The sequence below is a fragment of the Zonotrichia leucophrys genome, chromosome 9 (assembly GCF_028769735.1).
Source record: "Zonotrichia leucophrys gambelii isolate GWCS_2022_RI chromosome 9, RI_Zleu_2.0, whole genome shotgun sequence".
NCBI classification, from domain to species: Eukaryota; Metazoa; Chordata; class Aves; order Passeriformes; family Passerellidae; genus Zonotrichia; species Zonotrichia leucophrys.
In genome coordinates, this window is record NC_088179.1 from 14,531,074 (window position 1) to 14,601,314 (window position 70,241).

Consider the following 70,241-nt stretch of genomic DNA (forward strand, 5'->3'; position numbering starts at 1 on the left):
AAGGAAACAAATGCAGTGTATTAGCAGATCTGTCGTGGCAAAGCATCAGCTGAAGGCGAGCAACTGGCTGCCAGGATTAGCACCCTTCCTTGGTAGGGAGAGAAGTCCTTACACAATGTGGAATGAGGCAAATGAAGTTTTCAGTGCAGGAGAAGAATGGGAAACACTACTGACAGCCAGCTCAACAGACTGATGAAACAGCAGCCCCAGGGAGACTGTTCAAAGGCTCTTTTGGTTATTTAATGAAGTGTGGTTGAGTTTTGACCCCTCAGATTCAGCGCCGGAGGTTTTCTGTGAGCGTCTGAGGTCTTGCTCCTATCCCTGGGCTCATTGGCTACTCACAGAATTTTTTTAATCATATTCCCTGTAATGGTTTTCTTTCCTGCTGTGTGGAAGGCCTCTCAACTGACAGAACAAATTCCTCATATGGTGAAGCAGAGATAAGGAGCAAGCCCAGGAGCCCACTGCAAGCTCAGGGAACAGGAGGTGACCTCGGCCAGCTTGGGCAAACCACATCTCCAGGCACTGCCTGGTGAACATACAGCATTTACCAGTTCCTATGGAACTTTTCACAACAGCAGGTTAAAGAAATCATTTTTATTTCGAGAGAAAGGGCTTGTCTTGAAACTGTTGAGCAAGTTCTTTTAGACCATAGCGCATAACTGCAGTGGCAGGGGCTCCCATTACCCTCATTAGCAAAATTTTTGACTTTGCAAAATGCAGGCTGCCCTTTCCCCAGGGGTTACTGCCAGCAGGATGGTTCTCCCTGCTCCCTCCCTCCCAGGCCCCACTGGGGCCCTGCCCTCCTGCACCCGACCCCTGCAGCAGCCCTGCTGCAAACACAGCCACGGTGTGGAAAAGCAACGCCAGAGAAACGCCTTTTCAGCTCCACTTTGTAATTTAAATTCAGGAGAAGCAGCCGGGCAGGAAGGCCCCAGCCGCTGCTCTGTGCGTGGCTGCAGGTCCCTGGCCCAGGTCACCTGCAGTGGCATTGCTGCAGTCCTCTATGCAGGCAGAGCAGTGACACTCAGTGGCACCGTGCCAGCCTGTGACACGGTAAAAATATCCTGAGGCCGCAGTGAGTTCCTTTCAGCGGGCCAGCACCAGCAGTGCTTCGGCCTGTGGGTCAGAGTACGTAGAAGTCGTTGTTGTTTGACAGGTCACTGTAATGGCAGAGGGCCAGAGCGGGACCCTGCGCCGGCGGGGGCTCGGCTCGGCCCCTGCCCTGAGGGCCCTGCGCCGGGGGCCGGCCCGAGCCCGGGTTGCAGAGGTGACTGTCCCACCTGGGCTCGGCCACGGCCTGCTGCTTGTGTCTGCTGCTGCCATTGCAGGAGGTCCCGCAGCACCGGCATGTCAGGAAGTGCTTGGCTCGCTGCTTGGCCTTGGACTCGGAGGCCGAGGCCGTCCCTGCGCGGGTCAGAGTCACAGGAGTGGCGCCCCGGGGCTCGGGCTGTCCTTTCAAGCGGCTCCGTCTCCTCTGCACGGGGTCCAGGCTGATGTCGGACTGCGAGGAGCAGCTCTCGTTCCAGCCGGCGCTGGCGCTCAGGCTGCGCAGGGGCAGCGCCAGCCGCAGCGCCTTCCAGAACTGCGAGCCCGAGCGCTTGGACTTCTCACCCTTCCAGGTGACGAAGGAGACGGATTCCTTCAGCTGGAGGATGCTGGGGTGGGTGCACTGCAGCGGCCTGTACTCCACCACGATCAGCTTGGTGGCGATGGCGTTCTGGCACATGATGCCCAGCTTGAACTCCAGAAGGCTGATGCTCTTCTCTGTCAGGTAGTCGGGGCTCAGGACCACGATCATCCTTCGGCTCCTCTGGATGAAGTCGAACACGGCTTCAGTGGTATCTAAGAGTACAAGGGCAGAGGAATTGGGGTGCACAAGGAGGAGGGAGTGGGGAGAGAAAAGCTGAGGAAGCTGTTTGGTGGCATACCTGCACAGATCCCTCCTCCCACAGAGGGAAACCTGGCACAAGCTCTGTGACTTTCAACTTGCCCACTCTCCTGCTGGCAGCATTTGTGCTGTGCAGAGGGTTTTTGAGAAGGCTGAGGAGGTAAATGAGAAGCCAGGATATGCCATGATTGTACTCTGACTTCTGCACAGCACCGGTCACGCCCAGAGAAGTGCAGGTATTTGATAAAGGGTGGGTCTTGTTTGGGAACCACCTGGCCACAACTTGAGCAATTCTTTGCATTAGGGGATCAAAGCAATCACGTCATCCTGCCCCAGCTCAAACTGCAGGGGCTGACCCATCTCGCCCCTGTCATGCTCTCTCACCTTTAAGAAGAAACCTCCAAATTTAGAAAGCAAAAATGTCAGCCTTAAACCCCTCCACCAGTTCCCCTAAGCATGATGGGGGGTGGAAATACTGTCCTTCAAAGCATTTCTTGGGATTAATTGCAAGTTGTAAAGCTCAGGAAGAAGCTTAGCTGAAATGGTGCCAGGCAAGAGCAACATCTCTTTTATTACCAGTTTTGAAAAGCAGCAAACCTGAAGGATGTCCTTGGACTTCTACCTGTGGCTTGGGACACAGAAAGTATATTGAAAGTGTAGTGGCTAAAGGGTGAGCAGTGGAAAGGATGGGAACTATATGGCTGTGGCACTCAGCAATTTAACAAAAGCTGAGTAATAAAACAGGAAAAAACTTTAAAAACCCATACACTTACTAAGTGCTGGTGCCTGAGATGAGAGGGGACCCAAGGACAAACTGGTGTTCAAGCAAGACAAGGATCATTAGAGTAAGAGCTCTTGCAAATTCAGAGAGAGAAATCTGCCTCTAGGAATGTCTTTCAAAGAGCTGTTCTGGGAAGAAGAGCTACCTCCTGCTTCCCTTCCATTTTTCTGCTAAAGCCTTCATTCCTCAGGCTGGAGACTCTCCTCTCTCCCTGACAGTGGAACACTGCTCCTTTATATGAATAAAAATACTGTTCCTTCCCTGCAATGGCAATGCCTCTTGATTCTCCCAGCACTTGGCTGTCTCTTATCTCACAGCAAAAGGCGCACTGTGTTGCATCTGAATGCACCTTATTTTAATATGGTACAGAGCAGTACTTTTCAAAGAAGTATGACTAGCTGTAAAACTCATTGTCACTAGATTATTTGGAGACCCAGATAGAAAAAATGATCATACAGTAAAATGCTAATGGAGAAAGTAGGGCACTGTTTGGTTAATAAAATTCTGGGATTAAAATCAAATTGTTTTGAGGGGTTTTTCTTCTTGTATAAAAAGGTTAGTGGGATTTTTACCCCCAACACACACAGGACAACACTGATTCATTGGAATTAAAAGTAGATGATAGTCAGTTCTGTCAGAGTCGTCACTTACCACCATGACATGTTTTTACCACCCTGTTTCAAAGGCATAAAGAATTGGCAGCAATTCCTAAGTCCAGACCTCATTCAAACTCTTCTACAAGTGATTGAAATCTATTTTGAAAACAGCCAGGCTTCAACAGTTTGTGAAAGAAAAAGCTCTTTTGCTGTTTGAAAGGTCTTTCTTTTTGAAACTGGAATCACAGAACCACAGCAAAATGTAAGCAGGAGCAGCCCCTAGGAGGTCTACCTGCCTGTTCAAAAAGCCCAGGTTCAATTAACATGAATGACTCTGATGCTGCTGAAATGAAATGTTTTGATTGAGGTGACAGTGCTGGTTTTCTTTTATCAATTTTGAATTTGCAACGCTTTTTGAGACTTTTAATTTTGACACTCATGTTTTTCGACAGTCTTTTTTTATTTTGTGACTTGTTGTTTGGGTTTTTTTGCAAGGAAGGTGTTCAAATTTCCAAAGATATATTTGATTTTGAGAAAGGGATGCATTTAGACTTGGCTGACCAGGATACCTTGGGATGCTCAGTTTGCAATGTTTACCCAGCTCAGGAAAAATCCTGAGCAGACACTTCACAGTGTGCAGGTAGGATCTTCCCCCTCAGTGAAACAGCACTGGATGGGACAGGCAGCAATAACACTGCAGGTACCTGGGGATTCAATACTCTTGGTTATCTGCTTTTTACTACAAAACCTTCCATCTTTACTAAATGTTTACAAAAGGCACTGCCTATTTTTACTGGTTTACTTGTGTCTCCCCAGTTCACCCCAAAGATGTAACAGATTATAAGGATTATGGTCACAGATCCTATATCCATAAACCTCAAATGCAAAGATGGTCACAGGTACTCATTTTGCTAATGGTCTGCAAGTGCTGGGCTGTCTCTCAACTTACCTGCAGGCAGCCAAACATGGGAAATGGGCAAGAAAGTGACTTGGATGAGAAAATATGAATCTCACTGAACCTAGAAACTGATGGGCAAAGTAGCCCGAGAGTGAGTTTGATTTCTGTGGATTTGGCAGATTTCTAAAATTCTGATTTGATATTTAAAGCAGAGATTATGTTGCCTTCCCATCTTTCTGTCTGGTGATTGCCAAGTGAGCACTCTTCAGATCAGAGACTTTCTGTGTGCAAGTGTTCACTGCTGTGAGACATCTGAGTGCTGTGTGCCACTGTGTTTCTGCTTGGGTGGTCCTGGGAGCTCAGGTGCCTCTGCAGGCACAGCAAGAAACAGCCAGGAAAATGTCCCCTTCCAAGGAGAAGCCCCAAATGATCTTGATGCTTGGACTACGCACAATCATCTTTAACAGCATTTTGCAGACGTAATGGGAAGATGGTACTTATGAGAAATGCACAAGGACTGAAATGCAAAAATGAAAATGTTTTATTGAAAAGCAAAATAAAATAATACTGACACTTCACAAACCAAATCACACAAAGGCAAAAACATACAGAAAAGGGAAAACTCTGCAACAGCTGTACAACATCAAACAGCACGGGAAGGGAAGATATTTTTTCCAATTTGTGCCACACTGTTTCCCAATGAAAAAACAATGAGGAACTTTGTATGAGCTGCATGTTGATAAATGTTAGGTTAGAGCACAGAAACTCAAATCAACTGATTCAGATGGATGCTGTGACAGAATCCCACAATGGAAACTGCATGTGGAATAGAATGAAATGACAGGCATATCTGAGGCACTTGCACATCTGCTTTACAGTTGGGACTGGGCTTTACCCTTGGCCTGAAATACCCAGCAAAGCCAGTGGTAAAGCTCCTGGTGAGTGGGACCTGCTTCTGGACTGTTCCTTCCACACTGCTCCTTCCCTCTGACCTCTCAGGCCCCTTCCAAACCATCACACCTTTTGCCTTGTGGCTGCTCTGCTGATGTCTCTCAGTAACCCTGCTCTGGGGTTGCAATGACACCAAAGGCGACTGCAGTGTATGCCTGAAAAAGTCCAGGCCTATTAATTATTTGGACAACTCTTCCAATAAAATCAGCAAAATACCTGAGGTGGATTTAACTTCCTAAAATAATCAGACTTACTAAAACATCAGCATAAAACCTCTTGGTAACTCGGGTAAAAGTGAGATATGATGTGGTGAGGTCTGAGATGTCAATTCAATTTATGAGTATTTGGGAGCTGATCTTTTAAAAATTAAATGGAACCTAATACAGCTCTGTTTTGGCTTCAGGGCCTTCCCTCTGCCTGCAGATCTGGCAGCTGATTACAGAGATGCTTAAAACACAAACAAAAAGACGAAGCTGGGCACAATGAGAGGGTTGCAATGGGTTCACAAAGCCGAGCACGGGTTTGGGTGCTATCTCTTATAAATGAAGTTTTCTGGAGTGTGGGAAGCAGCTCTGTCCCTCCACAGACAACCACAGTAGAAAAGTTCATAATAAAACTTTTAAGCACCTCTGAGCAGATGAGGAGCTCCACTGCCTCCAGTGAAGCTGACTGCAATTCTACCTGCTTAAATCAAAGCTTACTTGGGGTGGGAAAGATGAAGAGGACGGTAAGAAAGAAGCCCTATTTGTTAGACATCTGTACAGTGTCCTGGTTCCAGCCAGGACAGGGTTAGTTTTTGCAGTAGTCAGGAGGGGGCACATCCAGGACACTGAAGTTATTCTACACCACCTTGCATTTGCAAGGGGTGGAAGGAAGGGGGTCTCTTTTGGAGAGAAAGGGTCCCAGCACAGCGCAGCTGGGCCAGTGAAGGCAGCAGAAGGAATGGTAAATTATCAGGGGGTTTGTCCATGGGAATTATTCATTTCTTGTACCCTCTATCACCAATATTGTTGTTGTTAATATTAATTTTCTTATCTCATTACTATTTCCAGTAAATTTTTCTTATCTGATGGCAGGATCTTTACCTTTTGTACCTCCAATTCTTCTCTCCCTCGCTTTGCAGAAGAAGGGGGAGGGGGAAATGAGGGGCACATGGTTTCAGGGGGAGCCCTGAATTGTGGGGTGCCATTCCTAAACACAACATACAGTACCTGACTAAGGGCATGGGGGGGCTGTAGCTCCCTGCAGCCCTGGAATAACATTATTAATAATAAAATGCTTTTTGCAAAGGGCAAAAGGTTTTCCTGACACCATCCAGTCCCACACCTTTAAGGCTGGGCTTTTTACTGGGACGCCCTCAAAGCTCCCAGCTCAGCTGGGTGAATAGTGCATAGACTCCTAATTGTAGTGCTTTTATAGTACCATTATAAATGCTAATGCCTCACCCACTGGACACCAAGAGAATAAATGCATGAGTCAAAGGTGACTCAGGAGCAACCATCACTAATAAAAATAAGTATGCACTTGGTGTGTGTAATACTGAAGTCCACAATTAAGTGGGCAGGTCCTTGCACTAAGAGCTGCAGGAGTGTGGAGACACCTCCAGAGCCTGAAGTTTTATTTGACAACATTGTGAACCATAGCACCAGTCAATGCCAGGGCCCCACTGTGATTTGGTTTGTCCTACAGGAGAGATTAAACTCCCCTCCTCAGCATGAACTGCGTGATAGAGGTTAACTCACCATGCCCTCTCCTGCTGAAGCAAGGACACCTACACAGCAGGGTTTTGTGCTTCTGTTTTGTGCAAATGTTGCAGAAGCTGAGATACACTCTCTGTTCTGCAGCTTTGGGCTAGAATCAAGATGGGGAGAGACTTGCTTTGTAAAGCCAAAGCTAGTTGAAACCTAAACCCTGAATTAGAAGTGGCGACGTTGTTCAAAACCAGGTATTGAAGAGAGTCATTATAAAATCATAGAATAATTTGGGTTGGGAAGAACCTTGAAAGGCCACCCTCCCTGCAATAAGCAGGGATATATTCAGCTGGATAAGATTGCTCACAACCTTGTCCAACCTGGCCTTGAATGGTTCCAGGGATGGGGTATCCACCTCCCTTGGCAACTTGTGCCAGTGTTCTGCCACCCTCATTGTAAAAGATGTCCTCCTTCAATGTAGTCTGAATCTATTCTCTTTTAGTTTAAAACCATTACTCCTTGTCCATAAAGGGGTAATTGCAAAAGGCACTACTAAAAAGTCTGTCCCACTTTTCTTGTAAGCTCCCTTTAAGCACTGAAAGGCCACAAAAAGCCTTCTCCAGGGAGAACATCCCCAGCTTTCTCAGCCTGTCCTCACAGTCTTACCTACATGGACAGAATTAGTAGCTTTTAGGAAATTCAAGTAAGTTTCTGGGGTGTCCTTCTGAGTTGTACTTATATCCATGTTATGCCAAAGACCTTGGAAGCACCTTGCATGATGCTTTCCCCCAGCTAGTGGCACAGAGAGTAGGCAGGTTCAGTAGTACATTGGGGTTCCTTGTAGTGCTTGTGAAGTCCCTGAGTTTACTCTACAAATAAACATCTCTCACATGCTCCACAGCCTGCACTCATGAGAGATTTCCCTGGATTACAAGCAGCTCTGAAGGGTCTGGGGCACCTGTGAGACTGCAGAGTCCCAGAGATTGGGACACTTGTTCCTACATGTGCTACAATACAAATAGCACCCAGTACAGTTGTGGGGTTTTTTTTAATACTTCTGTAACAGCCATTTCCCATGGCCAAACTATCTGGATGCATCTGCTTCAAAGGAAATTTGGGGAACAGAGATGAGGAGCTTCAAAATTCCATGCTCCCCACAGTGCAGCAGGAGTCTGTGATCCCACAAGTGATTGGGACTACAGACCTGGGACATGCAGGAAAGGCTCCACACAGGAGCCACCTTGCAAATTGTTCCTCAGCCTCTGCAACAGGGACTGAGGACCAGAAAGGAGTGAAGTTACTTAGGACTGGAAAGAAGCTCTGTCCTGGATGCTAATGAAGGTCCCACAGGAACTGGATCTAGGAGTACTGGCCATGCTATCACAAGGTGCTGGATGCATCCCACCTAGATAGCAAATTTAAACCTTAAGCCCAGGGCTTGTGTGGTTGATAACAAGGACATACATTTGCAGAAAGCAGGTGTTTGCATCTTCATTTCTAATGACAGAGCAATATCAAAGCTGCAGGGAAAACATGACTATCCTCTGAAATGCTTGGGACATGGTCCTTCATGGAAAAAACCCTGAGTTCCTCCTCACTCCCTGGCCTAACTTGTGGACTTTTGAGATGTGTTTTGGTTTGTTTTCTGACTGGGTCAAACATTTTTCAGGGATATGCATCAACCCATCAAGGCTTAAACTCCTGCTAATTTTTTTCACTGGCATTTCCACCTGCAGCTGCTTCCAGAACCTGCCCTTTGGGAACTTGGATTTCTCGCCTTTCCATTTAATGACATTCAAGGCTGCCTTGGCCTGCTTCAGTTCCTTCACTTTGCTCTTCTTGATGGCTTTGTACTGCACTAGAATGACTTTGATGTTGCCCTTGGAGGCCATATTCTCTAGGCCAGCCTTGAGCTCCAGCAGGGCCTGTGTCCCCTGCAAGACGTAGTTGGGGCTCAGGACAACAAGCAGACGCCGACTTTTCTGGATGAAGCTCAGGGTTTCATCTGTGACAACTGGGAGAAAGAAACATTGAGGTGGTTAGTGATGCTCAAGAACATGCTGCTGAGCTGCTGCTGTGACAGCAAGTGACTCTTGAAGGGGACAATAAATCCCTTGGAGGCTCTCTCTAGACTACACTGGTGCTTCCCAACCCTGTTAGTGACTCCAGGTGGGACTTCCTACACCAGGTCTGGTTCCCACTACCCCATCCAGTGGCATATTCTCCATCACTCCAGACTCACTATAGATGCCTGTCCTCCTCCCATGCTACACAGAGATAACCAAGAGAGCTACACCTAAGTCACTGTACTACACATCAGTGACACCACCCAGTGCTGTGAGGATGCCTTGTGGCCAAGAGGGCTTCTGATCTCAGGCTGAGATTTAGCTGCCTTCTAATGAGAGGGGGGAAAAGAGGCTATCTGGAGCAAAGCAGGGAAACTGCCAGCTGCATAACACATGAACTCAAGGGAAAGACTCACTCTGAAGAGGCTTCAGGAAGCCTGAATGTCTATGCTTACATCCTCATCTGGCAGATGTCCAGAATGACTCTGGATACTCCCTTCACTCCTCTTGCCTCAGTTTCCCCACACAAAGTAAGTATTCACACTGTCCCCAAGTGTCCTCATGGGATAATTTGCTTTGGTAATGCTACCATCCTAACTCCCGTTACTCATCCATCTGCTCCTGCTGCCGTCATCTATGAAAGCAGATTAGAGCATTTTTAGAACTGACTCTGAGGACTTTCAGTGAAGTGTCCAAAAAATGACATCCTTTGAGCTAGAGAAATGTCATGGTAACTGTGGATCCTCTTTAATTTTCTAACATCTGCAGGTAGACTGTCCTTGGCCATCGTCTATAATTAATGTGAAAATCCCTTGTAAGTGTGAATCCGGGTGCTTGTACTCTCTGCTACAGGATCTTCCACACTTCCTTGATAAGGGAACACTCTTGACTGGTCAGAAATTACAATGGAGAGTAAAATAATGCTGACAGACAGCTTCATTTAGCTGTCAAGCACATTTGATTAGTTCCTGTCAGCTAACTCACGGGATAATCCATCTCCCACTGTTTCTTCATCAAGGACAACATAACTCTCTACCCATGACACAGATGCACGCTCTGGAGGCATGACACCAGCTGCCAAAAGCTATTTCCTGGCCCCTGTGCTTTCCTGAGAAGGAGATTAGTCAAATCCTGGCTAAGAAGCTCCGGGGAAGCCCCAGCAGCATCACGGATGGCACTGCGGTGACAAATCACTCCGGCAGCACTCTGCCAGGGCTGGCACTGCCTTGGCAGGGACTGAGGGGGGCACAGATGGAAACCTTTGGGGTAAGGTGTGGGACAGAGAGCCCAGGAGAGCAGTGCTGGGAGGAAAATGACACCCTCTAAAGTGAACAGGGTAAGAAGCAGCAGAGGGAACAGGAGGGAGATGGACATCTGGTGAAAATGGCTCAGAGCAAACCTGTTCTGAGCCTGACACTGGCATCAAGGAAATTGAGTCTGGAAAGTGCCATGCCACATCATTCAGGCTCTCTTCAAGGAGGAACAGCACTACGATTGCAGCTGTCTCACTGAGACACACGTATTTATTTACTCTCAAACTTTAAGGTGCTCCCAAATCCTGGCAACAATCCAGGAGGGAAAGATAATAGAATCCAGACTAATTCTGCTCCCTTTTTTAGGTAGGTGGGCTGAGAATCCAGCAGTCCCTCCTGTTCCTACTCAAAAGGGACACTCCAACAGACTTTCCCAGCACAGGTTTTGTCACCAAAAAAAATAACTTTGGGGTCCTGAGCCAAAGCCCATGAATTCAAAGCAGGGCGGTCTGCACTGGCAGAAATTTGGACTTTGAACTTTTAACAGGCATCAGGATCATACAACCAACTCAACCTCCAAAAAACTAAAAATCAAGAGTGTTGTCTAGATTTGTGCCCTTGCTGTGGAACTTCAGTGAAAGTATGTGTATCTGGACAGCTTCACAAACTTCCATTCTTGGTGATTCCCTGCCTCTCTGAAGCACACATTATGTGCAGAACCTTGTATGGTTTATCTCAAAACAGTAAAAAAGGACTACATCTTACTGAATAGATGAGTCTCACTACCTGCAACAAAGTCCTTTTGATGATAGCAGCTAAATTGTATGCCATATTAGACACAAACTCCCCAATTAATGAGGGTGAATGGGATGCACATTATCTTCTCACTGGAAGCTTTGACACCTTCCACTCCTTCCTGAAGTAGACACTCCTGGGTTTTACAAGGACTCTCAATTACCCTCTGTCACCTGATCAAGTATAACACTTTCCCTGCCTCTTCTAGCCTTGACTTTATCCAAGTTTTTAAGGCAGCTCAGAGGGCTTGCATGAAGATCAGTTTTTCCGGTTCCCCATGCTGACATTCCTGCACACTCCTGGAAAGAGCAACTGAAACAACCAACACCATCCCCACAGCAGCCATTTTGGTGGCCAGGAGCATCTGCAATACTGTCATGTGAAGCAAAAAAATTAGAAGACACTAAAAAGAATTCATTAACAGTGACAGGGAAAAAACCAAAACATGATCTGAATAGGATTGTTGCAATCAATGATCAATACCTCAGAGAACAACACAGAGGACATGCATGGAGCACAGCCCCCTGTGAGATACTCACTTCCCCCAGGGAGGCTGTCTCTGTCGAAGATACACAGCTTGTAGCCGAACTCGTTCTCCAGGACCCCGCGCAGCGTCAGCAGCACGAACTCCTCCTCCTCGGCGTTGCGCGCGTACGACACGTACACGTCATACTCCTTCCCATCTGAGCATGAGAGCACGGGGGGACACAAAGGGCACAAGGACACCTGTGAGACTGCCCATGCTGGGCCTTGGGCTTGCAACAGAAGCAGGCAGGAAGGCTCACTTGGAGCCCAGGCACTGCAGGTTAAGGCATGTCATGTCACAGACATATTTTAGAAAAATCCTCTTGTTAGGATCTTTTCTCCTGAGAAGCTGAGAAGCTTCAGCTTCTCCATGTTTTGCTGCTTTGGAATGCGATTTGGAGAATGGTTTACCCAGCATGTGAAATTGTTTTTACTTGATGACCAATGACAGCCACCTGTGTTGAGGCTGTGAGCAGTCACAAGATTTTATTATCATCCCATTGCTTTCTATTCCTTTCAAGCCTTCTGATGAAATCCTTTCTTCTATTATTTTAGTATAGTTTTAATACATCATTTTCTTTTAATAAAATATATATCATAAAATAATAAATCAGCCTTCTGAAACATGGAGTCAAGATTCTCATCTCGAATCCCGGCACCCCTGTGAACACCACCACAATACAGATTCCCACAGACCAACTCATTCTGTCCAGGCTTCTTTTGACACCTCAGACTCTGCTCCCTCTCGCTGCTGTCTATCCACACGAGCAGCCCCACCAGACAGAGACTTGCACCCTGCCTACACCCTCCGAGAGCTGCCGCGCCCCGTGGCAGCTTCACACCACAAGCTGCAAGGGCTCAAACACCCTCCTCCTCCTCCAGAGGAGAAATCTCACCTCAGAGTCCCTAGCAATGAACTCCCAGTAACACAGGGAAGAACTGAGGACAGAACGGTGGTTTCCACATCCATCCTTTTGGATGCCTTCCCACATTTGAAAGCTGATCACTCTGGATCAGATCATGAATCCTTTACAGAGAGTCACCAGGGAAACAAGGGACTTATTGAAACCTGATGATGTATCTTGACAATCTCTAGATTGGATGATACAGCTAGATCAGCAGGGCAGGGCCCTGGGGAGCCTGGCATGTCCATGCTCCACCTCTGCAGAGAATACAGAGGACTTCTTTCTCCTTTTTCCTGAGCCAAAAGCCTGACTCCTCTTGCTCTAATGAGCAATGACCCACACAACTGCATGTAGATAGAGAAATGGAAGGTCAGAATGTTATTATGCTGTGAAGAGGTTTAAAAATAGCTTATAGGAAAACTCCTCTATTAAAATAAAGGGCCTGCAGCAGGATAAATAAAAGAAAGAAAGCATTTTAACTCCTTACCTAGAATGGTTTCATCTGTTCCAAAATGAGCCCGATAGAAGAGGACCATTTCAAGCCAATACACGTGATAGATGACTATGAGCACCACAACGAGCAGGATGGTGGCCCCCAGGCCACAGGCCAGCTCCACTGTGTACTTGGGTGCTACAACTGAGAACAAAAATAGACAGGGGGTCAGGGTTAAAGAACAGGTTGGACCTTCAGGTGAGCAGGAACAAGCTTGTGTCATATGCAGCCAAACCCCACAGAGGAACAGCCAGGAGCCAAGCTGCCCCTTCAGAGTAAGGTGATCAAGCCAAGGCTTTTCTGGCAGAACACGTGATGGCTGGCCACCCTGGAGCGCCATTCTGGGTTATCAGCTCTGGTTATGCTGGCAGAGCAAGTCCATGGCACAGGCTGGACTTCTGTCTCTCAGTGAGGCCCTGGGAGCAGTCAGGTGATAGAATGACCTGTTGGTGGAAGAAACCTGCACAGGCCAAAGCCAGAACATGAAGATGACCTTCCCAGCAGTATCAGCAAACTCTTGGGGGAAGACAACTGCTCTGACTTCTAAGAGATCCAGATAAAGTATCTGCAGCAAAATAAAGGCAATGGATACCATTCTCCCTCCCAATCAAACAGACACAGGTCTCGTGGCTTGTCCCAGACAATAACTAGCCCTGGATAACTATTCCCAGGATATAACTAGCCCTGGCCTGACTCTTTTCTACCATGAAAGAAGAATCAGAGTTCCTTACAGAAAAGCTGAAATGCTTACAAACAAACAGGGTAACCTGTGGGCATCAAGCCAGAACATCACAGGCCCCCTCCAACTCATGCACTCTCTGTCACACCACTGCTGCCTCTTTGTACTAAGGACAGAAAATTTCTAACTGTATCCCTGGGCAACTCTGTTGGTGGCAGTTGATGTGCAAATTGGCAAACTGCACAATAACAGAACCACAGGGAGTGGAAACACCACCACATTCCAATATTTAATAAGCTGCTAATAAAACTGAATTACAAAATCAAAAATGGAAGGAATTTATCGTCGTTCATTAGGTGATGAGCAGCAGAAGTACATGAGAAGGAGAGGGAAATCATCCAGAAGAACCAATGTATATGACGTAATGTAATGGAAGAGTTGGAGCCAACACGCAGAGCCACTTGCTAAAAGCCAGGTGCTGAGGGGTTGGGTTCTGGCATGCCTGATGCTCCTGTGGGATTGCAGTGGGATGGGCTGCACTGAGCTTAGCATAAGGCTGCTCTGCCAGCAGCAGGTAGGGATGGCTCTCAGACTTTGCTGTGCAGGAAAGCAGGAAGGAGGAGTGGTGGGTAACTATGTCTGCTCAGAGCAAATCCAGTCAACTAACCAAGAACAGACCTGGGAAGGAAAAGGGAGGATAGTACAGGTCAGTCCACTAGAAAACAGTATTTAGGCACTGATATTTAGAGAAAGAATCGGAGTATTTCAGATTCACTTCCGCTACATGTACAAATATTATCACCCCAGAAAATTATATATGGAGTAGGAACTCACTGACAGATGGTTTCAGCCTTTCTCAGTTTTGTGTGTGGTCTATTGTTCCTCCCTAACAATCCAGAAAAGGTTTGTCTCAAAACGAATGAGACTAAAATAGAAGGAGGACAAGTACCAGGAAGAAAAAGATCTTCCAGTAAAGACCTCCAAGAGCTTTTCCATGCTTATAATGCAGAGTCGGGGGAAGAAGGTGTCTGGTGTGAGCTACACAAGCCATGGCAGCATTCCCTGTGGGAGAGGGAAGGTCTGGCTTACAGTAAAAGCAGGTGTTGAAGCTCTAGACGAGGCTGATAAGGAGGCAGAAAAATCCACCTTAATCAGGAAGCCTCACATAGCTTTTATTACTGAGAGGTGGGTCGGGGAAACAAGAACCAAATCTTTGATGAAAAAAAGATGTTGGAAAAACCCACACAGAACAGAGCTGAATCAGTCTATACCATCCATACTGAGGTGGCTGTATCTAGACTGCAGCATCATGACAGCAAGGAGTAAAACCAGAGAGCACCATGGTGTGCCTGTCTCACTCCCTGAGCAATGCCAGCGAGTGCAGACTGTCTTGTGGAGGATGCCAACTGCTAGGTTGTGTCATGCAAAACCCTCACACAACCAAATAACCTGAAATCATTTCAAGCAGCCTGTGCCCTCAGCTTCAGTTGTGATAGTGTCACTGTCATATCTTCTGAAAAATACCTTTGCCAGGATTTCTTCTCCTGACAAGATGAGAAGCCTCAGAGAAAAAACAATATTATCTCATTTGCTTCTCCCTGTTTTGCTGCTTTGGAATGTGGCTGGAGATCATTTACCAACAGGTGCATGTTGGATTGGTTTCATGTGAATTGTTTTTAGTTAATGACCAATCACCATCAGCTGTGTTGGACTCTGAGGAGTCAGTCACAAGTTTTTGTTATTCATTCTTGTTAAACCTTCTGTCTGTATCATTTCTTTAATATAATAACATATCATAAAATAATAAATCAGCCTTCTGAGAACATGGAGTCAGATTCTCATCTCTCACCTTGTCCTGGAAACCTCACAAACTCAACAGTACAGGGATGGGATAAGGACAACAGATCTGTCCTTTCCCTACCCACGAACTTGCCCATGGGGGGGCCCTTTGTTCCCTGCCTCTGAGAAATGTAGCAGTATGCCAGCAGTGCCTACAGAACAGACTGTGTTAGGCAGAAAGGCCTGATGGAACTCTTTGCTCCCTGTCCTGGTTTAGGGCAAATTTGGGAGAGAATCTCCAAAGGAGGGCCCCTCCAGAAAGCAAACCCATGTGGTCCCTCTCCCCAACTGGTTCGGGAACAATTCCTCGGAGAGAAGTGGGAAGAACCTCTTTATTTAACAGGCACAGCACCCCCCAGCACACAAAAGGAACAATACCAGATGACACCACTCTTTCACCGCTCTGAAAAAGATGACAAATTCAGAAAGTCTCTCTTGGGGGTGGTTGCTCTGTTCTCAGTCCCTCCGGCGCTGGGGCAGCTGCTGCAGCCACAAGGTGCAAACTCTCAGTGTTCCCAGGTCCCATTCCAGAGCAGGTTCAAGTAGGTCCAAGTAAAAGGAAAGGAGAAACAGTCCAGGAAGAAATTTGGACTGTTTAGCTAAACCAGCTAATGAGCAGAAGCAAGAGCAAGCAGAAGCAAAGCAGAAGCAAGAGTGAGAGCAAAGCAAAAAGCAAAAGCAAAAAAGCAAAAGTAGCACCATGTACTGCCCTGTGTGTCCCGCCAGCAATGGGGGAGCGGCTGATAAGAAACCAAAGCAAAACTTTCACTCTTCAGAGCCAGTCTTGAAGGCACAGAACATGATATCCAGCATAAACAGCACACACAAATGGGGATACAAACATCATACCGTCACCCTAGGACACTCCCTTGCTGTTTTTCAGGGCAAGGCTGAAGGCAGCAGCAGAGCCCCCAGCACACCCAGCCCCGCAGGCTCCGCACCTTTCATGCGCACCACGGCCTGGCTGCGCTCCTCGCCCTTGGCGTTCCGGGCATGGCAAGTGTAATTCCGCTTCAGCTCCTCCGCCGTGGCTTTTGCCACTGTCAGAGTCCTCACCAGAGTCTTGTCTTCAAAATCTCTGGTAGTTTCACTGTAAGAGAATAACTAGAGCATTACACATGTGAAAGTGCAGCAAGTTTTTAGTGACAGATATTCCTTTCCCTGATATAACCTCTTCCTTTAAAAAGGCCAAAACACATTACTTGATATTTATAAATCAATATACACTTCAGATTGCAATACAGCTGCAGCTATTCCTTTATCTGATTTTCCTTAATATTTATTTTACCGCTCATAATTTTCTCATTGCAGCTGTGCCACATTGCCTTTTAGAGGAAATGGAAGTTCTTGCCTATAAACAAGAAGGTCTCATGAACTCAAGATTCACAGCTCACATCACATTCCCTATGCAGTCCTGGATGAGTCACTTTGTCTCTCTCTGCCTGAACTGACAGTCTGCAAAATGAGGATACAGTATTTCCTTTTGCCTTTCTTTTTTCTACATTGGTTTTTGCAAATCAGCTGGGGCAGTGACTGCCTTCCACTTGTAACTTAGCATCCAGCAAATGGGACTTTGATCCTCATTTGGGTTCTTTATGTGATTCAATATCTATTCTTCCTAATCAATACTATGTATAATATTACAGTTTTGTTTTCAGCCTCTGTTTTTCTGAAACCCTTTTATACCCTATGCTATTTGGGAACACTCCTCTAAATAGAATTGTCAGCCCCTGTTTTTTAAGTCCCATAACAACAGCAGCTGTTGGCATCACAACTAGGACCTGAACAAATGATGATGTGAACTGGTTAACAAATCTCCCTCAAATCCATCTGTAAGATGTGACACTGTCCAGGTCTAAAGGCCTCCCCCTTGGAGGTCCTGGTGCTCATCACAGCAGGGTGCAGACACAGGGGCTTCTGATTAACAGGGAGACTACTAGGACTGTCCATTAGGACTGTCACATGCCTGTACCCACACAGGACACAGGGGATCAGAAATGAAGGTTCACATTACATGTTACCTTTGTGTGACTTTTATCTTGGGGTCAGTGATGTCATCTGTGTTTCTCCCATCTATGGTCCACCACACCTCAGTCCGGGAGTCCTTCAGGAATGTGAAGAAAACCTCACAGGGCAGGATAAGGTCATCACCTGCAAAGAATGGACCATCATCTCCTAGGAGAAAAGGTATTGCAATGCAGGAACAGCACCCCCCTCACTTTGGTGCTTTCCAAAATCCTACCAGACTAAGCTCTGTGTCCCTTCAGGAAAGAATGAGGCCAACATCCACTTTCTGACATAAATTGTAATAACAGCTTAACATCCCTGGACATGAGGATTTGTGACAGACACATAAATAGAAAAAGATGTCCTGCCTCCTCAAATGTGTTACAAATTCCTTGAGTGCATGAAATGACCCACCCAAAGGGACATGCTCCATGCCAACCAATTCCTTGGAAACCCAGGCAGTGTTAATCAATCCCACTGCACAGGGGACAGATGCCACAAAGTGAAGGCTCAAGCTCCACAAAAGCATTTTGGTTTGAAAATACTTCTTCAGGAATTTGACTTCTGCCCAGGATCAGACTTGGGAGTGTGAATATCTTGGTGATCAGTAAGTGATTTTATCTTACAGAGGACTATGGATGAAATCTGACCTTCTGAGCCAAAAGAGCTGTTCTTTAAAGTGAAGACTCTGGTGCCAATCATCATCATTGCCACCACATTTATTACAGCAATGTAATGGGACACAATCCATTTGATATAGGGAATTGCTCCAAAAAGCTATTAGGCAAAACTGATGGTGTGGGGGAAGGGGTGAGGGAAAGGGTGTGGTACCCCATTACCCAGGGATGCGAGGTCACCAGAGGAGAGCTGTCATTAATTAGGAAGTCATCAGCCAAGAAAAGGGGAGATGAACAAGAATTGGCTAGAATACTAAAGCCACTCTAGGGGTGAATGAGGGAGGATGGGAGCAAACCACAGCCAGGGCCAGGGCTGAAACAACGTCCTACAGGGATTCTCCTAAGCAGCTGAGTGTCCCCTTTTCATCTGCTTCTGCAGCTGCAGTTCTGTATCATCACACCTGAATATCTTGCAAAAAAATCAGCTTTTAAAGCTGTGCTCTCTATCAAAAACTAGCATCCCATACTGTCCACCAGGCAACCCATGGCAGCTCCAGTCCTCTGTGAGGGAAAGCACCAGAGATGCAGTGGAAGGGGAGAGCTTTGTGCCTGGCTGTCCCACTGGCACACTGTGAGTGTTGGACTTTACCTGCTTCCAGTTCGTACACAACTTTCTCATTTGGAGAGGTGAACTGTGGTGGCAAGGCCTTGTTTGGAGATCCTGCAGGAGACAACAGAGAGCCCCCATGGGGCCCCAGACTTCATGAAAACCTGGAATCCTTGCAGCCTCACTCCCGATGCCCTCGCACTGCACTGCACGTTCCCCAGTCCGACTCGTGAGGCATTCCTGCTGCAGAGTTCTATGCACACACATATCTAATCCACAAACTCAGCGCCAGGTCCTGATTTTAAGGCTCTCCTGAAGTTTAGGTAAGGTAGTTTGGGCCTCTCACATGAGAAAAGCTCCATAACCTTCTCATCTCCCACAAGGCATAACCTGTACCAGTTTCTTTTTACTGCTGCTTCTAAAAAACAAAATACAAACCTCATTTTGTGTCACCAATATCTATTTCAACCCTTAAAAAAGCTGTTTCCGTGGAACTCAGAATGTATCCTACAGCTCACTAGGTTTTTAACTCTAGAATTCCCTGGCAGGTAGGCTGAGCCTCTGTGCCTGGGATGGATGGGTCCAAGCAGTGGGCACCTGGAGCTCTGCCTGGCTGATTGGCAGTCTCAACCCCAGCACAAATGGCTTTGAGATGCCAAGAAGATCAAGACAAGCTGGCTATCAAGTGACAATCCAACAAACAGTGATGAGCAAAGGGTACAGGAGACCACAAGCAGGAGTGCCAAGGTTATGCATTCACATGCCAGCAGAGGGTACCCCTGGCCATCTCATGGGCTGAACCTCACCAGCCTGAGGCTGGCCACTCTCTGTGTTTGGGGCATTTGACAAGGTGGTAGGAGAGACATCTACTGCAGTATGTTCTGGACAGCCACACAAGTCTGACCCCAGCAAGAAAAAACCATCAGGTCAGCTGGGTAACACAGATTGACTACAACCACAAATGGATCCTGCAACAAACTCTTCCAGCTGTTTTTGCCACTTCTGCAGTTACCCACATGCATTTTACACATTTTAAAGTTATTCTTACCCACCACCTTCATCTTTACGGTTCTGGTGAGATTATAGGTTCTTCCATGGTCCTTGAATGTCACAATGCAAGTGTAATTCCCTTTGTAGGCACTGCGGACAATGCCAATGACAAGCCTGGGCCCCTGGGGATATCGCTCATAGAAGCCATCCACCGAGTTGCAGTTCTGGAGTCAGGCAGAAAAATACTTGAGTTTGGGACTCAAAAGTGCAGATATTGGTTTAAATGCTTCTACAAAGATCTGATTTAAACTATTAATGTGACACTTGGGATCATGATGTAGGTCAGATCTAAATATCATGAACTTCGAGCATGTTGGAGTATAGACTGCTATGTTCACCTTGAAAATTAAGTGGTGAAGCAGATCACCCCAATAACTTTATCCCACTTTAAACACAGGCAATTTTATAAAGGAGAGATCTCTGATCCAGAAGTACCTTGGCAATCAAAGTGAGCACCTCAGCAGAGTGAAGAACAAAGTAAAAAGTGATAAGAAGAAAATTATGACTTAATAACAAATGGATACCAGGACTAAAGGACATGTACCCCATTGATGTCCATCTTTCGGGACTAATCAAGCTCTCCTGGCTGCCTTCAGCTGAGGATGAGGCCCCAGAATTTGCAAATAGCAAACGAGAATCTATAGTACATAAACCTTAATAACTCCTCTCTTTCTGTCAGGCAGGGAAGGAAAACTGCCAAAATACCAAGCTGGAGATCCCTTCTCAGAAAGAGGTTATGCAGATAACATCTTGATTGTCATAAAACCCAAAGATGTGCACATTTTCTAAGAGATTATTTTTGAATGGTACATTTCCAAATCTGATACATCCTAATGGGGTAGTTTAGGACAGGGGTCATATACCATTTCTAATGATTTTTATTAGGCATGGGATGACTTGCTGCCTGAAAAATTACTTCCAAGGGGCTTTTTGTTTCATTCTGCTAATTGATTGCCGAGATGTGAATTTCAATGAATGATACAAGTAAAGCATTTAAACTACTGGAGTGAAATGGCTCCTCTTGAGGAAGTTTTTCCTGTACGGTTTTAGAGGTGGGGTTTTCCTTTTGGGTCTTTTTAATTTCTTTTTTAAATCAGCAGATACATTTGTTTACAATTTCCCTTATTATTAATAAATTCATTTATACAAAATCTTCTGTCTAGAAATACAAAAGTACTTTATAGAATGTTATTGAAGAACTTATTCCCATAACTCTCAGACTCTACATCCCCTGAGACTTCTTGTTCTCCACTGACTAAAGGCATCCACCTAGAGAGAAAGAGTGAAATCTAATTTAAGAAAATTGAGCAGTAATTCTGTAGGCAAGAGCCTGAGGATGGCTGGAGACAGTCTAATAATCAGAAAAGTATGGAGGGTGAGGTAGAGATGTATCAGTCTTCAGAAAAGAGGTTTGCTGAATTGTGTCAAACAGGACACCCATTGTCTTGCACAGCCTGATGTACTACTTCACTTCCTGACCTCAGAGGATTTTAGAAAGGATGCAATTTTCATTAACAGGTGGGTTTTTTTGAAAAAGAGGGAATATGAATGACAGTTTCCTTTACAGTAAAGTGAGAGGCTCTCACACAGCAGGTCAGTCACACTGCCCATAATTGAATTCAGCCACCTAAATCCTTGCTAGGAGTATTTTTCACTTGTGCACACTGGTCAAAAAAGCTTCAGTGTTAGCTCTCAATTTCTTTCCAAGAGCAGTTTTACCCTTGAACCAAATGGAAGCAGAGCTCTTAAAATTAGTAAAGCTTCATTAACAGTATCATCACTGGGGAGACTCTGAAATGCAGTTCCATGACTGCCATGCCAACCAGTGATTTTTCACACACACCACTGCATCTCCCTGCTGCCCAAGCAAGTTCTTCTTACCAGGTACCACTTGACAGTTGGTGTCACACTGGCAGGGTAAAACCCATCGATATCTGGGCATGTGATCTTCTGATTGGCATGCTCCAAGTAGAACATCTCCTCAGTGGGTTTTATGGAATGGCTCACACAAGAGTTCTGGTCTTTTGGAACAACTTCCAAGGGAAAAGCAACTTTGCTGCAGTAGGTTGTGTTCCTACGGGTGGGCAAGAACAGGGCTGATTAGTTGAATCTTGTTTATTCCTACAGCAGTGGAATGGAATGAAATAAAAATTACATCTGCAATAACAAGCATCATAGGGCTGATCAGGTACGTACAGCCTTAGCTGACTCATTTGTAAATGGGAAAGAAAACCCTACCAGAGGTGGCCACACAAGCTCACAAAAGCCTATAAAGATGACTAACAAGCAACATCTACTCTCCTGCTGCTAAAGCAGATCATAAGGTCAAAGACACAGACAAAAGACGACATGAGGAAGACCAAAAAGAGCTCTTACGCATAGCAGATGCTACGTTCATTCTGCACCACAGTTAGAGACACTTTTAATTTCCTAGAAGTCTGAATCTCATGAATCTTTGCCAAATTAGCGTGCAGTCAAAACATTACCCCTGCATCTGAAGCTATTTTTACTCTAGACATGCAGATCACTTCTTAATGGTGAGTGCCTGTGGATTTTGCCATGGGCTCAGCAATAATATTTTCACGGACACTTGCAGCAAGGAGAGGCACGCTCATTAGTGTCTGCAAGGCTCCAAGCATTATTGCCATGTAAATTGGCTCAGCACTGAGCAGTCCTATAATTGCAACATTCTTTTCCCATTAATGCTTTTGTAAATGGTAGTCTCCCCACAGGAAGTTCTGGTGCTAACAGCATCGTTTCCCCACCTCCACTAAAGTCCTTTGATTGTACTGAAGATGTACAGAAACCGCACCACACGACCTACCTGAGCATGCAGGTGTAATTCCCAGTGTCATTGAGAAGTGCAGGCCAGAACCAAAGGGTGTCTTTGTCCTTACTGATGTGATTGTCAGGGAGACGATAATTAATGGGCTCCTCCAGATCCCGGTCCTGCGCGATCCGGTACCAGATCAGGGTTAGGCCAGCAGAATGGGCTGTGCTGTAATTGTACTTCAAGAAGGTCTCAAAAAGTGGGCATTTGATCTTGGCAGGTTCCCCATCATAAATCTGGATCTGCTTCATGGTGTCCACACCCCAGTCATCGCAGCGCTCTGCGGCCAGGAAGAACAAGGCGCCTTAGGCTTGCAAGTCTGCAGGGGGAAAACAGCTCTGCCCGTGCTCCCCACAGCCCTTGGTTCTGTCCCCATTAAAATCAGAGACAAAATTGTAGTGTTCTCAATGAAAGCAAACTGAGCTTTTATAAAACAGAGCAAGAACATTGAGTTCATTTCTAAAGAACCTGGAAACTTCTGTTTTCATTTGTACACCTCCTACGTTTATGCCAAGCTATTTATCTCTCATCAGGACAATAGAATAGGATATTCCTGCATAAAACTAGGCTTCCTACAGAGCTCCAAGAAAATTTACCACAAAAGTCTTATGTAGGAAGACAAAATTTGGATGACAACAATGCCAGAGGTGTGTGTGCATCCACACACAATGATAGGGAAGATGGAAATAGATGTGCTGAAATAGGAGGAAAAAAAAAAGAAATCAAACATCAATCCCCCCTTAGAGCTGTGGGTCATGTTCCCTGCCAGAAGAAGCTGGACTGTGGGTTGCAGAAGTGAGGACTGTCTTGCCTGTGATGGATTCGTGTGACAGCTGTGCACACCAGGATACACAATGAGTACAAGCAGTATTAAGTGACAGAGAAAGACTGTTGATAGTGAAGTTTAGTACTGGACCCTAGGGGGCAGAAGGAACAGTAAGGAACAGGTAGCAGCAGGTTATCTTGTATTCCCAGGCAGTGCTCAGGTGCAAACCCCAAGCACAGCTCAACAACAGCCAGTGGCTCAGTGTGGCTCACAGCAGACTTGGACTGACACAGAAAACAGCCAGCATGAGACAAAGCTGTATACAGCTTTTTTCTTTAATTACTTTCTTTTAAAAAATATTCTTGTCATTAGCAAACAATTTCACCACAAAAAGCACAGTCCAAACCCATTTCTCTTCCAAGGACTCCTCTCCACTCCATTCCTCCTACCCATCAGGATGCACAGGCAGGCAGGGACTGAGTGCAAGCAAAGCACCGTGCCAGGGTGTCAGCAAACCTGGGAGCAACCTGCGCTGTCAGAGCCAACTGAGACACACGGGGAGGCTGCTGTCACTGCATCTCCTGCTCCCCACGCTGACAAGGCACAGCACAGCGTGGCACACTTCCCAGTGCCTCTCTTGGAGCTGCTGGGAGGCATTTGCTAGGGCAGCCTGACGTCTGAGAGCCCAAAATGAGTCAAACAGGAGAGGGGTGTGCTGCCTGCAGCAGTCCTTGGGAGCAGTGTCTCAGCACATCACACACAGGCTCACCAGAGACGACACTGCAAAGCCTCTCCCATTTGTAGATATTAGAAGAACTCAGACTGAGAGGAGAAACAGAATACAATATGCTCTTTGAGCCCAATTCTTCTGAATTCTTCTGAACTGACTTCACAGGCCCAAAGCAGGATTTCTGGCATTTATTCTTCCCTAAATAGACAGTGGGATGTAGCTTGCCCCCAAATTCATACTTAATTAAAAAAAGCAGAGATAAACCTTTGAGAAGACAGCCTGAAGCACTTAAAGGCAGTGATGCTAACTCCTGTGGCTCAGCAATGGTTAGTCATGGGCAGGAGGAATCTGGGCCAGTAAGAATAGAAATGTTTTCTGGTGGGTTTACACATAAATGTAAATGCAAGCTGCACTGCTCCTCCTGCAGTATGCCAAACACCCATATGACAGAGTGCTACTTCTGGAGGAAGAGAATGAATTGGGCTAGGAAAAGGTGGTGAAGCTACCCAGAACACAAGCATTTGTTCAGAAGAACCCCAATCCCAAATATCTGGAGAGTGTTCATCATCTAAAAACATAGAGATCTTTCAAAAGTATCACACACTATAGCTGCTACCACAGGCAGTGCTGAGGCTCCTTTTCAAAGACCAAACCACTGTTGGAAGCCTCACACCCTGACAAGGAAGGAGCATAATGACCCATCACACCCTGATCAGGGCAAACTGGAACCAGCAGGCTGCTTTATGCTGGTGGGGCCATGAACCAGGCATGGTCAAGTGTCCTTAGAGTGGCAATGAGACAAATGAGCCTGCAGAGACTGCCTGCTAACTGCAGGATATAGCAGGGACTGTTACTCATGGAGACGGGGCATTTTTTTTCTGTAAAGAAAGGCTTCCCCTCTGAAAGGAGCAGACCTGGCTCTGTAAATCAGGATGCCCAGGTTCTCTTCCCAGCATTGACTTGCGTCTCCTCTTGGGCTGCATAAAGGCAAATCATCCTTATTACTTCAAATGGTAGGACTGGGGAGAGAAGAAACTATATAAAACATTACTGTACTGAAATTCTTGGAGTCAAGATCAATGAAATTTGCAATCCTGAGCAGCTCTTGCATTTTGCAACAGCCCATAAATCAGCACTGTAAAACTACTTACCCGTTCAACCTGAATGAGTTATTGAAAATAAATACAACTATTTTCTTTTTTTTTCTTCCTACATTTCTCTAAAACAATGCCCAGGCCTTGCCTTCTTAGCTTGGGAAGAAGGGACTGTTATTGTTTTGCTGTAAGAGTTGTACCTGGAGGTTTTGTCTCAGAGCTGGCCTGGCTTCAGGGACACTGTCACAGCAAACAGGTGGTGCTGAGGCTCCCCACATGCCCTGCCCTGGGGTGCTGCAAGCTCTGAGCTGAACCCCAGACGCAGCTGGCAATGAACAGCTGCACCCAGAGCACAGGAGCAGCTGTGCAGGGGGTGATCCCAGGCTGTGCCTCCCTCCCAAGGCAAGGACTCCTCCTGGCTGCAGGGCAAAGCCACCCAGCAAACCCCGAGGGTCAGGAAGTGCTGCCATGACCCATCACTGAGAGCAGGGATGGCAGGAGCACCACAGGCTGCAGCAAAATGTCCTTAACACATAAAACACCAAGGACAGAAATTGGGGTGCTTTGCACAGCTTCCCTCCCCCTGTGCCATGCTGACAGTTACACTATTTCTACATTTTGGGGTGTTTTACTTCCAATACAGCTGGGCTCTGCGTGATATAATGTGTGAGAACTGCAGGGCACCCCTCACACACACCTTTGTGAGCCTCCTCCTCCTCAGCTGTGACAGTGCTCTCCTCCCTGCGACAACAGCAACCTTTGCTGTGGTGGCACTCCTGCAGCAGAGCCCAGCAGATGGGGCAGCATGTCCACACATCCATCAAGTACAGGGGATACACACATTATTATTGCTATAATTTTATTTGCATCCAACAGCTCCCCAGGACATTTTGTGCTCTTTCCACTATTTTAAGGTCTACTGGATATTCAAAGCCCACTTGCTGCTAACATCAGCATGCAACTGCTTGTGTGTCAGTCTAAATTGGAGATAGCCTGAATAAATGGCATGACTGACCCTTCATTGCCGTAAAGCAGTCCCGCTAGGAAAAAAAATATACGCACATATTGATATATCCTGATTCCAGCAACAATGTGATTTGAGGGAGCACTGCAGAAAAAGGACGCAAGGATCCAGTTCCAATTGTGAGAAACAGCACTAACTTCTATGGTGGTGTGCCCATTTGTAGCAACTCACTTGTTTTCACTGGCTAAGCCTCAGAAGTGAGTTTCTTCTCTCTTGAAATGTTTCCTGCACAAAACAGCTGCTGGAGTTAAGAGCAGCTCCTGATTAAATCATCTGGGATCAGCATTCATGCTGTGACTCCAGAGGTTCCCTAACAAATGGAAACTAGTGAGAACATAGAGCTATATCCAACTCCACCTCTCTTCTATGCTGCAGCAAATGGAGCACTACATATACACCTGAGGGACGCAGTAAAATTCTCTAAAAATACACCATCCCACAAATGCCCCTTCCTAGAAATGCCTCTGCAAAATTATTTTGAAAGAAGAACCCTGTCCTCAGTATCAATCAAGAGCACTGCAGCTCCCTTGACCCCTCTCACTGCTGAATGCTGTGGAATTGCACAGTCAGCCTATGACCCACAACTCCTACCTGGGACAGATAAAATGAGAAAAGGCAAGAAAGGGTCCTGTTTGCACAGCTCTGCTTAGGAAAAGGGGTGAGGATCATACAAGCTGCATGGTGGAAGGAAACACCTATAGTAAAAGCAGGGCAATCCCCAATGAAGGGGAGAAATGATGCATCTGACTCCATGGATATCAGAAAGCTAAATAATTACTTTATTTATACTATATTATTCTATTATATATATTACATTATATACATACTATATTATTCTATTGTCTACATTACACTACATCTAAACTGAATCTGCACAAGCATTCAACTGCACTCAACTGCCCAGAATCTTGTGGCTGCCAGCTGACAGTCCCAACACACACACCTGGTTTCAGTTGGTCAGTGAATCAAAACACTCACACCAGAATCCAATTACTAATTCCCTTCAGGTAAATAATCTACAATACATTCCCCACTTGTGAACAAGAGGAGCAGCAATTGAGGTAAGAATTGTTTTTTCTTTCTCTGAGGTTCCTCACTGCGATTTCCAGAAATATCCTTGGGAAGTTGTGCCTTGCTTTTCTCTGTGAAGAGAAATGCAGCCACAAACACCTATCTCCAGAACTGGAAGACAAAGTGCAGGCAGGGCAGCAGGGTGAGGATAAGGATGCCCACCTTGATTTCATGTGCATTGAGGGGGCCTGCCGTGCATGCAGACAGGGACCCTGCAATGGCAGCAGGACACAAAACCAACAGTGCTGGCAGATTAACGATCCCTTTTCCTCACACCACTTCAGCTGCAGCATCAGATGGGGCTGCACTATCATAGGATGATTTGGTTGGAAGGAACCTTAAAAAATCACCCAGTTCCAACACCCTTGCTGTGGGTGAAGGGACATCTCCCTTCTAGACCACATTTCTTAATGACCCATTTAACCTGGCCTTGAACACTTCCAGGGATAGCTCATCCACAGCTTTTCTGGGCATCCTCTTCCAGTGTCTCACCACCCTCACAGCAAAGAATTCCTTCCTAATATCAAATTTAAACTTACCCTCCCTAAGCTTAAGGTCATCCTCCCTCGTCCATCACTACACACCCTTGTGAGAAGTCCTTCTGCAGCTTTCTGTCCTGGAAGGGCTCTAAGGTCTCCTCAGAGCCATTTCTTTTCCAGGCTGAGCAGCCCCAACTCTCTCAGCCTGTCTTCATAAGAGAGGTGCTCCAGCTCTCAGATCAACTTCATGTGCTCCTCTGGACTCACTCCAACTAACTGATGCTGGGGATCCCAGAGCTGAACACAGCACTGCAGATGGGGTCTCACCAGAACAGAGCAGAGGGGCAGAATCACCTCCCTTCACCTCCTGGCCACACTTCTTTTGTTGTGACCCATGACACAGTTGGCTTTTTGGGGCTCCCAAGTGACATCTCAACAGCTTCCTACTTTCTTCATCTGTCCCTGCTGCATTACGTTAAAGCAAAGCTGGTATGAGTCAGCCTGTACCCAGGGGCACAGCAAAGCCAGCCTGTTACCATGATGCACAGATCAGCATCAATAAGGCAGCAAAAGCTGATCACACAAAGCAGTTAAGCAAGAATTAATTGTTACTACCTTTACAAAAATTTTCCTCACCACCATCTTTCAAGCTTAGTCGGTGAGAAGGAAGGGGAGGAAGCCATGCTGAATGGAGAAGCCGTGCTGTGAGCACAGGAGGCACCAGCTGTGGCCAGCACCATGTGTGGGTGCATCTCCCAGCACCATGTGTGGGTGCATCTCCCATTTATGCCAGTGCCAGGAGCACCCACTCTCCCCACTGTGTCTGCATTCTTCCTTTTCCACCCTGCACGAGACCACCCCTGGCTGTGTTCTCTGCTCAGCAGTATCCCACCTGACCATACAACAGGGTAGAAGAATAGAAGCATTGCAAAAAACAAACGAGAAGCTCTGCCCTTAACTGGGAGAAGAGGCACAAACCAAAACACACTGAGATGGGTGGGAATGACACAGGAGTTGGGTGAGGCCCAGCCAAGATCAGCTGGCTCTCACTGTCTGCTCTCACTACTTCTGCAGCAGTGACGGTGGCCACAGAACACCTAAAACTGGTGTAGCTGAATGCTGCCTTGGAGGCTCAGCCTAGAGGCTGTGCCAACTCTGCAGAAATTTGTAATCTCACTTCCAATGGAAACACATCCAAAGAGGCCTCTCATAACCCCACTGCCTTTCTCCCACAGCCTCTCCAGTAGAGCAAGGAGGTGGAAGTGGTCCTGGCACAAACCTCCTACACAGCCCAACGCCATCCATGTAGCTCTGCTGTGATGGCATTGGTGACATGGTTTTACACTTCTCCCAAGCTTCATCATCTTCATCCTGTGTTGCCACTGAGCTGTGATGCCCTCACAAAGCCTCTCATCTGGATGCTGCACACTAGGATGGAGTCTCTCTCTCCCCCTAAGTGCTTTTATAATTTGAATAGGTAGGACAGCTCAGAAAAGAAGAAGGAAAAGGACCTTCTGTTGCAGAATGGCTCCGTTTTGAAAAGCACCTGTACATGGCAGTTGATTAACTTTAGACCCTGAATTTCTAATTTGAACAGGTGTGAAAACCTGCCTCTGCCAAAGCCATGGAAAACAAGCTGACTGCATAAACTGTTGACTTCAGGGGAAGCAGCCAAAGCAAGACATCCAAAAAGCTGTGATTCTGTAATGGAGCCCAGAGCTTCCGACTCGGAATTGCCTTATCTCATCAAGCACAGCCTCTAACACTGGGTAGTCCCTATTTGTGTCTCTTAGAACTCCTCCACAGTGAGCTCTGTAACTTCACTCTCTATCTGTGCACAAAGCTGTTTACTGCATGTGGCAGAGTATTTTGGTTACCCCCAGCAACTAGGCCAAAGAGAAAAAACAAAAAAAAATTTATATTCAGATTTGTCTAGCAAGCTTGACATATTTTTCTGGAGGCTTTCTTTAAATTTGAGATCAAAACGATAAAGGTAGGGGCATGAACTGCTTCCCTGAAGGATAAGAAGAGCAAACAGCTACTTTCCATCCCACTTCATTGAGAAAATTTATGCATGAAGCAAAGCAGAGCAGCAAAGGAAGCGGAGAGGTACAGGAAATGGAACACCCCATTGCAAAGTAGGAGAGACAGCATGAAAAGGGGGTTTATCTGATCAGCATCACTGCTGAGCTGTGCTTAAGCTGGCAGGGGCTCTTGTGTGCCTGGGACACCGCACTGGGGCGTGACAAGGTCCAGGCTGAACTCGTGGCTCTGCCAACAGGCTTGCTTAGCTAAACCCATGCAGCCCAGTCCCTGCACTTAGCCAGGTGCTCTGTTGCCTGCTTTAAAATACAGTCAGCAGTTCTTCCCTGTCCATCCCACAGGGATGTCTGCACTACAAAGATGCTGCAGCAGCTGTCCCCAGACAAGGATGGGAACCAAATAAACACAGCAGGCAGCAAAATGAACTAAAAGGGACCAAGAGTCCAGCAGTCACCTGAGTGCCACAAAAGCTCTGACAGTGAGAGCACAGCACTGTGGCTGTGACAGGGGGACATGACAGCTCTCTGATGCCCTATTTGATACACACACAGGGGCAAAGGTGACTGTTCAGTGCTGTATCAGCAACAGACCCAGAAAGGGCTGCTTTCCTCCACAAACTCCTGCACTTCAGTGCAGACAGGTCACACCATGATGCCTGCACAGAGCTCACCCCTCACAACCCATTTCCTCAGCTGACAAGAAGCAGACCTGAGGTTTTATCTCCTCAGTGGGCACAGCTCTGGCTGGTGTGGAGGGAGGCTGGCGGCTGTGGGGACTCGTCTGCACCCAGGTCAGCTCTGCTCCACGGGTTTTATCTCCATCCACTCCAGGGCTGTGCAGCTTTCAACACCCTCAGTGTCAATGACTTCATGCTCCCAAGTGCCATAAACTTCTACAACCACAGTAGCTCACAGATGGGTATGGATGGTTATAAAATCACGTCCTAAATTAGGACAGCAAGAAGCTGAGATTGGAAGAGTAGGAGGAAGTCAGGAAATCCCAGGAGATGATGGTGGGGGAGGGATTTAGTCTCTTTAGAAAACAATAATGCAGTTTAATCTGTTTTTCTTTTGACTTTACACACTAAAATAAGCTTCTCAGCTTCTGGGGCTGTCACAAATCATAAGGAAAATAAGGCAACTGGAGCCCCATCAGTAGAGTAAGAGCCATATAGCAATAATCCTGAGGAGCTGCACAGGGCTTTCCATCTTCAAAGTGTTTTACAGACAGTAATTTATTAATCTGCAAATTTCCCCTGGCCAAAAGCAACTGTTCTGCCTCTCTGCTAAGCATGAGATCCACAGTGCAGTTCAGCACTCGTGAGAGACAGTGCAGGCAGTGGCTCTGACCTCTGGAGCTAGACCTCTCTTTCTTTCTCACTGCAGCCACAACTCCACTGCTCCAACTACCACCTGAACCCAAAAGCATTGATGACATCAATAATCATCAAAAACCAAAGTAGCTGAAAGCCTTTGATATGGGGGAGTGCAAACAGACATGTTCACAATCCAGCAAATAACAGCAAAGCCTGAAATAAAGCTCCCAGGAGAGAAACTGCTGGCTGCCTTCCAGCCACTGCCTGCCATGCTGGGGTATCATTCTGGCCCAGTCCTGGGCTCATCCTACCACACAGCCTGTCTGATAGCCCCCAAGGGAGCCACAGAGGCATCTCCTATGCACACATGATGATTCCCCCACCAAAGGGCTGTTTATGCACTGCAGGTACCTGCTCACACCACATGGGTCCATTAGATAACCAGCATGAGGCTGCTCCTCCTCTCCTGGCAACAATATTCTTCTGCTTTTGCAATCCCCTAAGACAGTACTCCCAACCATGGTCATTTCCCCAGCCCTCATGCTACGAAAGCTCTTGGAGGGTGAGAGAGCAGCCTGGTTAGCAGAGAGGGAAAAATTGAACAAGAAGCACAATTACAGCCACATCTTATTTATAAGTTCGTATCTAACACTGGCAGCTTCATTCAGAAACAAGAAGATAACTTTATTCTGTATTCATAGTGGCTGTTATGTTCTTTGTCTGACTGGTTTTTCATCTCTTGTGAGCCAGTGCATATTTATATGACTTCAGTAGTGCCAAAGAAAGTATTGTACAACCAGACCTGGGTCCATGGGTTTTTGTTATCCTTCCCTGGCTATCAGAACATCTGGGTTCATGAAGCACCCTACAACATGAATTCCATCTTGAGGATGGCTTAGCTAGGCAGGGAGACCTTGACTACCACTGTAAACACTGGCCCAAAGGTGATGAGTGATGTACTCATGCACTCCATGCACTGCTGGTCAGGATATTGTCAAGAGCAGAAGATTTGCCCACATGATCAGCATGAGCAGACGGAAGACTCAGGCACCAGTTCAGTCTCAGGCTCTGCATCTCTTACTCTACACTACTCAGATCACATTTCTTCCCTCAAACAGCTTGCACCTCCCTTTCAGCGACTGATTTTGTTTCAGCACCAGCCTCCATACGCAGCAGAAACAGCAGAGCCCAGAGAACAGATGTTTAGAGCCACAGTGCTGCAGGCAAAATCTGGAGGGGAAATAAAGTTTGTGGGTTTGTTTCTCCAGTAGGAAGCAGGGGGAAGAGTAATGCTAAAGCTTTCTGACACACTGCCAGAGAGACTGACAGCCATAGTGGCTTAACTGGATGGAAAGGCCACTTGCAGCCAGAGCAATGCTGGTATTTTAGAGCTGAAATTTAGCAAGTGTTGGTTCCTCACCTCCTCTGTAAGCTCACAGAACTCAGGACTCAGCAGAGCTGGTAGCCCTGGCTTGGGTAGTCCCAGGTCATTATTGCTGATCAGATTGCTCCACTGGGAAGGATGGCAGAGCAGGACAAGTGGCAGCAACCACAAGACAACTCCTGTCCCTGCCTCCAGCCTTCCTCAGTCTAGCCTGGGCTGGAGAGAGAGCTGGTCCCAACAATACAGCATTACATTCAAAGCACAGAAAAGCACTCAGCTGAAATGACAAATCCCAACCAAGTCACACATGTTAAATATCCCAGGAACCAGGTTCCCCAGTGAGAGCTGCCCATTTCCATGGCCCTGCTTGATGTTAGGTGACCACCAGGGCAGCTGCAGGCTGTGCACAGCCCTTCTGCATTCACTCCAGATAAGCTCAGCTCTGCTCCCCCCACCCACATACCCTGCTCCAAGAAGGAAAAGCAAGCCCAAATGCTGTAACATTTCCAGAACAAGGCCACTCTACCATACTGCCATGTATTTATGACTTTGCAAGGGTGAAACAAGCTCCAGTCTCCTTTTGGTGCCAGTCCCAGGAAACCCTGCAGTGAAACAGAGGGCTGCACAGACGGCTGCCCCTCCATCCAAGTACAAACAGCCATCCAAGCCCATCTGAATAACAAAGGACATTCTGACAGTCCAAACCGGTTTATGAAGTCCATGGCACAAATAGGAAGCTTTGAACTGAAGAGTGCATCTGACACCCACAGACCTGCAGGAAATTAAATGCACACACTGCAGTGGATTTGCAGGAGATGTGTATTTGAACTGACCATGTGTCTCATGTATTGAGACTTGACTCACATTCTTGCAGCACTCTACAAGGGTTCTGGCCACCCTGTACAACAAATCTCTGCTAAAGGAGGTATGTTTAAAAAGTACTAAATGCCCTGCAGAAATGCATGGAGGGCTCTGGTTCTGCCAGATCAACTGGCACGTGCCTGTGTGACCCAAATGCCAGGGTGCTCATTTCTGAAATCAGCTTCTTCCCAGCCAACTGTGTTAGCTTCTAGAGCTGCTCTAACATTTCCTGGGCAATCCTGATTCAATTGCACCTACCTCTCATTTCTGCAAAATCCCAAGATGACTGCACGTGGGGTGTTGTAATGCTGCCTCAGCAGGAGGAGGATGTTGCGTTGGTGGAGAGCAGAACAGCTTGTCCAGAAGCACAAGCAAAGCAGGGATTTTCCCAGCCGGCAGCTGAGATCCATGTCCCTGGGCCCCTCCTTCCCCACATACTCCTACTGCCTAGGGCTCACTGGAGGAGACCTAGGCCATGTATTTTCTCCTTTGCTGTTTCCTCTTTGCTCACCACTTCCACCCAGCCACTGTCACCCAGGATGGGACATGCCCCACTAAAATACAGCCTACTGTGAGTGCCTGCAGCCCTTGGGCAGCCCAAGGAGAAAAACCTCCCAGGCTTCAGCCTGTGCCACGAACACTGCACTGAGATGAACCTTGCTGAAGTGCACGTTGTGAATCTGGCCCACAATAATTCAGTGTGGTCCAAGAGAGAATGACAGAAGAGCTGTTCATCTGCTCGGGGTATATTGTAACTGCTTGTTTGCCAGCATTGCAGAGGGACAAGAGTTCATGGGGGGATTCGTCAAATCCCTGTACAACCCTTATTTCTGAGCATTTCCCCCCATAAAACCAGCTCCTGTTCTTTCCTCCCTCCCCCTTTCCACTTGCCTCCTGCAAATCATGCTGTCTCCTTCCACCCCCAAATAGGAAGTCCGGAGCCGAGACATGCACAATCTGCCTCTTCACAAGAGCTGGGCTGAACGAGTGCCAGAGGAGCTGCGAGCATGACAACATATTTCCTGTCAGGAAAGTGACTCAGTGAGACTGGTATCAGAGCTCCTCTTACTCTACAAGTTCCCCTCTCCCCTTGCATTGCTAAGGCATGAGTCAGAATTGGAGAGCTGAATCTCAGTCCTCTCCGGATCCAGCCAGGGATAGCAGAGTTCAGGTTCAAGCCTGGGTCCTTCCTGCAGCTCAGGGACAAGGCAGCTCCATGGGCCAAGCCCTGGATTCACCCCTCACAGAAGGGCAATAATGATGCTGACACAGGGCACAGATGGAGTTTGAAAGCACTTTTAGGTGGAGGTGCTGTTGCTATTTGCTCACGCACCTCTTCATACCACACTGTGTTCATGCATTGTACTACAGTATTTTATACACAACCATTTAATCCAGAAACACTGCAAATGCTCAAAACTCACTGCAGACAGTTTTCTTCTCTGCACAGAAGTGGGCAGGTCCATCACATGCCATGTCCTTACCTGAGCCTCTGCCAAGGGTGACCATGGACAGCCAGAGCGAAACCAGCAGGACACTGACCATCTTCATCCTGGGAGACAAAGCACACAGACCTGGTTATCTGACACTCTTTTACCACTGCAGGCCATTTTTAAACTATGTGTGTTTATTCCTCCATTCACCCTGTGACCGTTTAACTCTGGCACACCCCTGTTTTATTTCATTAAGTTTCCTCAAGAACAGCACCCTCATGGCAGCATCACTCTGCCTGCAGGCAGCTTGCCAAGCCTGGGAGGTGATGGCTCTGAAGAGGACAGCCCAGCTCATTGACAAGTCACCAGAATGGTCTGTATCAGGAGCACAAGGAGCCAAATGGATGTTTGCAGGCTACAAACCCCAAGCTCTGACTCCCAAAAAAGGTGTTTTGCCAAGACCTCCTTCTGGTCACCTCTAAGAATAAGCGCAGAGAGCGCTCGCAGTAGCTGTGGCACATCTGCACTGAATGTGTGTCTGACACTGACAGGACACCACACCAGAGCAGTCCCAGCTGGCAAGGTGTGCTGCCAGGGACGTGCAAAGGGGCCAGCTGCCACAGCCTGCTTCAGCCTCTCCTGCAGGCAGTGGAGACAAGACAAGACCTCACCGGCCCTCCCCAGTCAAACCCTCCTTGGAACTTGTAGGTAAACACCAGGTTTGTACACTTTTCAGAAAGGATCTAAACAAAGGCTTATCCTTTCTAAGCAGCAGTGATAAGCAAGAAACAATCCCAAACTTTTCCATTCCCACTACAGAACACAATTTCCTGTAATTTGAGATAAATGTACATTGCCAGAGTTTCACTGGCTGCCCACTCCAGTATCTGGCATTCGGCTCTCAGAGCTGCTCACTCACTGGAATTAAATATCCCTCTGTTTCTAGGTTTTTCAAGATGCAATTTATAAGCTGGTAGTCATGAAAACTGACATCTACTAGATGCTCTCATTAAAGGGGTTAAGGTCACATTTGATATTCCTGTGTGCTGTCAGATCACAAAGGGAGAAGAGATGGTTAAAAGGCTGAACTTCATCAAAGCATCTCAGCTCTGCCAGGCAGATGCAGTAATGAGCATGGTGATACTGTCAGGAATGTGCTCATGAGATGACAGAGAAACCTGCTCCATCAGGGTGTGTTAAAAGTGCGGGGGGAGAAGCCACAGAGCTCCCTTAAACATCTCCCTCAAAAACCTGTCCAGAATATATGCAGTACACAGAAGGGCTTTGAGCATAGGCAGAGAACACCTAAGACTGCACAGATTGCAGAGATTAACAAGAACGGGACACGTGAACTGCACTACTCAAAGCCCAGCAGCGGATATTGAATCCTTCCTTTTCAGGGCTTACATCTGAAAAGCCTTTGTGCGATGCCTTCCCTCTGCTGGGCTCATCTCAAAGAGACAAAGGAAATCTGAAGCATGCCTGTTCTTCCCTGCACAGTCCATGGAAAGGGCTGCACACTGCCTCTGATGCCATCAGGCTTTCAAAAATGGCCAAGAAGCAAGGAAGGAAGTGAGGCGTTTTTTCCCTGGGGTCCAGCTGAGAGGGCTGATCACCCCCTACCACTTCTTCCAAATTGAAATACCAGCTGCTTATCAAACCTCTCTCTATTGCCACCTACAACCAGCTCCCAATGTTACTTAAGACTCCATAGGGAAGAAACAATATTAAGTACTCCCACCACCTGGAAATGCTGAAGAAAGATAAAACATTGTTATGCCATCAGATTGGACAGCGAGATCCAGCATGCTGCACTCCTGGTAGGAATTAAGGAACTTTTGGTAATTGAGATGCTTGAAGAAAGGGGGTGTAAAGAGTGGCAGGGAATCATTCCCATAATCCAGATCCCTCATGGTTCCCTCTCCATTTGTCATTAGCTAAATGCACAGCGTGTCCTAACTCACCCTTATTTTCCAGCTACTCTCTCCTGCGTTTTGCACAAATCAGACTGAATTCAGCCCTGAAGCAAGCAGGAACCACTACGGACTTTGGATGAGTTTCCCTTGTATTGAGCAAGGCCATTTGCGTGGCCTGAGGCCAAAATAAACTACTACATTTCACTGGGTGATACATGAACTCTGCAGTGAGCTAATATTTACATCCATTAGCTGTGCTCACAGGAACATGCTCCTTTCAACTGTCTCACAGAGCCACCAGGTTCCCATGAGCAAGGTATCCAAGATTTCCATGCTCTGCCTACTAGCAGGAAAATCCTTTTTTTCTTGCTCTACCCAGCTATAAAATCAGGAGCCTCACACACAGAATTATTTACTTTTGGTTCATTCCAGGCTTTCCAGAGATCTTATCAGTGGAGACAGACAGACACAGGGCCTGTCAGATTACAGCAACTTCTCCATTACAGAGAGGGGACACAGCTGACCACAGCCCTGGCTGCTCCTACTCTACACAAAATGCAAAGGACCATGGCAGGGACAGGCACAGAGTCAAGGGCTGGTCAAGGGGAGCCATCACACCCTCCTGGATGCCCTGACCATGCCACAGTTTGCCAGCTCAGCTCTGTTCCTGTGGATTACTCAAAAATCCGGTTCCAGGATTACTCAAAAATATTCCAAAACCCAAACAGCCCCAAACCTGTGATATCCCCCCAAATAAAAAGGTCTTCCCACAGCAGTTCTGTGGTGACACAGGAGAAGAGCATCCTGCTGCAGAGAGAGGTGGGTTTTGCAATGCCTTGAAGAACCACAGGACCACAACCCACCCTGGTCTTGCCAGGAACAGAAGAGTTTTGTCAACCTTTCCCAGCAACCTGCCTGTGTGTTTCGTGACAGGACAGAGCGTGTTGCCATTTTTCCTGCCTGTGATGCAATTCCAGCGCTGTCTGATGAACTCCTTGTGCAATCCCGTAGAACTGCACCAAACACCAAAGGAGCCAGAGGCCAGGGAGTGCAAACCCAGGCTGCAGCAGAAGGCTCCTCCCAGCTGCATCCACCCAGTGCAAATAAAAGTAAAAGGAGAATAAAATCAGTGAGCAGGAGAGCCTACCAGCTCAGAAATCACACTGCAGCTAGCAAGCAGGCAATCAGAGCAGCCAGGAGGCAGCTGGAGAGCTCTGATACATCCTCAGCACTCCAGGAACTTCTCACGAGACCAATATACTCTGAGGTGCTCTTAATGTCTCCATAAATTAACATTTTAATAATAATTCATAGAGCGGTTAGAGAAATGATCCATCACAGCCCTTGCTAGAGTTTTTTTAAGGAACTTCACTTGAAATGTTCACTTTGTTTCAAATCAGAAATTGTTCCCTTTTCCTTCCAGAGCACTTTTTACTACAAACTTTCACCTTCTGTCTACTGAGGAGCAAAGAAAAGTGGGAGGAAGCACAATCATGGAAGTGTCTCATGCTCTTAACACTAAGGGGGTGGAAAGTCTAATTTTTTTCATTTTATACTGGTCACAAGTGGCCTTTCTGTCAGAAAAAAAAAAAAATTAATATTTTTATTTAAAACACCTTTTAACAAAACACCCTTGCCAAAGAGACCTCAGCAAGGCATCAATCCCTCCTGCCTTTAACAGCATGGACTCTGCAAAGCCCACGCACTCTACCAGCAATTATAAAAGCAAAGACAGATGTCAAGTAATTAACAAAGAGAACTGCACTCAGAGTAACTACTGCACACCTATTCTCAAAGACACTGTACCAATTCTACAGAAAAATGCTGCATTTTCCAGGAAAAATGCCTTTGTCCCTGCAAACCAGAAGCCTCTATGAGAGCTGATAGGTTTTTTGCTTTTCATGGAGAAGTCACACGAGGGCCTGCAGAACAAAAGCGCCCTTCAGAACCTTGCCACTAAGTGCTCTGACTGAAAGGGAGTATAAAATAAAGCAGTTTCTGAAAGAGGAATAAAAAATTTCAGCCAAAGCACGTTTTGCATAGTATTTTCACTCTGTAGTTCTGTCCCAACTCAAAAGCATTTGAGAGCCCCCAAAAATGGGACACAGACATGGGAAGGCTGGCAAAATCCAGAGTGGGCTAGCTTGGGAAATGCTTTGGTTCTATGCCACAAGGATTTGGAGATGGAGGTTGATTGGTGGGCTCAGAGCAGAGCTGGTGCTCAGGAAAGGGGCTCAGCTCTCTGCTCCCACTCACAGGGCGCTCACAAGCCCTGGGTCCCTGCACCATCCCACTGCAGCATTGCAGCAGGCTGCTCCATGAGTCTGCTGGGTTTTCTTACGGGGAAAAATAGATGCACAGTTCAAGTAAATTCAAAGAATCCAAAAGGCAGACAAAGGGTTGCCTGAAAAAGCAGCTGCAGAAAAGTAACAGCAAAAACACTAATGGAAAATGGGAAAAGGCCCTTCAGACCCCCAGGAAACACTTTTGCTTTTCAGTATGTGCAGGAGTAAGTCAGACAAAAGGAGGAATTACTGTAGCATAAACCATCTTGGTGCCACTTAGCCTGCACAGTGTCTCTCTGAGCCTGCATCTCCTCCAGAGGCCACGTGGGCACTGCCTGGCACTGCTCTTTGCTGTGGTGCCCACGGTCCCACTGTGTCCTGCCCAGAACTAGTCAGTGCCAGGGACAGCCCTCCAGAGGAACAGACTGTGACACCCAGGCAGGAAGACAGGGCACAGCTTTTGGAAGTCCAGCCTTTACTGCCCAGCAGGAACAACCACATTAACGGCAATTTTCATCCCCAGACAGCTCCCAGGAAGAGAGCAGGGAGGGATCCAGAGCAGCGTGATGAGGAGCACACAGAGCAGCTGGCAGCACTCTCCCTGCTCTCGTGCATGCCACGCCACACTCATCACTTCAAACACAGCACAGTGACCAGAGGGCCCAGCGCTGTCCTTGGATAAAATATTCACATCTCTCCTGAGGGCAGGGAGCCCAATTTGTCTCAGCAGCAGTTCCCAAACAGCCAGTCACATTTCAGCAGGGATCAAGCATAGCTGAAGCCTGCCCTGCAATCAGGGATATCACAGGAGCCATTGGTGTGACCCAGTCACTGTATCTACTGGTGATACATCTAATGCAGGACCTGCAAAATCAGTGCTGGAGTCCCACCTGTGCCAGGGTGGCTGCACTCACCAGGCATCGCCTGCCTGTCATCACAGCAGGCTGAGAGGAATTTTTTTCTGAAATTTTTCTATTACAAAAGTCATTTATGTCATCAGAACCACAGGAAATGCTGAAATTTGGGCAGCCTGAAAGCTTTTAACCAGCTAGAATCATGGCAGATATTATACACCTGCTTTGCAGAGGGGAACAAGAATTAAACTAGTGGGGGTCAGATGGAAAGCTGCCCTGGTGAGAGGTGTCTCCTGTCACCAGCACAAAGGATTTCCTGCCTTGCTTGGCCAGACCTGGCCACTGGCGCACAGCTTTACAGTACACTGAGTACCCTGGAGGACAAAAATACCAAACCAAAACCAAACACACAACAAGAAAATCTGAGAACAGTCTTCTTAACCAGTGGCTCAGCCAGCTCAGGACACGACACCAGGCATCCAAGCTGGCTCCCTTTGCCTGTCACCCACCATGTCCCTTCCCTGGCTCCCTGCCTGCACATCCAGGCCAAGGGCTGCAGCCTGATGGCTTTTTAATAATGACATTTTACAGAATCCCCAACATGGGGATGAACAAGCTCAGCATTGATGCTCCAGAGTCACCGTGGGAGGTGATCCCAAGCTATTTCTCCTTCAGCAGAGCAGCACAAATTGCAGAAGCAAGGCTGCCCTTCCAGGAGCACCAAGGGCTCCCCAGGGCAGGGCTGGCAGCAGCCTCCCCTCAAGCTCAGAGGCTTGGGAAAAAGTGTGGAGACTTTCATTCACAGTGAGTCATCCCTGGGAGCTTCCTTGGTAGTGCAAGATTTGCCAGTGCCAATGTTTGGGACATGGAGGTGAGATTTCCAGGCAGGGAATTTGTGATTTGCTATTGGCACTTACATACCATCTCCTGGCATCCTTTTGGCTCAGCAGATTTAATGCTAACAATGAGAACTCAGAGGTTTTTTTCACCCTGACAAAAGAAAGAAGTGCAATCTAGGCATGTGGAGAGAAGTGGAGGGGAAGCTTGAAAATATACCTGAATAAATTTGCAATACCCTTCTTCCCTTTGCAGTTCTCCCGGGGTCCTCTCAGGACCTGGAAAAGCAGAAATGCTACAGATTTTGCACACTGCTCTGCTGGAGTCCAGGGTGCCACTGAGTATGCTCTGCCACCAATTTAGCAGGCAGAGCACACTACATTTCATACAGCCAAAATAAACGAGCTCTCTGTCACCTCTACAAAATATGCACACCTGGACAAGTCAAACAGGCAGCTGGGACTATTGCCTAGAGATCTGTGGAGTGGGCTGGAGAGGGGCAAGCAGAGCCACAGCTATAAAATCAAACAGCATGGATTACAAATGGATCCACGCTGGCCACTGAGCAGTTCAAACACTGAGCTACAAGAGCACTTCTGTGCTCAAGCAAAAGGTATCCAGCTAAGATAGTCTATTTTTTATGTGTGAATAGCCAAGGAATGAAAAGTTTCCAACAGTGCTTCAAAGAGAGCCGAGATCTTCCATGAAGACAGACACAATGCTTCTATTTTGGACAGCTATGTTATAGTGAAGGGAGAGTTCTGAGAAACACACACAATACTGTGCTGTCACAAAATAAACTGAGAAAAACCAATCTTTGCACAGAAAAAAGGAAATCTGCAATCAGTGTGGCCCAAAGACCTGAGAAGACCCAAGGAATCCAAAGTGAGATCCCCCCTCAGTGGAAAAATTCCAATTTTTCATGGAACACTTGGAGACATCTGAGAACAAGGATTAATTTATACATTCTCCTCCTGACCTTTGCAATGGTTCTACAATGTAAGCAGCACCACTACCCTCCCTGGGAGGGTGTTCCACTGCCCCAGTGAGCACAGCAGCACATCCACACTGTGCATCACATTGCACAGCAGCAGCCCCAGCCAGCTCAGCACGAGTCTCCAAATCCAGAGAACACAATGCAGACTTGAGCAGGTTTTCAGATGGGCTGAATGCCTTTTCAGGACAGGCCCAGGACTCTCAAACCCAGAGCAGCTTTCCCAGGAGGCGTCTCCTGGCCAGCCCAGCCTGGTCCAGCCAGTGCCCTGCAGCCCCATTGTCCATCTCCTCCCGTGTCACACCAGGGGCTGCACCCAGCCCTGCTCAGCACCACCTGCAACAGGCTCTCAGTGCCAAAATCACTCCAAGAGTTTCTGCTCTTAAGTTCAAGCCCTTGCTGGCAGCTACATACCTGCTCCTTCATCTCCTTCCCACTAAGTGCTTGAGCACCAGATTCCCAGGGTGGCTGCTCCATATTCAGACAACATCCTTCCCCTCTTGTTCCTCCAGAGAGGGACACAACAGGCAAAATTCCTCCAAGCATCACCATGCTCCAGAGCACATCACTGTCTCTCCCTTCCCTTCCCAGGAATCTGCTTTCCCGTGGTGCCACAGATTCCTCAATGTCTCCAGCACTACCAGCTTTGCCTGTGCTGCTGCCAGTGGGGAAGCCCAGCTCCCCCTGAGGAATGATTCCCTCAAGTGACTCTGGGTATCCTGGGATGAGCAAAATATTCAAGGATAAAAGCCAGTCAGAATAGTTTTTCTTTTTCAAGTTTGGGCCACACAGCATTTCCACACCTGGTACTTATATTAATCATGTTAATTTAATCCCATTTAACCTTACAAGTAAAAGCAAACAAGAATAAGACATCAAGATGCTTCAATCCCTGTCCTGCAGCTCAGATAGGCTGCTCCAAGTGTGCTTTACACATCAATCAATTTAAAGCAATATAAAAATAGAAGGCCCAGGAGCTACCAGCCTCCCCCAAGTCAGCACCTCACTTAAAAGCATTTCTCTGGAGGTTCTTCCAGCCCTCCACATTTCCAACCCACCCACCTGGTCCTCCTGGTGACTCTCAGAGCAGCTTTCTATTGCATACCTGTCCCCTTCTGGCCAGCAGAGTATAGCTGCATTCTGCAAAGGGGACTAGAAAAAGCTGTGTACACGCAGAAAAAAGGAGGAGAAGAGAAACAAGAGTGAGACAATCCTTCACCCCCTGTGATGTGTATTCCCTTTTGCTCCCCATGTCTGTAACATTTCCCTCTGCAAATATTTGGCTGCACCATCACAGGGAACTTGCTCAGGCTCTGCCTGCACTGGCCCCATCAGTGCATCTTGGAATTCAACCTTCAAAGAACAGCACCCTGAAATTTGAAGTCCAGAAGCCTCCTGTGAGAAAGTCTGCTCTGTGACCCACAGCACCCACACAGTGGGAAAGCTGAGATGGAGCTGCAGGCAGCAGTATGCTGTGACTGTCATCAATATTAATTATTTGGGGAGAATATGATTGATCTCACAAGGGCAATGAATTCATTTCTCCAGCTGAATGACAAACAAAAGGCAATACATGCACTGCTGACATTTCCAAAGGCTATGAGGTGCAGAGACACAAGGAAATGCTGCTCTGCACTGAAGTCCTGCTGCAAAGAGCCAAAAATCTGAAAAGCCTCTGAAATGTTCATGTCTGAGCAACCTCAATGCCAGGAAGTAGATGCCTTCATATTCTCAAATCTGCGCTGACCCCAGCCCTGGGCTGGCTCCCATCTTTGCACTGAGAGGAAGCAATCACTGAGCATCTTTGGGAAGTTGGTGCCATGGTTTCACTCTGGCCCAGTGCCAGGCACCCACAAAAGCTGCTCACTCACCCTCCCCTCCTGTGCCACAGCTGGGCAGAGAGAGGAGAAACTAATGAAGGGTTCATGAGTTTAGATAAGGACCAGGAAAAAAAACCACTCCAAGGACAAAACAGGCTCAGTTTAGAGGTACAAAGTGAATTCATTACTAGCAGAGCCAGAAGAGGATAATGAGAAAAGAAAGCCCTTAAAACACCTTTTTTTCCCCCAGCCCCTCCCCTCCTTCCCACCAACAGCACAGGGAGACAGGGCCATGCAAAAACCAACACAGCTGGGTTGAGTTTCCCTTCTGCTCTTTGACACTTCATGTCAGCAACTACAGAGTCACTGCACCTGACAGATAAGGGGGCAAAAAACATTTCTAAGGGAGAAACATGACTCTCCTGGACTATTCAAGAGGGCTGAAGTGCAAGGTACAGCTCCCCTGTGCAATGGGAGAAAAGGAAGACACAGCCAGCCTGGAGAAAAGCGTTTCTGTCTCTCCATGGGGTCAGCAGTCTGTGTGTGTGAAACCTCCCAAGGAACCAGAGCTAACCAGGCTCCCAAAATTCCACACAGCAACCTGAGACAGGACAAGGAAGGAGGAGAAAGGTAAATGCACTGGGGCTATTTCTTCAAGAGAATGGATATGGGGGAAATCCCATCCAAGTCCATTGGGATGCTATTCCAGTGGAGTCTGAGCTCTGTCCTTCAGTCACCCCAACACATAAGCTCAAATCAAATGCAACCAGCACAATTTGCTGCAGTAACACATTCTGGGATGCAGCAGCACATCTGTGTTCATTCAGAGAGGCTGGGTGCCCTCAAGACCTGCACAGCTTGCCAGCTGGGCAGCAACATCCTCCTCCCACTACCCAGATCCCTTCTTGAAAACAAGGCCTGGGAGATATCTGTGCTTGAGGGGAGAGGGGCTATTTCTCAACAGAACAAATCAAATTATTTGTATTAGAGTGAATTTGCACGGCTCTCACTGACAAATTAAGTATTTTTTACACATCTCAGAGCTTTGACTCAACAGATTGCTAATAAATTCATGTAGGTGGGGCTCTGGATGTTACTATAGTGGGAAGGAGGTGAGGTTTTACTTTTTGCAACAGGACTAACCTGCCAAAAAATAACTCGAAATTTGGACTTCTTACACTGCCATTTACTAGGCTCCTGTAAGTCTCTAAGGTTGAAGATTTTAAAACAGTCTCTAGTTTAGAGTAGAAATATGAGTTTCTGGCTAATAAACATGAAATCTGTATATAGGCATCAATCACCAAATGCAGTGTATGAAGAAGTGTAGTGCCTCCCTGATAATCAGGCATTAGAGAACTTATAAATGGCTGGCCCCTGAACTGAGTGCATTAGCAGAGGCTTCTGAAATCTGTGCCTCTGTTTCCCCAGCCACATTTAGAACAGCCTCTCCCCATCTCACACCACAGCAGTGCATCTTAATATCTCTAAAGTGCTTAGAGATGCTGAGATGAAAGATAACATATGAGTGCAAAGTATAGATTAATTCCCTAAGCTCAACAGTCAGTGGAGCTGATGGAGCTAAAAGTAACGCATACCCACCACAAAAAACCAGGGTTCTGAGCCTATCTTAAATAGTAGCTACTTAAGGAACAGGTCCCTTGGAACAAGTAATTTTGGGGCTGGTTTGGTTAGTTGAGCCCCAGCAAGCAGGAAACAGAGAAATGCAATGCACTGTTATGAAAATTGGATGCTTTTCCAGAAGGTCTTCAACCTGTTCCTACAGAATTTGGCTCATTTCAGTTAGAGCTGCTCACATTTTAGCAGCCACCACATGAAGAACATGACCAAACATAATTTGAAAAGCTATTTTCCTTTCTGTTTGTTTTTATAAATTATTAAAAATCCAGTTTAAATACTGCAAAGAAAACTTTAAATTGAGCAAGATAAGTTTTGGCATCCTTCCAAGTAGAAGGCAAACCCCAAAATGTTACTGCAAATCCAACAGATGGGTGTTATTTTTCACGCTTTAAAATTTCATTCCTTTGCACTGAGATTAACTGTAATTAGTTCTTTATTTACATCTACAACAAAAAGTAAAATGATAAAGAAAGGCAGCTATAACCACAACTCACAGGCAGAAAAAGACCAAAAAAAGAAAACCAACAAAAATTCCTTCTGAGAAGAAAACATGTCTTTCTTGCCAAGCAGCATAATTGTTACAAATATACAGTTAAACAACTCCACAACATCCTGTCGCACTAAGGATAAACATTTAAGTCACAGTCTTGCCAGCCTTTACACAGAAATTGATCAAATACCTAAGAAGCTTCCTCAGAACGCAGGAAAAATCTCGCATCCCTCTAAACAAACGGTATCAGCCCTAAGAGAGGCAAGACACTCCACCACACTTTTATTTCAGTAATGCAAGGGATTAAAGAAAACTGCGAGGAAAACAAACAAACAAAAGCAAACCCAGCAGCTTTCCCAGATAAAGAGAGAGGTATTAAAACCTAATCGTTTTCTTTAAAGCCCTCTTCTAATTCTGATAACACCTTGGCTGAGTAAAGCTGAAGAGGCTCCTTAAGTATCTGTGTAAGTGAATGATTCACGGTGTAGCTTTGTGTTTCAGCAAAGCTGTGCAGGGAGCAGCCTGGGGAGCCCGGTGCCATGCTGTGACCTGGCACTGCCAGGCTGCACCCCTGAGCCGGCCAGCGCTGCAAGGGTTAAACAGCACAGCCTGCCCAGCCTGCCCTGAGCGAGCTGCTAGCAATGACAAATGTGAGTGGGCTTGCAGGCAGCCTCCAACGCTTCAGAACCAGGTGGAAACCGTGCCCTGGCAGCTCAGTGCCCGCGATGGGCACGGATGGGAGCGCTGGGCACGCAGGGTCCCGCCAGGCACAGCCCTGGGGCTCCTTCTCCGCGCACCCAGGGCTGGGAGCTCCCACGGCCCCGCTCTGGGTGGGATTTCCAAGCTAATGGCTCTCTGGCACCTTCCCAGTGCTCCCAGGAGAAGGAGCCACCTACCACTTCCCCGAGTGAGCACAGGATTCATGGAAATGTCTCATTCTCCGCTGCAAATAGAGCATTTAAGCTAACAGCCTCATTTTGTTAACACATGTAAATGTAAAAAGATTCCATAAGAATCAATGTAACTTTTTCATCTAAATATCAAGTCAACACATAAGAAGGCAGAGTAGAGGGAGGAAGAGAAGAGGAGGGAGGAAGAGGGAGGGAGATTCAAACACCAGGGACCTTGAATCCACTCACTGCAAAAGTTAAGGACTGAAATAATTCTCATTTACTCATATGAGAAAGTGAAGCTCTCACTTTCTCACTCTCTCCTTCTCCTTCCCTAACGCTCTCAGATACTTCTATCTTTAGCCAATTATCCTTGCTGTAATTTTCTTTAAATTGTAATTGGATAATCATCCAGACTCAGGGGAAACCTTTGTCAGAGGAATTCCTGGGGATATATTCCCATTTGATGAAACTGAGAGTTGTTAGGTTAACAAAGGACTGACTAAAGACACGATTCTTCACTTGTAGTGAAAATACTGTTTCACAAGCAACTATTTTTAGAGAACCCTGTAACAAAATACACACACTTGTACACTCGTTTTCCTGTATTTTATTTTCTGTAAAATCAGACTCCAAAATTATGAATATCATATTCTGTGCATGTGTCTTATTGGAGCTTCTGAGGCTGAAACAGTAAACACAGTGGCCAAGACTGAAATTCCCCAAAGGGCAGGGACCACTGAAGCAATTTCCCCAAATCAGTTCCCTCCTTGCCCTCTCTCTGAGCTCATCTGGCTCAGTCGCGTGCAAAAGCCTCACACAGACCAGCACTGATGCTGAGAAACATCAGATTAGCCCTGTGCCTGGCAAAAGCACTGCTGGGGGGGGGACAAATCCTAAAATACCTCCCAAAAGAAGCGGCTGCTTTGTTCCAGCTTAGCAGGGAACCTCGGCCGCACGTTTTGCTGGTGGTGGAGCAGAACAAAGCAGCCACAAACCGTGGATGGCAGAGCCCCCCCTGCACATAGCCCCCCAGCCTCCTGCAGGGTGTGGAGAAGGGCATGGCACACCTGAGCCAGCAGGGAGAAGGGCATGGCACACCTGAGCCAGCTCTGCCTCTGCATCTGCCCCACTGTGCCCAGCCAGAGATGCTCCAGCTCCCTCCAGGTGCAGGGCTGCCACCAGCACACAGCACACAGGCTCTGCTCATGGGGGCACTGAAATCCATGAGCTGTGTCAAGAGAAGGAGAGTGGAAGGAGGAGGAGAGCAGAGCTGCACTGTAGAACGTGTTTTAGTTCCCAGATAACGTGGCGCTGTTCACAGATTTCAGCTTATATAGGCTTTTCCCTATTTCTAATTTTATTCCCAAAGCACTCCCCATTACTGTAGGATAAGGGAAAAAAAAGACATGAATGCATTCACATGCTGATATAATCTTCCTAAGTGTCCACCTGGCTAATGCAACCTGCACTCTGGGGCTCTCCCACACCAGCAGTCACAAGGGCTTTATGGCAAGTTTTTCCAAGTCAGTCTTGCTGAAATGGGAGGACACTTGACAAGAGAGAAGACCCAGGACACACAGGGAAAGAAATATGAATCATGTGCCTGCCAAAATAACCAACAGAGAAATTCAAGCAGAAGTGAGAAGGAGGAATAAAAACTCAAATTTTGGACTCTTATTCTGAATAAAGAATATAATTCTTCCTCCCTAGAGCTGGCATCTGGTTCATGCAGGTCTTGAAGGAATAAGGCTAGGACAAAATCTTTCTGCCTCATTCTTCCTGAATGCTTATTTTAGAGCTAAAATTACAGCTCTGAGGCCAGCAGGGAGGCATTTCCCACACCTCCAAGTATCCAGGCTGCTACACCACTCCTCTTAAGTCTCTTTTATCTGTGTGTGCTTTGTGGTGCCAGGTGTTTTGGGGTAGTGCTACCTGACGCTGGGGATGAGGCTGCTGGGGCCCAGAGCAGGGCAGTGCTCATCCCCACTGCACAGGCTCATGCTCAAATGCAGAATACCTGCACAGACCAACAGTGTCTGGGGAGAGCCCAGAAGTGTTCACACACAAGCTTTCCTTCCACACCCTGGAGGGATCAGAGGACCCTCTGGACTCTGGGGAGCCATGGACAGACATCAGCAAGCACCATATCCAATGCAGACACTTTGAACTCAAGCTAGAAGCAGAGACATGGAAAGCAATCCCAGGGCTTGTGGAAGCAGCTCTGCCTTGCACAGAGGCATGGAGTCAGAAACACAGCCTCTCACCCCACAGCCCCTTCCTTCCTGCAGCTCCATGCGGCAGCTCCCACCTTCCCAGCTCAACATTTCCAGTCATTGCAGTGCCCTGCAGGCTTCCACCACCCCAAGTCCTCTCACGCTTACTCTCCACGTCCCCCATTATCCTACATCCTTAGGATGCTGCTCCTCCAGACAGGGTGATCCCAGCAACAACACCCTGCCTACTTCCAGGGAAGAATATCTGTATTTTAGAGTTTAATCCTCTCTGCCTGCCGTCTCCTGCTCACCACAGACAGGCAGTGGAGACAGAAAGCAGGAGCCTTTCCAGCACCAAGCCTGCCCACCCGAGAGCTTGTGGGCTGGAGTGATGCTCTCCATGAAAACAAGGGATGCCTTTCCTGCAAGGAATACAAGACAGCAAGTAAATCTTCCAGAGCTGCCAAAAGCAACCTGTTATAAATGACCCTCTAAGTTATGAGATATGGACTCTCCACAGTAGAGTTAATAAATAACACCTCACAATCCTGGAAGCGTGTGTTGGGTGACACTTCTGCTTGCCCGAGAGGGCCACAGTTAAAAATGGAGTGTCAGGAAAATAATACTTTTTAATTATGAAGGAGATAAGTGTTTTTATAATACAAGGAGCTTGCTGCAATCTCACAAATCCAGAAGTGAAAAGCCTTTCTTAGGGCAAAAAACGGAATGCATGGAACAAAATCCATCATTTTATAAGAAAAGAAAGATCTGTAAAGCCAACCAGAATTTTATCCAAGCACTATAACCAGCTATTCACAAAGCAGAGGTCAGGATGAAAAGACAGAGTGTGTATGTGAGAGGGCATTTATAATCCAGTTTACTGTGACATCCCAAGGCCCCACGATCAGGATTCTGTTGTGCCAAGCACTGTACAGGCACACTGCAAGAAACCAGCCCAGAGTGAGGAACAAGCACTGCCACTGTCACAGGGGAGAGCGACATAGGCACAGAAAAGGGACACCTGAAATAGTGAAGCACTGATGGTTTCCTTTCTCCCCTTCTTTTTAGGAAACCACCCAGTTTGCCTCCAGATACACCCCCCCCCCCCCCCCCAAAAAAAAAAAAAAAAAAAAAAAGAAAAAGAAAACCTGCTTCACATAAGGGGGCAGCTGCCCCCAACAAACACAGCAAAGGCCATCTTGCTGCCAGCATCTAATAGCTTCCAGTCTGTTTTCTTGCACATGCCTCTTTCACTTTATTTCCCGGCTACGGCTTAAGCCTGACCCCTTCCTCTCCCCACTTCCATTTCAGAGACCCGTCTGACAGCAGAGAGCAGCTATCAGAGGCTTAAGAATTTGCGATCCGGATGAAAATTAAAGTTGCATTTCCCAGCGCGTGTAGCGCTCCAGCCAGCAATGCCCAGATCCCCACGGCATCCCCACGGCATCTCCACGGCCCACGGGAGCGAACTGAAGCGAATCCCTCCGCATGTCGGGGACCGGGGCATCGCAGGAGCGGCGGACACAAACCCGCGATCCCGCGGCTCGGCTCGGTCCCCGCACACGGCGGCATCGCCGAGGGATCGCCCAGGGTCCCCCGAGGTCCGCGGGGTCCCCGGCTCCATCGCGCCCGCTCCGCTCCGCTCCCCCATCCCCAGCCCCATCGCGCCCGCTCCGCTCCCGCATCCCCGGCCCCGCACGCTCGCTGTCACCGTGCCCACCTGTCCTCCCTCGCCCGTAGCCGCCGGGCGCTGCTCCTCGGGCTCTCCCGAGCGCTTCCTCTTTCCTTCCTCTCCCCTGCCCGTGCCAGCCGAGGAGCGGGGGCCGCTGCCGGCTGCGCGCCGCCGCCGCCCGGCTCCCCCCGCGCCGGGGCTGGAATCCGCCTCCTCCGACACAAACTTTCCCTTCGCGTGCGGGGAAGTTCACGGCCGGGGCGGGGCGGGACAGGCTCCCTTGTCCCTTGTCCCTGCCCACGCCCACGCCTACAGGAACACGGGCGTCCCCCGCGCCCCCTCGGGGCAGCGCGGCTCACCTGAGGGCGCGGGGAGCGCACAGCTGTGCCCGGCACGCCGCGCTCTCCTCCTCTTCCTCCTCCTCTCCTTTTTCCTCCTCTTCTTCCTCCTCCTCTGCCTCCTCGCCGTCGTGGCCGATCCGCGCCCCCGGCTCCGCTCCGCCCCGCCTGCCGCTCTCCCCGCGGCCGCGCTCCGGGGGCGCTCGGGGCGGTCCCGCCGCGGTCACTGCGGGGCAGCGGGGCCGGGGCCGGAGCAGGAGCAGGAGCAGGCACAGCTCCGTCCCTCCGCTGCTGCCGGCTCGGTCGGGCCGGGGGAGGCGGGGTGCGAGGCGGGGTGCGCGGGGCCACGGCTCCCTCTCCTGGCCGGAGCCGTCCTGCCGACAGCAGCTGCCGGGGGCGAGAGCCGGCCCGGAGCCCGTGGAGCTCGCCCGGAGCCTCTGGAGCCTGCTAGGAGCCCTCAGAGCCGGCCTGGAGCCCTCGGAGCCGGCCCGGAGCCCTTGGACACGTCCTGGACACTTTCTGGGTGGAGCGGGCTGGCGGACACAGCCTTGCCGCAGCCCCTGAGCACTCTGCGAGCCACCTGCCCCCTGGGAAAGTAAAGTTTCCCCATTCTCCTCTCTGATGTGCTGGGATTCCTTCCTGGTAATTTCCTCCCAGGGCTCCCTGGACATTCTGATGCCACCTCGTCCCAGAGAAGTGGAACCGTTTTTACTCTGTCGCTGGCACAGATACAGCCTTGATGAGGCTGAAATTGTTGATGGATGAGGAGTGGGCTCCTGAAATGGATTGCAAGGGCAGTGTCAGGGAGTGTAGGGAGTCTGAGGAGTGAAATAAAATTCTGCAGAGATTTGTGCCAGCACCTGCTCTAGGAGAATGTTGCCAGTGATTTTAAGTGCAGCCCCTAGTGTAGGAGTGCCCTTGCCCAGGAAAGCTCATTGTCCTCTGAGGTTGACCTGGAATCTCCTCCATCCTGGCAGTGAGCAACCTGCCCTTATTGGTACTTTTATCACATCTTGGCAGGCTGACAGCAGAGAGAAATGGCTGGACACAAAGCCTGTGGTGCTAAGGAAACTCCTGTCTGCTCAAAGTGCTGCAGCGCTTCTTAGCACTGTTGGCTACAACCCCTGGACTGAGTTCAACACCTCAGTAGTTATCCTCAGAAGGTGATTCCAGGATATCTAGGAGACCAAATTTTACCCCATCCCATGAAGCTCCTCTGCAACAAACCTGTCCTGGGGTGCAGGGTCTGGCCAAGGCATCAGAGCCAGCGATAGCCCCCATCCCTCTGCAGGGCTGCATGAGGCACTGCTGCACACGTGGCTGCTGTGAGAGGGGGTCCCTGCCCTCAGCAGCCCCGCCACCCCTCCAAGGTGGGCACACCTGAAGCTCTCCCCGCCCTGGGGAGCAGGAGCTGCAGCCTGGCTGTGCCAGGGGCTGGGAAGGAGCTGTGGTGGGAAGCCAGTGCTGTTCCTGCAGCTCCTGCAGGAAATCTCTTCCTCCTGTACCTCTCTCTCCTTCCCTTCCCAGGGTTCTGGCACAGCAAAATTAGGCAGAAAGTTTCTTATCTCAGCAGCTTCTGCGTCCTGGTGGTGAATGCCCTTGAAAATCTGCCTACTTGGCTTGTGCTTAGAATCAGCTCTACTCAAGCCATCTCTAACCCAATTCCATCCAAATATTAAAGCAACTTGTTAAGGCAGAGCTCTGTGAAGACTAATTTACCCCACTCTAAGGGCAGATTGCTGCATATTTTGCTCCATGCGACCTGCATAGCTCCAGGACCCCATCTTGACTGGAGCTACTTTAGGTGTCTGTATAACTTGGCTGCAATACTGAATATAGGCAAAACTGGAATAGCAAGGCACATTTTATGAGCTGTATTTTCCAACATACTTACTGAGAAATATGTGCTTAAAATCGTCTGTTGAAATATGACAGTCCACTTTTCTCATAGAAGATGAAATAACAAAAGGGTTGCATATTTTAGTCATGGTACCTAATGCAGCTGTGGGAGTAGCTCAGCTGTCTGGTGATTGCTATAAGAATCAATAATAATAATAGTAATAATAATAATAGTAATAATAATAATGATTCCTTGTTCTAGGCAATATCTGCCATCCATAGATACAGATCTGGGATAGGACATGTCATGATTCTTGTTTGGGAGGATCCAGCACTGTTGCAATACTGGTAATGCAGGTTAACAGTCACCAACACACACACCCTGGGAAATTCATGCTGCTCCAAACTCCAAGCCTGCCAGTGCAAATTAGGGTCTTTAGGCCAGGGTCATTAATTTTCTCTAATCTTGATGAAAAGCCAGAATTCAACTTTAGACTTCATTGAAAGGCTCATAAAAAAGATTCAAGACCAAATTTCCAGAGACTGGTTAAAAGCTACAGCTGATAGCAAAGCCTCAAACCACACCTGTTTATTGTGTTTTCATGGGAAAGGTTTCAAACCCTTTTGTTTATGGATTGAAAGAATCAAAAATTTCCTACTGTAAAATAAGGGTAATATTTCTCACTTGGGCTCAATGTTGTCATAAGGATATTTTTGTATTGCTATTTTTTCTCCCATCCTCTCTCCACACTTGCACATGCTATTTCTGTGCAGGTTAAAATGCAACACAGTTACACTCTAGAGTGAATTATACTATGTTTTGAAGAGCAATTCAGTAAATAGAAAACATTTTTAAGCTCAAAAAGGCAGCATTGTTCCACAATTTTTGGACAGGGAGCAAAGAGTAGCATTACTAAGTGAAACCACGGGGGGGACTTAAATAGCAGAGGAATGTGTTGGTGTTGAGCCAGGACACTGGAGCTTCTGGCATTGCAACTGCTGTGAAAATATTCCACAGACCTCCAGTAACAAGTGGCCAAAGGCTTTGTTTTGCTCCTGTTCTATTCCTGTTAGGCAATTTGAAGTTACAAGCACAGGAGGATCCTGGATCATAGAGCCCAGTTCTCTGCTGTGCCAGGAATAATGTTGTTTATGGTCCTTTTCATGAAAGGACCATGCTCCCACTTTAAACAATTCTGTGGTTTTGCCTGTTACCCACCTGTGAGGTTCTCCTGGGCTGTCCATGTCCCTGCTGGTCAGGAACCCTTCCCCACATGTTCTGGCTCTCATTTCAGTAGCTGTTCTGCTCACTTCTCCTTACTCAGGTATTTTTATGGAGATGGTTCCTGTCTACTTTCTCACTGAGCTATGGAGGACTGATTTTTCAATCTTCTTTCCTAAATGACTCTCAGTTCACCTCAGACCTCTTCCCTCCATCTGCTCTGGTGTCAATTAATCTCAAAGTTCATATGGGTTACCAAAAGTAGTTAGAGTATTAAATGGGAGGAGGTCTCACTGACGCTTCATGCACTGAAATTAAAGTCCCTATTTCTCACTGAAATATCTCACCTGGTAATCCCAAGGTTGCACTTATCTTTCTGCAAATAAGCTGTAGTGGTGACCTCATATTTCTCCTCCATTTTTGCTTGCAATACTAAGTTCCCAGCCTCGATCAGAGACTTGTTACTATTCCCTTGACAGTTCCCAATTCCCTTGTTTTTGTCCCAACTCTCAACCTGTACAGAGTTTTCTGATTTGTTTGTTCTTAGCCAGCATTTCTGGTACTGGGAGATCAAGGTAGTTTTATAACCTGTAAAAGACATGTTCTTGCTTGTTACTCACACCCACCTAACCCATTTTTCCTCCTTCCTAGTTCAGGAAATAAGCCCTAGACTACATATAATTATAGTCTGTGCAGTTATAAATGAACGTGCCTTCTGTGTTTGACACCTGCCTTTTAACTGGCATTGAGAGGAGCACGCCTGATAACCTAAGACACAGGACACAGGAAAGATGGGAGAATGACAGATATTTCTGACATAGCAGCACATGGACCTCCCATCTGCTTCTGTCAAGGGAGCTGATGTTACCCACACATGGAGCTGAATGTTTTCTGCTGAGACCATTTTGCAGCGAGGAACCTGTGCCTGGCTGAGCAGGCAGGCTTGGCTCTCATACAGGTATGAACTGCACATTCACCAAACTGCATGAGGAGTCACAACTGCACGTGTCAGGTGAGCCTGACTGACAGGGATTGTGTATTCTCTGCTGTATTGGCTTTGCCCAAACAACATCCTGGATCTCACTGCCAGTGAGGCATTTTGTGTGAACCTCTGTAAGAGCCCTGCACAACGAGGAGGATTGGAAGCACAGCTTTGTTGTGAGTTCATCTGTGTTTATTCCTGAGGATGTAGCAAATAGCTTTTGTCCATGTTAATATGCTAAATATCATTAGTGTCTCTTCTCCTGTGCTACTACGGTGGTAGGACTGCTAATGCAAATGGTTCTTAAATGGAAACTTGACCTTACATGACTTGCATCCAAGTCCATTTAAATCTCTGTCACACGTGTTTTGATGCAGCCTAAGGCCGGAGATATTTCCAGTCCTATGAGTCTGTGTTTCATACAAACTAAAGCTGTTTCAAACAGTGGTGGAGAGGAATATCTTCTCATCCTACTGAAGGCTTTGGCTTTTGGCAGGTATCTGACCCACAAGTACACAAACATTGGACACTGTGTTTAGGACGCCTGAACATCCTTTTGCACAGTGTATTCAAACACACCAAATCTGTGTAAATTGCCTGACTGTGGAGGTTGCAGGAACACTTTAACTGGGTTGGCATTTCTGTTGGGAAAAACCAGCATCTGTCTCAGTCAGTCTTTGAAGAAAGCCTCTAGCCTGGCCATTAATTAGGCTGCAGTTTACCTGGCTTGCTCAGTGATGCCAGTGAGAAGTGGCAGGCTGTCAGCAGATTAATAAAGCTAGATAGGCTGAACACAGCCTTGGCTTCGAGGCAATTCCCTTCTGATGGGTATTTCTACAGGGAGTGGTCTCTGGAGATGATTTCAAACTCCTGGCTTCTCTGGCTGATGGTTTGCTGACACCACTGCAGAAGGGAAAAGGCACTAAATTAACACATTGTCTTTCCTGGGTAAATGGAGCCAATTAAAAGATCTTATAAAAGCAAGTAAAGGCTTAATACAGTGTATTTTTATCCTACCTATTTGTAAGAGTTCCTCCTGTCTTGACATAGGTTTATACAGGTGTTTTGGTGCTTTAATAATTTTTCAACACTCTTTTTCTGAACAAAACCCAACTTCTCTGGAGAACTGTTACTGTCTGATAATAAACTGGAATGGTTAAGGAAAAAAAAGAGAGCATCAAGTGTGGTAAATGAAAAAAAATCCATTAGCATATTCCAAAATCTTATTATTATAGTCAATAACAGTTTATTTTCCCCTAAAAATGCAAGATCATTCAGCAGAATGACTTTTTAAATCTTTGATTTCACTTCAGCAGTGATGAAGCAACATTAACCTTTAGACTCTGAGTTTATCTGTGCATATGTTCAGGATTTCTTAAGAAAAAACAATTCTTTTGTGCAGCTCATAAAAAGATTACACAAGCAACAGAAGATTTTAGGAGCAAACTCAAGAAATTGCAGAAAGCCTTTCACAATCACTGGAAAGGGCAGCTGCAGGTTAGCAAGCCCTTGATGGAGGGAGATGCTGTTACTTGCCAAAATGGGGAATTCCTCTGTAAAAGGCTGGCATGATTTAACCAGAGGGCAGGACCCTCTGCTCCTGTTAATCAGCACTGCTAATGGAGATGTAGCAGTTCACACTGATGGAGGGTTTTGGCAATGCTATTTGCTCTGGTTAGGCAGAATAGCCATCTGCACAGAGAGTGATTCCTGGCACCCTTGCAGCTCTTTTCCCAGGTCAGTGTATTTCCAGGCGTTTGAAAGTTCCTTTCTCTTAATAGCTGCTATCCATCCTTATAAAAATGAGGATAACAGATGAACCAGAATGGCCAGTTTTGCTCTACCTCTATTGACCTCACTGGATTTACATTAGAGAGGATTTTGGAGTAATAAATTTGCATTTGCACAATTACTAGCAACTGTAATTCCTCCCACCCTGACTGCTATTGATTCCCAGGTGCCAGATCAGTGCAATGCAGCCCTGTGCCACTGCAAAGGTGCAACAAATATTGTTAGCCTCCCAGGATAAAACAAGCCTGGACAAAGGTTTTTGAAGGAATGAGTGAGCCACAGGAATATTTCATTAGTTTTGTGGATGGTGTTCAGAGAACAGCTGTAAAGGCAAGCAGAGGAAGTGTTCAATTTATATGGAGAATGATGAAAGGCTGCTGCCTGCATGTGTGGGTAAAACCTCCAGCTCTCACAGGAATGTGGGCATCTTGAGGAAAACACTTCATTTAGGGCAGTAAATTATTGCTATGCAACTTGACAAAAAAAGACAGAATTAAGTCAATGGAAATTGGATGGATATACAGGCAGCCTTACTCCGCAAGCCATGCTTATGGAAACTTCTTTTTTTTTTTTGGGAAGCAGATCTCCCACCTGCCTCTTCCTTATGAAATGAGAGATCTTAAAGATCACTGAAGAGGAGGGAATCAAGAGCAACGCATTTGTTAGCAAGTCATAAATTTGCAGGGAGAAAGCGCGGGGAGCAGAAAAAGGATGAACTCGAATTTCACAAGGGCGAGAGGCGCCCTCGGAGCCCAGCAGTTGCTCGGCTCGTGGCACGGAGCCATCAGCTGGGAGATGCAAAGGCGCAGAGCAGCATCTGACAATGAAGTTCACAAGTCGTTAACCAGCAATGTAAAGACGCTCTCGGCAGGCTGCAAGTGAAACGACCTCTCAGGTTTAGCACTCAGTCTTCATAATATGCCAGAGACGTTTCTGAAGAGAGTAATTGGCCAAAAGGAAATGAACAATAAACCCTGTGATGGAAGTCAATGCTCCTGAGAACTTCTAATTTTTTTCTGTTAACATTCTCTGTATTACTATTTCTCTGTATGTAGCATGGATGAAAGATCTTGGGTGAACTGGAGTCCTCTGCCCACCCTGGGAAGGCTGAACTTAGAGGACATTTCAAATCAAGGTTGTTCATCGTGGTAAACACAAAATCTTCATCTGATCCGAAACAAAAGGTGTCCTTTCATGTTTGAGCCACTCAACTTTTTTTTAAACCACTTAAAATACTTCAGATTTGCATTTTTTTCTTTAAGATTTTGACTTCTATTTCAAGCACATTAAAATTCTCCCCTCCACTCCTTTTTAGTCAAAACTCTTCACTGAATTCTTCTTCAGTTTATAAATAGTTTTGGTCCCTCTAAACCATCATTTTTATGACTTTCATATTTCTGGAAAAAAAGGAACTGCTATTATTAGCCATCTACAGTCTTCAAGACATTACCCAAAGTATTGTCAAACAAACTCCTGTTCCATTATTGCTGAGAGAACATCCTATTAAATGGATGGGGTTTTTTATTTGGCCAGTCACTTCAGACAGGTTTCTCAACCCACAGCTGTGAAATCAGCTAGCAAATTGAGGTTGAAAAATACCCTTGGAGGAAATTTCCAGTTTGTTCTCCCATGGCTGTGTGCTCCCAGTAACCTTTTGCCTGAGCCCAAGCCACCATGTTGAGGTTCACCAAGAACTACACCTGACAATGTGGATGGAGAATGTGTGTGAGATCCCACCCTAATGGACACAAGTGCATGGGATTGGGCTGAAAAGTCAGGAAAATATCATGTGCTGGTGCTACAGTATAACAGAGGAAATTTAGTGTTTTGGATATCAACATAAGTTCTTGGGGAGGTGGGGAGGGATAGAATGTAAGAAAATAGTGCAGAAGGTAATCTCACACCTGAGGAGTTGCAGCTGTACTAATTACCAGAGATTAGGAACAGGCCTGCCCTTAATAGGTCACAGCTGTGTCCAATAAGGAGATGACTGCCACAAAAGAGTGGGTTAGCTGGGTGAAGAGAGCTGGAGTTTGTTGGTTGTGCTGTGAAGAAGAAGGAGCCAGTGCTGTGAGGAGATGTCCATGAGAAATCATCATGATATGGAACTTTTGCAATAAGATAACAGGGGAGGGGCTGTTTATAAATAAGCTGTGAGTCCCCATTGCTTTCCAGATATATCTGTGGGTAATGTCTGGTTGGTTCTTTCCTTTAGCTCCACTTTTCTGCTCTTGCCACACCTGAGATATAATTACAACCTGTGTTACCTGCACATAAGTCAGGTTTAAAGTACAATTTTTAGCACATCCAATGAAATGAAAGTTCCCCTTTGCAAAGGGTAATAAGAGAAAAGGTAATAGAAAACAAATGTTACCTGGCAAGCCAGGTAAATAACTTCAAATCTGGACTTCGTTGTGAGGAAAAATATGGGGCTGCAACTCTTCCGTTCTCCATGAGCACTCTGCTCTGCTGGTGAAAAGATATTTCCCTAAGCTTTTTATCTGGTGAAATCACCTAACTTATCCTTCTCAGACATGGAATTTTTCTGCTCACACATGCTGTCAGTTGTTCTGTGAGGTTATTTCTCATGCAAACCAAAATAGTTCCTGATTTAAAATGTTCCTCAACCTGACTGTTCACATGATAAATGACATAATGGAGTCGCATTCGTTAGCACCAGAAGCAAACTCCAAAATAGAAGCAGACAATTACTAAACAAACATTCTGTAATTATCTTTTTTTTCCTGACCAGCTGAACGATGAAGAAAGCAGCAATGTGTAGAGCTCATGATTGGAGCTGGTCATTTAGGCAAGAAAAAATATCGGGCTCTGGTGTATTTCATCAATCAGAACGCGGAGGGAGCTGGTTTCAGCCGATGGGACCAATATTGTGGTGGATGTTGATCATTTTCCCAATGTTGCCTCCCACTGACTTCCCTTTTTATATTTTTAATCTGTCTCCTAAATCACTTCATGCAGCTGTCTCTGGCTTATTTTCTTCTGTCTTGCATTAATAATTAATTCCATTGCTTTTGGTATGCCCTTGACCTTTAGCCACTTCCAACACTTTGATATAAATCTTTGGACGTATTGCATTATATATTCCATTATACATGTTTGAAAACTACATGGAGGTGTTCACACACTGGCCTGTCCTCATAAGGACTACCAAGAGTCTTTTACAGACCTTTTTTACTACTTCTTTGGTGCTCATTAGTCCATTATCTGGAAAAGTAACAGTCTTCTTCTGAGGCACACCACTATTTCAATTACAGAATGATCATAATTAGACTCTCTGCTCATTAGGACTTCATTGCTTCAACTACACATGGGAACCTGTATAAATCTTAATTAAAAGAAGAAGAATTGCTTGTTGTTTAAACATGAGTTTAACCTTAAATAGGAATCTGCAAATTAAGGAAAAGTTTAAGTGCTCTTTTACATATATGTAAGGTAATGCTTACTGAGGGCTTGCCCAAACAGAATAAGTGTTCCAGATGTTCAAAGCAATACAGCTGTGGGATTATTTGCTGGGGATTCAGGGAAGGCTCAGGGCAGTTCTGCCTGATGCACTGTTGGGTCCCTTCCACCCGCTGGTGAAGCCACACCCTGCCTGGCAGTAGAGGGGCAGGGAGTTTGGTTTCTCTTAGATTAAACGTTAGGAAGAAATTCTTTATTATGAGGGTGGTGAGAAGCTGGCACAGGTTGCCCAGAGAAGTTTTGGATGCCCCATACCTGGAAGGGTTCAAGGCCAGGTTTGATGGTGCTCTGAGCAACCTGGTCTAGTGAAGGGTGTCCCTGCCCGTGGCAGAGGTGTTGGAACTGGATGATCTTTAAGGTCTTTTCCAACCCAAACCACTCTATGATTCTTAATATGCCATTCTAGCAAACATTTAATTTGTTGAATGAAGAAGCAGTTTCTTTCGATGTGAAGCAAAAATTGTCACTGGGGAATATCTTGAAGGGGAGAGTCTGAAGTGTAATAATTATTTGTTAAAAATATTCAGTGTGTATTTACAAAGAATGAGGCACAACTGCAATGCAGTCTGATGTTTTGCCATTCCCAGAAGTATTTATGACAGATATTATCATTAGTTAACTCCTGATGAGCCCTAACATGGGAGTGTTTGGCACCGTGAAGTTTTGTGGCACTGTGGAACTGGGTTTCTGAAAAGCCACAGCACAAGTCCTCACTGGGGTTTGTTCTGTACAGTGAGAAACCAGGCTGAGGGGATTGCTGGGGACTTGTCCGCAGCAGGGCATGGACACCCAGCTGCCGAGCTGGTAAATCCCACGGGCCTCCTGCCTGCAGGAGAGGGAGCAGCTCCAGCCTCCAGGGGCAGCTCTCCAGTTTTCCTCTCCCACTGTAGCCAGGTCTGCTTGTGCCTCTGGAAGCAGCTAAGCAAGTCCTTTGCATTTCAGTTACATATCCAAAGGGCTTGTGCTTTTGTTATTGCTGGCAGCATCTGCCAGCTCCTCCTGAAACAGCTCTCCAGGCGTGCAGTAGATAAAATCGGGTGGTACTATGGATCAAGTCAACAACTGCTGGTTTCTGCAACAAAATAAGGAACATCCCAGCCTTGTCTTCAACAAAGAAAGAAGGTTTAATTTGCAAAGCAGTAATTAACAAAGCATCTGTTATCCTCTTTCTATTAACCTTAAGATTAGCCAAGAGAAACGTGGAATGTCCTTTTCCCCTCCAAGCGGTGTCCAGGGCTTGAATTGATACCAGGTAAAAACAGCTCAATCTTATGGGGTTTTTTATAACAAGGAGTGGATTAAAGATCCAAGCAGAGCTACTTCATCACTGTGGCCTAATGACATTCAGTAAATACAAGTGGACCACTTAGATTCCAGAAGCAGGAGGAGCAATGATTGATTAAACCTTCCATGTTCAAGAACAGAAATAAAGTCAGGGGGATGCTGCAAAAAAGCCAGGAAAAAGCACGGAAAAGTGACTCAAAGCCCCATCAAGTGTTAAGGGAGCATCTCATCCTCCCAATGTCCAGGGAAAACATTTCTTTTTTTAATAGTTTTTTTTTTAATCAGTCAGTATCACCAAACTCATTCTGGTGGTAGCCATTATTCTAATCGTCCCAATTTTTATATGCTCAGCAGATTATGCAATATCAGATCCAATGTCATTGCTCAAGGATTCGTGCCTTGTGGATTAAAGATGCAACCTGAGGTGGAAGTGCTGGGACAGAAGAGGAACTGGCTGTGCCCACCATGGCTGGTGGGAAGGGCAGGGACAAGCAGAGCTGAAGCTCAGGGCTCACCTGCCCACTTGTCAGGCACACGAGTTTCCCTGGGAGAACTGGGAACCTTTTGGCTTCGGTAATGAATCAAAAAAGTGGAAAGATTTGTTCTAAACACTCTTAAAATCAAATATGTGGAGTTCTACCTTTCTATCTGGTGAGTACTTGTCCCTGATTCATGCTAGTGAAATAAACACTCAGATTTTTAGAAGTATCATACAAGGGTTGAATTGCTCAGGTATTGAGAATAGTGTCATAAAATCAAAGCTTATGAAATTACAAATATAAAAATCAGCTTTTTTATTTCCTTACTTTTTGAAAATATCTCTTCTGCTGTTTGTTTAGACAAAATTATTGAGCATGGCTCACATTAATTTGTTGGGGTTTTTCCAAAAAGTATTGTCTTGGTAAGAACAGAGAATTCTGTCTCTCTGTGCAGTCTATCTCTGCATACAAATGATTGTTTTTAGCTGTGATTTCCTAACTCCTGAGGGAATTAATGAGTAAAGAAGAGCTCTCCATAATGCATGCATGTATGTGTGTAAGTCTGTATATACAGTTTATATTGCTTATTTATTATTTATGTCACAGCAGCGTATTCAAAAGATAGGTCTATCTTTTTTTCTTTGAAAATATTCATCTAAAAAAATTACTGACCTGTCTATCTGCCCTGTCCCTCTCAGTGGCAGCTCAGGTCCCTTTTTGTGATCCCACAGTGGGTGCAGTGCAATGACCCAGCCTGTGCCAGGCCTGGGCTGGAGCTGAAAGGTTTGATTCATTCTGAGGGGTCCAGGCTGGTTCATCTGAGAGCTCCTGTGTGCAGCAGGTGAGTCCCCTGCAGGGATGGCAGTGGGGAGGGGGGCTCTGGACAGTGTGGGATGCCGTCCATGGCCCCGTGGAGCAGAGCATCCCCACAGCCTGAGGAAAGCCCCCACCATCCCCAGGGAGCTGGGACCAGGGACTGCAGCATCCTGCTGGCAATGTCACTCTTCTGAGGCAGAAAGACACAGCAGGCTCTTTTCATTAAAAATAGGTCAAGAATTAATTGAAATGAAGGAACATTTTTGGTAGTGCAGAAATTTGAACCAGAGTTGAACCTTCCTTCCTTCCCCCCCGCCACACACACACATTTGATGCTTAGTATTTGAAAGATGTACAAAATTTCTGGATTTCTGTAGTTGGTGGTGATCCAGGAATGTAATAAAGCTCTTCCCTCACTGCCCTCTCCCCCAAAATAATTCCTGAAGATTTATTCATCATTTCACACATCACTAAGTAAACATCCCCCTTCCCATCACTGGCCTGATGGAGACTTAGTACATTACTGTGTAAAGCAGAATGATCATGATCTGAAATGCAATACACAGGCAATCTCAGTATCCTTGAGGTATCTCTGCCAGGAGCATGGAAAGCAGTTCAATTTCAAGAGTAATGAGTCTAATTTGCAAGTCTCTTCTACTGAGCCTTTTGTGATTTTGCTGTTCTCTCCTACAGTTACAAGTCTTGACTAATAAACAGTGTTATTATATATAATACAGAACATTTCCATGTCTCACTGTGCAGTGAGGCTGGAGAGGGTAGACCTCAGCTTGAGTTTTGTAATATTTTCCAATTAGATGACCAGACACTAGTGCTCAAAATTCCTGTTTGGTGGAGGTTGGCAATCATTGTTCCTTAGCAACTGAAGTAATGTTAAATTAAACTGATAAATGATGCTCTAAAAAAAAAATTAAGAACTCAATCAGAGTGATTAATTTGTGATGCCCTTTTAGGAAAGGTTTACAGGATGTGTTGTGAATTTTCTATCTGCCAAGTGCAGTTCTTCATCAGCTGGGTACACAAGCTTTGAAAAACTGTTTTCTGATGAAGTGAAGAGTAGATCTACTCACCCCTCACAGCTGATGAGGAAAGATGTACCCCTTGTAAAAGTCTTTTTTTTCACCCTGCCTGCAGTCCTGGGAGGTGCTGGCCAGGCTGGGAGATGTCAAAGGTGTCACTCGAGGCACACATCAGCCCTCAGGACATCAGGAGATGATGTCCCACCCCAATGCTGTGGATAAACTCACTCCAGCACCTGTTTCCACCATGCTGGGCCACCTCTTCTCATGCACAAAATACTGAACTTAGAAACAGAAGAAAATCACAACCTCCACACCCCAAACTCTGTTTTACCATTCCTCCTTGGTTTAATTAAAACCACAGTTTCAATCCAGCAGATGGAAGGCTTTGAGACTAAGCCTGTTCATTTCTTGGTGGTGAGACAGAGCCTGCTCTGTCCACTCAGAGGGACAGGCAGCATGTCCTGCCTCCTACAAGCTGCTCCTCCACTTAAGCTTTCATGTTGGGCAGCGTGAGGCAGATTTCTGGGGGTAGAGGCAGCAGGAGTGAGGCTTGGGGTGCATCTCATGCACAGAGAGGTGATGCTGTGCCCACCAACCCAAGGCCACCCTGGGAGCTTGCCTTGAGGAACCTGGAGAAAAGGACCAACACTCAGGTCAAGGCAAGGCTGCAGGCACTTCTTGACTGACCTCCCCCACCATTTCCATCTTTCCTCTGGGCTATCCTGACATATGCCACTGGCCTGCCATGACTTCCAGCTCCTTCACCATGCAGTCACTAGTGAAAAGCTGCTTGTTTTATGCCCTCCAGCTCCCTTTTCTTTTCCAGTGATTGCTGTTGATTGCTGGCAATCCTTCTGACATGTGCACTTAATCCGTTTGTGACAGGAAGATGGGTCAATGGGCGAGCTCTGAATAAACAGTAAGAGCTCCAAACTGGAAACAGGGATTGCTTTGCTGAGCACAATTCTGGTGTCCTGGCTCCCACTACAGCCAGAGGAAAGTAAGAGAGTAATTATGAGTTATGTTTCTTCTGCACCTCTGTTAGTGTGAATCTAGTTTATGCATCATAACAGAAAAGCTTTCAAAAAAATATTGTTCTGCAAATTTTCCATAGCGATGTCCAATTTTTCTTCTGAATTGTTTGGCTCTTGTCCTAAATAATTTCCAGCAGCCTTGGATTTCACAGGGCTTTTATACACTTGCTATAAAATCTTCTGATGAGTTTTAAAAGGTTGGATTAAAGGATTTGACACCCATGAGCTACCTGCCAGTTGGCTGACAGTGCCCTCCAGCTTCACTCCCTTCTGTTGTTGTTATCAAGCAAATTCTTGCCCAGAGATTATTTCCAATTTGCCCTGATCATGGTGGTGATTCTCAAAGTATGTTCTTTGGTAAAGACTGGACAATCTCAGGCTGGCCTCCATCAAATCAACAATTCACTCTCATGGGACTGCACAGTTTTGAGGTGTGACCTGATCCTCTCCTCTGAAGCCATTAGAGATGGAAGCACACCCCTCCAGGTTAGTTATTTCATCTCCAGGTGAACTAGTCCATCCTTAGGTTGCTCCATGTGCTTTCCCAGGCAACATAAAGCTGAACTTCACCACGTGTCCTCCACTCCCCTTCTTAGCAGCTTTTACAGCAGGACTTATCTCTGCTTCTTATTCTGCCAGTGTCACCCACAGACCAACGAGCAGCTCACTGCTCTGGGCAGTCTCCTCTTGCCTCTCATGGCAGTCCTGTGATCTCTCCCTGCTATGCACAATCACATTTTCCAGTGTTTGTGCAGAATAATAGACATCCATGGAATCTGTGCAGCCCAAACCTTCCTTCTATTGGGCAAACATGGCCTTTCTAGCATTACGTGCCCAGCAGTCTGCACAGAAGGCCCAGCTAACACACTGACTTTAGTGGGGTGGATCTGTTTTAGTGCAGTGCTCCTACTGTTCTGTTGTTTTTCAGAAAATGACATAAAAATATTCCTAGACATCTTGTGAGCACCAAGAAAACAGGTGTTTTTTCATGGACCACACAAGAGCTTGTTGTTTCACTCTTGCTTTTAATGTCACCACCCATGAGTTCTGTTTATAGTGTTTTGGATAGACCACTGTGTTTCCCTTGCTCCATGCTGTCCTCAAGCTCTTCAGGCAGACAGCAGCTCTGTCACAATTGGATGTGATACTGGCACTTACCTTCCATCAAGGAAGATGATTTTCCATAGCGTAATTCCAGATTTATTGAATCAAGTCTTAAACCTCAAGAGGTAAAGTGGGCTGTATTTTATACAGAAAATGGTTTTCCCTGCCAGATGAAATCTTAGGGCAGAGTGCCTCATTTTATATAGCTGCTTGGACATTTCTTCTATCTTGGGATTAATGGTGATGGGGTAATTTAGATTCTGTAGCAACCTGAGATGGCCGGATTTACAGAGTTATCAGTCCAGCCACTTACAGACATCTTTGCTTTAATTGAGTTTAGTGCTGTGAAAATGATGAACTTGATGAAGGAACACCTTTTCCCCATGCCTGGAGAATAAAGGCCCAGCTGAGGCAGGACCAGCACACTGCCTGCCTCGCTAGCACAGCACCCACAGTGGGATGGCACAGTGATGCTGTCCGGGAGTGCTCCCAGCCTGTGCAGAGCAGGAGGGAGCTTTGCTGCCTTGTGGTGCCTGTCCCAGAGTCTGAGCAGAAGCAGAGCAAGGGGTGCTTCTACACCTGGCTTCTAGACCTGGCAACTCTGCATTTGAGGTGCTTTTGTTTGCATCACCTAATCTCCTAAAGGAAGAGGGTGGTTTGGACATATGACTCATGAACTGATGTCCATCTGTCTGATTCCTCTGGCTGCACAAACTGTCAGCCAATTTTTAGCCTGATTTGAATCATCCCAAACCAGCTCAAACCTAATCATGACTTCCTACAGGTTTAAAAAAAAACATAGTTGACATATAGAAAAGATAGAAAAGAGAGAACTGTTAGTCCTCCCCTGAGGAGGAGGAGGAGGACACATCAAATGCAACAACATTGGGACAATATGAATCTGGAACTGTCAGACTGAGACCTCAAGTGGGAAAGGACCATCTCCCTAACCAGGACCAGCTTCTCAGCTTTACCCAGTGCATCAGAAATGCCAATCTCCTGCTGTCTCACTCAAAGCCTGGCCACCCTCTCATTTTTCTCACTGTGTTGGCAGGAGATTTGTGAGTACATCACCATGTGCCATTTCAAGCTTCATTTGAATAAGCGCCCCATATAATAGACTTTTATAGCTCTCTTCTGTGAATTCTAAATTAACACAACTAATTAAAATGTTCCAAAGTTTTATGTAAATAACTAATTAGCATTTGAGAAGGAATAGTAAATTCACAGATGGTCATGCTCCACTCAGGGCCCACTGTGCACGGTGTTGGGCCCTTGGTGCACTGTCCTGCCTGGCAGGACTGGACTGCCCAGCTTTCACCCCAAGCATGACCCAGCACCATCCACCCTGCCTGCAGGCTCTGGGAACTCTGCATCTCACGGGATTGGGCCCATTCTCTCTGTCCCTGACATCAGGGCTTGCAAGAGTAAGGAGAGCACAGGAGTGTGGATGAGAGCATCAAGGAAAAGAGTCTATGCACAGGAGATGAGGGGAGTGTATGAGCTGGGATTTTCAGTGTTTGTACTGGCATTGCTGTAAGGATGTTCCCCTAGAAAACCTTCCTCAGGGGTACCTTTTAGGAGTAGAAGCTGCTACACTTCACACAACAGAGCTGAACCTCAGCACTGTGGGTTCCAGCCTCAGCACTCCCACTGAGACCCTGGAAGTCTGTCCTGTCACACAAACCATGCGTCCATGGACCACAGCTGGGAATGAAGTTAAATATTTTGTTCCTCTCTCATAGGATTAGAGCTCACTGATATCACAGTGGAGAGGTGATGCAGGGGTAATACCTTGTAAGAATGGGGACATTTGAAAGACAGATCTGCCTCTAATTCTGATTGCCATCCAGGTAGAAGTTGGAAAGTATCCCTTCTCTGGCATCTGGACTCTCTTGTGTACCAGGATCCCTACATTTATGCAGCCCATGGCACCCTGCACATCTAAGTGCTGTTGCTCACAAAAAGGACCCCCACAAAAAGGACCCTCCAAGGAGGAGTTGGCCAGTTGGAGTTTGCTCTGGAGGACAGAGATTATCACTAGAGCAAGTGAGGAGGGGGAATTCATATTCCCTTCCTACTGAACAGGTCCTACAGGATTATCCTCACCATTTCAAGGGAAACTCTGACTGTTTGCACCTTTTGCTCCCAGAGCTGCAAAGACCTGGGGGAGATGGAGAGGTTATAAAAGTCTGCTTTAGAGTAAGATAAGGGGCTTTGGTGTATTTGAGCAGGTGTCTAAGGAAGGAAAATGAGCTTGGGAAGATTTATGTTGCTAGGACAATTTTTCTTGGCCAGAGGGAAATCAAGAGAGCAGAAGCAGGAGTTGGTGGGGAAATCAAAGGGTGAGTTAAAAGAAAGGAGTGTGAAGAGCCTGGCTGTTTGTGTTGAAATTATAAACAGGAGTGTGTTTTTCAGATATATTCTTGGGGAAGATGTAAAAGTGGGAGATGAAGTAAAACAGTAAAGCTGTTGAGGGGGAGAAAGGCTAAGCTGAGCCTTCCTATTGCGTGGTCTTATTTGCAGTCCCTGTCTGCCCTGGAAGCATCCCCCATATCTCTCTCTGTTTATACATGCAGAAAACTCCTGCAGAGTGGGGAAGAAGATGCAAGCTCTCCATCTGGTCTTCCAGACATTGTTTCTCATCCTGGCACCAGCCTGGAGAGGAGGTGAGCTCTGAATTGGGTGGCCAGAGCCCATGGTACAGGGCTTTGGGGCTCATGGGGAGGGGAAGCAAACCCAGAGGAGCCTCATTGTCCCATCCTTACCCTATCCCAGACACGTTGATGCAACATCCTTGGGGAGCACGAGGTGGGTATGTACAGAGCATCTCACCCCAGCATCAGCTCCCTGTTCCTAGGCAGAGCATTTGGCATTTTATCTGTCACAAGAGGAAGCTGGAGAGCAGCCTGCTGGTCCCATGTTTCTTGAATCCATAAGTGCTGGTACCAGCCCTCACTAATTCTGGGCACACAGAAGCTTGGCTAGAGCCTGTTCTGAACTGACTCTGCCTGCAAGGAATGAGGGTCTGAAATCACTGCCCTTCCCTGCATGGAGCCCAGGTGGGTGGGGGTGCTTGGCAGGCTGCACCTAGGGCCCCCCCAACAATTCAAAATAAACCCAGAAATGGCACCTGGAAGGAGTTCAAGGTGCATGGGAGGCTGGTAAGCAATCAAGTGTGGTAAAGGTATTTGGATCATGTGAGGAAGGCTTATCATCTTAGGCTGAAATGTCAGCAGGTGCCTACACTTCAGGACAAGCACAGGGTGCCCAGATTCTGTCTGTTGCAGGGGACATGTCCCTGTCCCTGTGCCCACGTGAGCCCTCTTGCAGAACGAGCCCCTGGACCACGGGGTTTCCTGCTGAAGCAGCACATGTGCCAGCTGATAATGACCAGCATTCATTTGTATTTCTGCATTCACTGCTAAACGGCTCTGCCTGGAAAATTGCCTTGAAAATGTGTTTCAGGATGTGCCAGATAGTCTCATGCTAATTTCTCAGCCAAAACCTCCCATGTGGTGTCCAATGTGATATCAGTAACTCAAAGCCAGAGGAAAATGAAGCCTCTATTTGCTTTCAAGCAATTTATTCTCTTGTTGTCTTTTTACATCCAGCAGCTAAGTAAATTACAGGGATGAAAATACTAAAGGCTTTTAATTTTTTCACTGTAATTTCTTAGCCCCTGGCAAGTGAACAACAACAAAAAAAGAGAGATATTATGAAAAAGTAATAAAGCCTAACTATAATTTTTAATGATTAAATCCACGTACAATTTTAACTGATTAAAAGTAAGAGGACCTGTTGGAGTACAAAGAAACAGCAGCAGGCTTCAGAGTTCAAGTAGTTGTGATCAGCTTCAATTTCATATTAGAAAATGAAAAGAGAAAAATTTCTGCTGGTGATAACTTTGTATTTCTAGTATACTTCATCTTTCTCTTTTTTCAGGCTGCTTTTAATTCTATCAGCTTTAAGCTTAATTCTGCTTTTGTGTTTCTTAACTATTGAGGATTATTCAGCCCTTTGAACTGATTTCTGACATGCTCTGTGTGAGGTACAGTGGTATCTGGAGAGACTGAGATGAAAGATCTCTTACAGTCTTTTTCTAGCGGGGCTGTAACACACAGAATTTCATGGATATTTGGGAAGTCAGTGATAAAGCTCAGAATTATTTCATGCCCTGATGTCCAAGCTGGAAATAAGAGAAGCCCCACTGTCATTCAGGTGCAGTAGATCTTAAAATGTTATTCTGAGCTCTGAATTCTCACACAACAAAACAACTGCTAGGCTTACGCAAATCCTGGTTATTTTTTTAGGATCCAGCTTGAGTTTTAAAGACAAAACTCAGCTTGGAAGAGGAAAGGAAATAGCCACTTCTCTAAACTTTCAGCTTCACCCTGCCCCACCACAACACAGCTCTCAGGAAATCACTGCATACTGATTTCTGTATTTAATGGTGGGAGCAGAAGCAGCACCAAAGTCATCAGCACACACAAAATGTTTGCTGGAAATATACATTCTCAAAGTGCAAGAATTCCAGACCAAGAAA

The 70,241-nt window shown here is 46.6% G+C and overlaps 1 protein-coding gene across 3 annotated transcripts; it reads right to left on the reverse strand.

Moving 5' to 3' along the window:
- Nucleotides 1–577: 577 nt before the first annotated feature.
- Nucleotides 578–50,906, reverse strand: IL1RAP (interleukin 1 receptor accessory protein). 3 transcript variants are annotated; one of them, XM_064721111.1, is made up of 11 exons: nt 50,646–50,906; nt 34,726–34,793; nt 22,469–22,754; nt 21,526–21,718; nt 19,643–19,808; nt 18,637–18,708; nt 17,385–17,514; nt 16,305–16,453; nt 12,840–12,989; nt 11,462–11,605; nt 578–1,845 (listed from the first exon to the last, which is right to left on the reverse strand). In XM_064721111.1, exons 2-11 carry the CDS (start codon nt 34,790–34,792, stop codon nt 1,127–1,129), a joined length of 2,076 nt encoding a protein of 691 aa, XP_064577181.1. In that variant the 5' UTR covers nt 34,793; nt 50,646–50,906; the 3' UTR covers nt 578–1,126. The 3 variants fall into 3 exon arrangements, with proteins under 3 accessions (XP_064577181.1, XP_064577182.1, XP_064577184.1); XM_064721112.1 differs by lacking the exon at nt 50,646–50,906 and adding an exon at nt 50,335–50,490; XM_064721114.1 differs by lacking the exon at nt 578–1,845 and adding an exon at nt 4,672–8,822.
- Between the last annotated feature and the right edge of the window lie 19,335 nt (nt 50,907–70,241).

Bases quoted from the DNA above. Each gene is read 5' to 3' on its own strand.
- IL1RAP (XM_064721111.1), bottom strand. From the start codon at position 34,792: ATGAAGATGGTCAGTGTCCTGCTGGTTTCGCTCTGGCTGTCCATGGTC. The intron at 18,709-19,642 runs GTAAGAATAACT...TGTCTCCTGCAG, and splicing joins CGTAAAGATGAAGGTGGTGG to GATCTCCAAACAAGGCCTTG. The intron at 16,454-17,384 runs GTAACATGTAAT...ATTCTCTTACAG, and splicing joins AAGATAAAAGTCACACAAAG to TGAAACTACCAGAGATTTTG.